The sequence below is a fragment of the Hemitrygon akajei genome, unplaced genomic scaffold, assembly GCF_048418815.1.
Source record: "Hemitrygon akajei unplaced genomic scaffold, sHemAka1.3 Scf000102, whole genome shotgun sequence".
Lineage (NCBI taxonomy): Eukaryota > Metazoa > Chordata > Chondrichthyes > Myliobatiformes > Dasyatidae > Hemitrygon > Hemitrygon akajei.
This window is the reverse complement of record NW_027331988.1, coordinates 1,225,191-1,297,279: the sequence shown is the minus strand read 5'-3', so window position 1 is coordinate 1,297,279 and position 72,089 is coordinate 1,225,191. Positions and strand designations below refer to the sequence as shown.

At 46.3% G+C, this 72,089-nt stretch overlaps 1 protein-coding gene across 1 annotated transcript; it reads left to right on the top strand.

Annotated features, from left to right (window-relative positions):
• Nucleotides 1-13,687: 13,687 nt before the first annotated feature.
• Nucleotides 13,688-47,153, top strand: LOC140723162 (NACHT, LRR and PYD domains-containing protein 3-like). The gene is made up of 11 exons (XM_073037785.1): nt 13,688-13,793; nt 17,992-18,166; nt 27,075-27,153; nt 29,454-29,546; nt 33,128-33,294; nt 36,446-36,617; nt 36,717-36,782; nt 42,554-44,291; nt 46,418-46,504; nt 46,660-46,827; nt 46,992-47,153. Exons 4-11 carry the CDS (start codon nt 29,486-29,488, stop codon nt 47,077-47,079), a joined length of 2,547 nt encoding a protein of 848 aa, XP_072893886.1. The 5' UTR covers nt 13,688-13,793; nt 17,992-18,166; nt 27,075-27,153; nt 29,454-29,485; the 3' UTR covers nt 47,080-47,153.
• Nucleotides 47,154-72,089: the final 24,936 nt, after the last annotated feature.

The following is a 72,089-nucleotide window of genomic DNA, read 5'->3' as shown; positions in this document are numbered from 1 at the left end:
TTACTGTATTTACTGAAACAGAGAATGGATGGAAAATTTGCGGTAGAATAGTGGCAGGTTTGAGAATATCTTTAAAGTGAAACAGACTGCATCGCAGGTCACGGGTATGGGGCGGTCAAGTCATTCACTGGCTGAGATCAGGTTCCTGCCAAACGACCCATGTGTGCGCTGGAAAACATTGTTCTTCAAACTGTCCACAGCCCTCGCTAATTTCCCGAGGACACACTCCCCTTTTGATCACAGGTCTCTGGAATATCGCTGTGGATCTTTACAGTGTTTGCAGGAATACGTGCAGTGTATTTTATTTTATATCAGCTGTAACTGTGATTTCCAACACACAAACAGACCGAAATGACTGGAACGAACGAAAGAAAAGAACAAACGAATGTTCCCCTTTAATAAGGAAGTGTTGTTCATTTCACCCGCCAGAACAAACTTTCACTCAATTTCAGACGCGAATGTGCACGGTCAAATATTACAAAATAAATCAACTTCAAGATGAATGCCTGTTTTAAAGCAATAATGATATAAAAAATGCCATTTAAATAGCTGAAGCCAGGTATCATGCAAAATAACATGGTAAAAGGCACATTCTATTTTGTTTTACAGTAATGGACTCTATTGAGGAGTCAAATTCATGACACGGGGACAGAGTGAGTATAAATAGTTTAAGATAAGTGTTTGTGCAGTTGGTTTTCACTAATGTCCCTGACGTGATAGCTACGCTAATTGCCTCAGTGGAATTGCTCTCATCTCAATAAAAGTCTCTTAACCGATCACCAGTCCATCTGAGCAGCTGAAACGCTCCGTACAACTCAACGCTGCTTCTGACGGAATATGGGATATTCGACGATTTACCACATCGCGTGCATTTTCTATCCCACACTTGTAGCGGTTGGTGTCCCCGGTAAGATGCCGGAGCTGGTTACTTTATGTATGGTGCCGTCGTTACTCTGCTGCGGTATCCGTACTGTTACTGAGCACAGATGCTACCCTCGGCTGAAAATGGAGGACTCAGGCATCTGATGGTTTTATTTCTATTTTCCATACTTTGATCGCAGCGTTTTCTTCTTTTCTCAATTAAGTTGGTCCCGATATTGTCATTATTTCATAATTTCACCACGTTAGGCTTTCGGAAGTGATGCTGGTCACTGCGTTTCTAGGTCCGTGTCTCTATCAGTGCAGACACTTCGACTTATAACAACGTGGCAGCTTATTTAAATGACGGTCCAGTCTATTTTCGACACGTGGGTCTGTTCTTGCAATGATAACTTGTGCTTTGTATCTTTTGATTCCACTTTGTCACGGCAGCAAACAATCTCTTCAGTTCTTTCACCACTAGTAATGGAAATGGTTTTGCTAACAGGAGTGATCGAGTGCCCACCGGTACGTGAGTCCAGAAACTCGGATGCCTTGTTCAAAACTGTCGGAAGGTCGCCAATCCACTGACACTCACATCCGTCATTGTCCTCCAGCCGGAGTGCAGCGACGGAGACCGCGCACATTGGATTTCCTCTTTCCACTTCCAAATAGACCATACCCTGCATAGCATCGGTAGAATGGGGGCATTCAGGGAGCTGACCATCTTTCTATTTTGTTTCCAAATTTCTTGCAGTTAACTTAATGGCGATTGTGATCCTTTCTCGGGGAAAATGCGGACTCTCCAAATGCATCACCCGTTACCTGGTTGGAATGGCAACAGCGGATCTGCTGGTTGTCATTGTTGCTGCTTTAGTGGAACAGACCAACAATATCTACATTTATTCCAGATCCCTGCTCATCACTCCTGTATGCGCTATGACACTTGTATTTCGGGTCGTGACGCAGGACTGTTCTGTTTGGTTCACGGTCAGTTTTACCTTCGATCGCTTCATCGCAATATGTTGCCGAAAGCTGCGGGAGCGATACTGCACCGAGAGAACAGCAACTGTGGTTATGGTGACCGTGGTTATTGTGAGCTGCGGGAGAGGTGTCCCGTTTTACTTTGCCCTTGAACCTTACGTCATCATTGACAACACGCCGTGGCGGTGCGCTGCCACATATGAATACATCACTTCACCCGTGTGGAGAGGGTACCAATTACTGAACAGTATTTTAACACCATTGCTACCAATCGGCTTAATCCTGGTGTTTAACGGGTTAACCGTAAGGCATATCGTTGTGGCAAATAGAGTCCGCAGAAAGCTTCGGTACAGCAGCGACAATCAGAAAGATGCCGAGGTGGAAAAACGCAGAAAATCGATGATTTTGCTGTTTTCTATATCAGCTAATTTCATATTATTTTGGATGCCCTATGTAGCCCATTCCCTGAAATGGCAAATGCAAAACTATTATTACCAGGACAGATATTTGAGTTCCCCGGTATACATCCTACAACAATTTGGGTTCATGTTACAAATTCTCAGTATGTGCACCAATACTTGTATCTATACACTGACACAGAGGAAATTCAGAGAAGAGCTGAGGAATGGAATGAAGTATGTGTTTACATTAAATGGCCATCTGTGTAGATAACACCCGTGTCCAATTGCAATTCTGCGGAGTTTTCAAATAAAGCCGATTTGCAATGAACAGGTTTGGCAAATATGTCATAAATTCGAACAATCATATGCCTGGCCATCCTGAAATTGTAACATTGGTGGAAGATTGCTGACTTCATACAGTTTAGGTCGGTAGCAATACAAACGCTCAATGCTGCTGGCGTGATTATTACATTGGTTGAAGTATGTTCCAAACTATCACAGACACTCGACTGTCAAAAGGGCAGGGATGCCTTCAGAACTTTCCGGAATTTAGCTGTTTCAAAATGGAGAGGGTCGGGTAACAGAGTTTAAAGGGGGCGCAATAGGAAACCAGGGATAGTATCGCAGCTGCAGAAAGGGAGGACAACGTGGAGCGTTTGCTTATTAATAGATAGCGCGACTAACACACAAACATGAAGCTGAACACTCCGTTTGGAGTATTCTATACAGCCGTCCACCAGATCAACCAAATAAGTGCTCCGGGAACGGTGAAGATCCGATCGGGAAGCCGATATTTGACATCGGCCAGTTATTGGCACGGATAACTGAAATTACCAGAATATTCTCTGGCACCTCCTCAGGGTAAAAGGTCTTGGCATGGCATAATTTCTCAGTCGCGTCGAGGAAGGATTCATCTGAATATATGAAGACAGGCGGACTGGCGAACAGTCCGTACCGGATCTAATATTAGAAAAGGAAACGGGTCAGGTGACGGATCTCTCGGTGGGTCAGCATTTCAGAACGACAGGGCAGATCTGCCCTCGATTTACCTTGCACATGGATAGGGCCAGGGAGCATTGAATGTGATTAATTGGGGGTTTGCGGTGTATGGTGCTACCTGTCAGGAACATGGCAACGTACATTAGGAAATGATGTACTCTGGGAAATGTGCAACAGATATGTGGAGATTGTTTAGGGAGCACTGACATGGGGTTCAGTAAGGGGTTGTCTCATTGACACAGGGCAAGGATGATAGGATAAAGTAATCCTAGGTGGCAATAAAGTTGGAACAACTCGTCAAGAGGAAGAAAGAAAGGTACTTAAGGTTTCGGGAAAAAGGATCTGGCAGGGTTATGGAAGGTCACAATGCACACAGAAGAGAATTTAGTAATGGATTTAGAACATTTAGAAGGGGATTTGAGAAATCCTTGGCGAGTTGCACTGTAAAGAACAGGAGGAGACTGGGGAGAGTGTGGGCAGATCAAAGGCAAAAGAGGAAAACTTGTGTCTGGAGTCCAAGTTCCTCACTGAATACATTAATGAATGTGAACACAGCGTCAAAAGGCAGATATGCCAGAACATGCCGACGCTGAGAAAGAGGATGCGCTTGAAACTTGGAAAACATTATGATAGATGATTCCCCGGTGCCGGAATGGATATAGTTCAGCTGATTTGGGAAGGGAAACAAAGATATTGCTGAGATTCCGGACAGGATATTCCTTTTTCCCTTGACCACGGAAGAAGAACTAGAAGATTAGAAGGTGGCAAATGTTATGCAAATCGTTACAATGCATTCATATTTTCAAAATATTTCAGAAAGTGACATGCTCTTATTTGTTCAATGGTTAACAAACATCTGTAATTGTAATCATAAACATTTAATGAAGCCTTTCGACTCCAAGACAAAGAGGCGCAGAAGGTAACGTATCGTCCACGAGTTAATATTCAACACAATTAAAACATGACGTCTCCAAACCTCCAACGACTTGCAGGATTACTGACCTCCACTTTCTGACCAAGGATAGGATTCCGATTAAATGACCCTTTGTTGTATAGTATCGAGGCTAATCATCCCTTTTACCTATTAGCACCTCTGTAACAACAGATCTGTTCACCGTACTGAGACCACTGTCACACCCACCTCCAACTCGGAACTACTGTCTTCATTTTTTTTCTGTATTCTTTTAAACTTATTTACATCTTTCCTGCAGGTAGATGAGCCCAACAGCACACAGTATTCCAAATTAGACAGCAATGATGTCTTAAACAACATCAACATAACATCCTCACTCCTGTACTCAGTACATTGGCCTATGAAGTCAAAAGCTTCTTTATTTTTACGACCCGGACCGTGGCCATCCTCAACTTCCAAAGCAAAAGGCCTCAACACGCATTCTAAAGAACTTAGGAGAGTGAGTTGTAGAGAGCTGAAGCTAGCTTACATCAGCACTTCATAGAATTTCGGAAAGATATGCAGCCTTCGAATTCGCATCAGTTCCGGGACATCACTCTCATCCGTGTATTTCTCCAATCATCTCTTAAACGTTGACATCGGAATCTCAATTACCACTTGTCTTGGCAGCACTGTCTACACTCTGACCACCCTCTGGGTGAAGAAGTTTCCCCTCATGTTTCCCTTAAACATTTCACATTTCACCCTTCACCCATGATCTCCAGTTGTATTCCCGCCCAACATCAGTGGAGAAAGCCTGCTTGCATTTACACTCTCCATCCGCCTCATATTGTTGTATACCTCTATCAAGTCTCCCCTCAGTCTTCTACACCCTCGGGAATAGTGTTAACATAGGTAATCTTTCTTTTTAATTCAAAACAATGTTTTTTTTCTGCATTCTTGCAAATTTCTTTACATCTGCCTTTTAGGTCGTTGAGCAAAACCGCACACAATATTGCAAATTAGGCCCCAATAATGTCTTAAGCAAAATCAACATAACATCGCAACTCCTGTGCTCTGTACTTTGGTCTATGCAGGCAAATGTGCGAAAGGTATTTTTTATTACGACCCTGTCTAACTGAGCGGCAACTTTCATTGAATTACGGACCTGCATTCTCAGATTCGTTTGTTCTATCGTACTAGTTGTATTCTCGCCCAACATCAGTGGAGAAAGCCCGCTTGCATTTACGCTCTTCTATTCGCCTCATAATGTTGTACAACTCTATCAAATCTCCCCTTAGTCTTCTACCCGCTCGGGAATAAAGGTCTGACATATGTAACCTTTCCTTTTAATTCAAAACATTCAGTCCCGGCAATGGCCGTGTAACTTTTTTTCCTGTATTCTTTCAATCTTATTTGCATCTTTCCTGCAGGTAGTTGAGCCCAACCGCACAGAATATTCCAAATTAAGCCCCAATAAAGGCTTAAACAACAGCAACGTAACATCCCAACTCCTGCACTCCGTACTTTGTCATCGGCAAACTTGCTGATCCAGTTGATGACATTATTATCCTGATCGTTGATATAGATTACAAATAACAACGGACACAGCAAGGATACCAATTTACTTCCTCATTGTGAAAGCCAAGGGACTGACCCATCCCGAGCATCCTCCCATGTGAAACCTTTCAAATTCCTTGCAGAAGTCCCTGCAGACGGCATCCACTGCCTTGCCGTCAACACCATTCCTGGTAACTACCTCGTAAAGCTTTGTACGTTTCGTTAGACATGACCTACTACGCACTGGCCCATCCTGACTATCGCTAATGATCCTGGTTGTATAGATACTTCCCTTCATACGCCATGACCAGCGTAGATTTAACACCGAGGACAATTTCTCATTACGTAGAACTTGACGAGTCCCTTCCAGGCAAAACTATCATTATCATCCTCTGGCTGTCACTGATATTTATGGCCTATTGTTAAATGATCCTGCAATATTATCAGGATATATTGAGAGTAGTCTGGAAACGAAGGTGTCGTAGCTTTAAATAAATAATCGACTGGACTTAAACAGTGAGATGCGGTACAGTAGATAGAGCATAGAACATAGAATATTACAGCCCAGTACAGCCCTTCGTCTCACGAGGTTCTGACCGACTTTCAACTAATTCAAACTGACGCATCCCGGCTGCAATTGAATCAGAATTAGAAACAAATTTAATATCACAGGCATACGTCGTGAAATTTGTTAACTTTACGGTAGCGGTACAATTAATCTCCCTCCCGGTGGTAACACTGTGTAGAGGGCGTGGCCTGTTGGTGGGCAGCTTTAGTGATGGACGCCACTGTTACAAAAATCATCCCTGTAATAATGATAAGTGATGTACAGAGAATCTGCACTTATCAGCAAGCAAATTTTATTATTTCAACTATAAAACACGAAGGTTCAGACGCCATCTTCACTCCACTACACTCCATGAGCAGTCAATGAACAGAAAAGTCATTACCCGGGAACGGATTCGAGGCTGGCCAGAGAGAGGGACTCGGGAGAAAGAGACCGGGACAGAGACTGGTGAGGTAGCGAGAGAAAGAGGAGGGCAGAGAAAGACCCTGGGGAGGGAGGGCCGGGAGGTCGAGGTATCTGGTGTAGAGAGAGATCAGGGTTTCGAGAGTGACATTAGATGGGGAGAGAGATCGGAGTCGGGAGTTTGGTGTCGGTAGAAAGCGGGAGGGAGATAGCCGGAATGGAGAAACGCGACGGAGAGGGGGACGCAGCAGAGACCGGAGGCCGATAGAGTGACTGGATGAGAAACAGACTGGTGGAGTGAAAGTCCAGAGCAAGGCGAAGGGTTGGGGTAGGTAGAGAGAAAGAGAGAGGCAAGGAAATAGAGGCCGCGGTTACGGAAGAGATCGGATAGAGAGAATGTGAGAGACGAGTGGGGGGAGAAAGGGACTGGGGAATGTAGAGAGACGGCGGCGAGTGTCTGAGAATAGAAGGACGGAGGGGGGGGGGGAAGAGAGATGCAGCCGAGATTCTAGGAGAGGGAATCTGAGCGAGACAGAGTGGGGCGGGGTAAAGGTAGAATTGTATGACAGAGCTAGTGTAGAGAGATGAGGCAGAGACTTGGGATGAAATGACTGAGGAGAGAGTCTGGGAGACAGACCGGTGAAGTAGAGCGAGATCGAGGGGGAGGGGGCCGGGGAAGTAGAGAGTTCTGGGGTGAGGAGAGATATTTGGGAATTTGAGTGAGGAGGGAGATTGGAAGAGAACTCGGAAGGGGAGACTCCGAGACGCGGCTGTGTGAAGGGTAGAGAAGGAGTGACGGCATGTAGAGAGAGAAATTCGTGGGAGGGAGAAACCAGGATTGGGGAGTCAATGGAGAGAGAGAGAGGCGGGTTTAGGTACTGGTGGCCGGTGGGGTTGGGGAGATGGGTGAATACAGGGAGACGGGAGATTATAAGAGCTGGGGAGGGAAATAGACACTGGGGTTGAGAGAGAGAGAGAGAGAGAGAGAGAGAGAGAGAGAGAGAGAGAGAGAGAGAGAGAGAGAGAGAGAGAGAGAGAGAGAGAGAGAGAGAGAGAGAGAGAGAGAGAGAGAGAGACTGGGATGAGGTAGGGAAGTGTGAGTCACAGAATACTGTCCATAAATACACTGAGCGATTTTGACTTTCCTACCTGCGGGGCATTCTGGGATTACAGCGTTTACATTCTATAGACCCTCTGAAACAAGCAACCCGTGCCATCTCTCTGACCGCTGCCACCCCGCCTGTTTGACCCGAGTCCTTCCCACACCGTATCCGCGATCTCACTTTCTTCGCGATATTCATCCTCCCTCCCCGTCTCTGTGACCACAAAACACTGCTGCTGTAACGAAAGCGCAGAGTGGTATGATGAAACTCTTATACAGAGTCATGTTAGTAACGGAACACTCTGGGCAATTTCCAGCGTTGGAGTCAGGAACCGAAGCCACCCGAGAAGAAAAATACGGAGACTCGACAGCCGGAGCGGAGACAGCGCCTAGTACGCGCAAGAGGTCCAATCGACAATGGTGGTTCAACTCTGTTTTGCTTCAGGATTTAAATTTTGTTAATTTCATTGAAAAACAGATTGTATTTTTTCTTTTCAACAAACTCAACGGAAGAAATTTCCGGTGGAACATTATGGGATACCTTTTAACTATATAGCCGTGGGCAAATTCTTTTCATACTCTGCAGGAAGAAAGCAGAGGATAGTAGTGGAAGGAAAGTATTCTGCCTGGAGGTCGGTGACTAGTGGAGTGCCGCAAGGATCTGTCCTGGGATGCCTGCTGTTTGTGATTATTATAAATGGCCTGGATGAAGAGGTGGAAGGAAGTTTGCAGATAACACGAAGATTGCAGGAGTTGTGGGTGGAGCTGTAGGTTATCGAAGGTTACAGGATGCAGAATTGGTTGAAAAGCGGCAGATGGAGATCAATCCGGGGAAGAGTGAGGTGATGTATTTTGGAAGGACAAACCAGAAGGCTGAGTGCAGGGTTATTGGTCGGTTACTTAAGAATGTGGATGAACAGAGGGACTTTGGGGTTGGAATCCATATATTCCTCAATGTCGCTGCACAGGTTGATAGGATAGATAAGAAGGCCTATGGGATAATAGGGGGATTGAGTTCATGAGTAGTGAAGACATGTTACAAATCTACAAACCTCTGGCGAGAGCACACTTACAGTATTCAGTTCAGTTCTGGTCACCTCATCATAGGAAGGATGTGGAAGCTATGGAGACAGTACAGAGAAGATTTACCAGGATGTTGTCTGGATTTGAAATCAAGTCTATGAGACAAGGTTAGCAGAGCTGGGACTTTTCACTTTGGTGCGTAGAAGAATGAGAGGGGACTTGCTAGAGGTCTACAAGACTATGAGAGGTACAGATGAGATGGATAGTCAGTACCTGTTCCCCGGGGCACGAATAGCAAACACCAGAGGTCATAGGTACAAGGTTGAGGGAGGTAAGCTTAGGGGAGACATCAGGGGTAAGTTTATTACACAGAGGTTTGTGAGTGCCTGGAATGACTTGCCAGGGATGTTGGTGGAGGCTAAAACATTAGGGGTATTTAAGAGCCCCTTGGACGGATGAAAGAAATATAGAAGGTTACGGGGTAGTGTGTGTTTAGTACATTTTTAAAGGAATATATGGGTCGGCACAACATCGAGGGCTGAAGGGCTTGTACTGTGCTGTAGTATTCGAGCGTCTAGTGTCTAGAAGTCCCACTCATAGCAGATAATTCAAAGGTTAATTTATTATCAAAGCATGTATCCATATACAACTCTGATTTTTTTTCTCCTCCAGACAGCCATGAAAAAAAGAAAGAACATGAACGCCGTTCAGAGAGAAACATAAAATCCGCCCCCCCCCCCCCACACACACACACACATAAATAGAATGGCAATCCGATTGTCAACCTCAAAAAACTCCTCTCCCCTCACAAAACGCAACAAGAACATCAACATCCCCTCTCCCCCAAACGAAAACCTAACGCCGCACAAATGTGGAGGAGTTGGTGTCACTAGTGTAGAGGAGGCTGCATCGAATTAGGCGACCACACGGGGATTCGCAACTGAATTGTTGCCTCATCTGGAAGGATGTTTGGACAATGGAGAGATTTCAGCCGTCCGGCTCTTTCACTGTGACATCCCGAACACCAAACTAAATCCATCCAACCAAGTCTGGGCGAGGTTTTATGACCAATAAACTTAATTCCTTTCTGCGCTCAGCTGTCCAAAAGATTCCCTGATTTTTAGAGGACGGGGTATCTATGGTCCACACTGTCAGGGTGCTGAGTTTACCAGGAGACAAAGACTGCAGGGACGAGAGGTTTTCTGTTGACTAATACTCTGTGTGTGGACCCCGCTGCCAATTCTGGTGTTGTGACCCGAATCGAGACAAACACCACGCTGCCCACTCCACCAACAACACGGCACAACCGGACACATAACAGGGGACTTTACATCCCACAACACTGGATTCAGTGATGAAATCTGTGATTAATGTCGTTGTCCCACGAAAATCATAAGAATCGTCCATTCAGGTGTTTTTAAATACGAGCTCTCTCCCACAAGTGGCGTCACCCACACACTGCCGTCAACAGAGGATTCTGGAGCTGAGCAATCCCATTGGTGCGAAGTGATGTCAATCACTGCTTACAGCCAATAGCGGATGGAAAGCATCCAAGAGGGCGATAACCCCGCTCCCTCGGCGAGCACCTCGTCAAAGCGGAGCCAACCCCAAAGGAAATGTCCCTCTTTTTGATTTATTTCCATTTCCCTCCGAGGGAATTTTCGGCGCTTGTGAAGTGTCTCCTGCGGCCGGATTTTGATGTATCGCTGAGAGTTTGGAGGAAACCGCTCGGCCCATCGGCTTGAATAAGCTCCCGGGGGATTTAGGGATCCCGGCAGAAGACGGAGGGGAGGGGGATTTTATTGAAAGGATACCGATAGTGTGAGAAGGAGCAAACACGATATTTGTCCCGGTGGGGATAGGAGGGGTTCAGTTGGGGAAATGTCTGAGACCATGGTGGTGGTGAGCTGGAGGATAGACACCAAAGACTGTTGACCTCCAAGTCGGGCCAATGGTCTGGGAAAAGTCGGGATAGGAGTGGTGTTAGGGGGCAATGATGGACTGGCCCGGGATCTTATTGAATGACAGTACAGGCTGTAAGTGCCGACTGGCTTGCTCCTGTTCCTGTTGTCTCTGTGTTTAAGGAGATGGAATAACCAAATCTTTCCTGGGTCTGCAAGATGTTTCAGTGTGTGTTGTAAGGACCGGTGGTTGGAGCCCAGTTTTTCACAAACTCTATCAGCAATCTGACCGAGAGACCAAATCGAAGATTTCTAAGTCTGCTGTAGACACGAAAGTATAGTTATATACTGATAATGACACAAACGTATATTAAGATATTGTTAAGGACATAAAACTTATATCTCTACATTGTTGATGGGATTTCTGTCAGTTATTGATACATTATATATATTATATGTTATTGATACATAATATATAGATTATATCATTTCATACAACCTGTATTTAATGACATAAAACACATTTCGATATTGCTAATGTACATTTTAATATTGATCATGACACAATGTATTTTAAATATCGTTAATGGCATAAAACATATTTATAGGCTGTTACTGACAGAGAATCGTATAATTTGTGTTCCGTGTGTTATCTGAATGTACTTGCCTGCGATGCTGTTGCAGGTCAGTGTTTCTCTGAACCTGGGCCTTCCCGTACTTGTGCACTTGGTAATGAATTCAACAGGACCCCACAAAACTCAGTGAGATTTGATTATCATCTTGTCATCTCAGTGGGTCAGATGTAGAGACAGTACACTGTTAAGTACAAGAACCTGAACATTGTTGATCAGCAGAAGTATCTTGGAGTCCAAGGTCACCGCTCCCTGAAAGAGACTACTCAGATCGACAGAGTGGTTAAGAATGCAAATGGTATGCTTACCTTTACAATCAAGGCGTTGATTTCAAATGTCAGGAAGTTATGTTAAAGCTCGAATTAAGCCACATCTGGAGTATTTCACACAGTTCTTGTAGCCTCAATCTGGGAAGAATGTCGAGGCTTTGGAGCGAGTGCAGGCGAGCTTTACCAGGAAATTTCCTGGATTACAAGGCATGCATAATTTCAAAGGGCATGTGCAAAAGTTTACATCGGTTCGTTCTAGCTTTTTCACTTTAGGATCATTTATGTCATAGTATGCGCTGTAAATTCAGTCTATTTCTGTAGGACCATCAGTGATTGTCCTTGATGTGTTCTTCCACCAAGTTCTATCTGCTCATTCTGTGCTCATATTATACCTGTAAGTTATCAATAATTATATATCAGCAATCTTTCTCCTACTCTCACCTCATTGTGAAGTATTCTGCCTTACTGAGTTATTTCAGCGCTCAGTGTTTGTTACCGAGAACTAGAAGAGGATTTATTGAATACAGCATGAGGTAGGGTAAGGGCAGCCATTTCAAATTTTAGTTTAAACGGTATGAAATGGCAGCTGTGCTAATTTTATATAAAGAGACTTTACAGGGCAATATCAGGGTAGCTGTCTGTCACCTGAAGTTTAATTGAAGTTGGATAACGCAACAAGACAATGGTCCGTAAGACAAGAGTAAATAGATAAGACAATAATTTCAAAAGAAAATTTCGAGTTTTGGAATGGCCAAGCCAAAGCCCTAACGTTAATCCCATAGGAATGTTGTGGAATGGCCTGAAGCAGCAGTTCAGGCAAGGAATTCCACCAACATCCCAGAGTTGAAGAGCGTTGACTGTGTGTACTGAATGAAGAGAAAACTAATGATGATCCCTTTTCCATTCTGGTTCCATCTGCTCATTCCCCACACATCTTCGTTAAACTCTGTCCAGCCTGTAACCCACCATCCCAATGATATACATCAACCATCTTGTTTAACCTCTGTCCAGTCTGTGTCCCACCATCTCAATGATATATATCAACCATCTTGTTCAACCTCTGTCCAGTCTGTATCCCACCACCTCAATGACATATATCAACGATCTTGTTCAACCCATGTCCAACCTGTATCCAACCACCTCAATATGTATCAACCATCTTGTTCAACCTCTGTCCAGTCTGTATGCCCTCATTTCAGTGATATATATATCAAACTTCTTGTCAATTTCTGATCAGCTTTTATCGCATCAATAATTACAATTTTAGGTTCAACGTTACAAAATGGCGAAGTGTTAATCTTGACAGCATTTAAAGTGAGTATGTTATTGCATTTAATTTTTGTCATTTTTGGAGAGCCACTTTCTCTGTTGCCAGGGTAACAGCCCATGTGACTTGCAGGGAGTGGTGCACGTTTGTATCGCTCTCTGGTCACGGTCCCTCAGTGAGAGACAGCGGCCTCGGGAGCAGATGTAACAGACTGATAGTGGGGTGGGGAGGATTTTGTGAGCAGTGAATGTAACGACTATTAACTCTGTGTTGGAATGAAGACGAAACTAATGAATGTGGGCATTACATTTCTGCAACTTTGTTCAGGCCGTCACAAACATCCTGTAATCAGTCAATAATTGTGCATAATTTAAAGTAAAAGGAGAAAAAGCTGGAAACGTTCAGCAGATCGGGCAGCAACTTGGACAGTCCCAGTTCAGATACTGGGTCTTCCACAGTTACTCTTTCCACAAATCTAATGTGATGAAACGAGTTTCCAGCACTATTATTTCAATTTTATAGTAAAAGCATTTTATTCCTGTTAGCCTACAGGAAATGTGATGACCAGTTGTGCTGGGCAAGACCTGATTTAACAAAAAGATCATGATAAATTGAATCCGGTTCAGTTGCAGGGGACAATGTAAAACGTATCCCCCGTATCTGGTGACTCACGCCCAGGATTTCCAGCCTGATCATTGGTCCAGTCAGATGACCATCAGGTTCCCATTCTACCATAAGTTGACGCAGTATTAGTTTTTGAACTCTGATTGGCCGAAACACTGCATCATATTAACGGTTGCAAGGAGTCCTGGGAGAGTTGCTGTTTGGACTGTAATCATTGAAACTATTACTGTCGCCTCATTGTGAATTATTTTGCCTCACTATCGGTGTTTATTAACGAGAAATAGCAGAGGATTTATTAAATGCAGCCTGAGGTAAGGTAAAGGCAAACATTACAATTTTAGTTTCAACGTTATAAAATAGCTGTGTGTTAATTTTATATCAAGTCACTTTACGGGAGACTGTCAGGGTAGCAATCTGTCAACTGAAGTTTAATTGAAGTTGGATAACGCAACAAGACAATGATCGAGAAGACAAGAGTAAATCAATAACAGAATAATTACAAAAGAAAATTAGAATGGCCTAGTCAAAGTCCTAACGTTAATCCCATAGGAAAGTTGCGGAATGGGCTGAAGCAGCAGTTCCGTCGAGGAATCCTACCTCGAAGCAGCAGTTCCGTCGAAGCAGTTTTGTAAGGCGGAATGACATAAAAGTCCTCCAAGCCGATGTGCAGGAAGATCTATAGTTAACGGAAGCATTTGGTTGAAGTTATTGCTGTACGCGGGATTGGGGGCGCGGTGTCACACCAATTATTAAAAGCCAAGGCTCACAGACTTATTTTGAACAAGTACATGCAATATTGAATGATGTTAATATTGTCATAACGAGACTCACAGCGTTTTAAATTGACTCTGTTGTTTACATTTTCGGTCACTTTTGGAGAGCCGCTTTCTGCATTGCCAGGATAACAGCCCATGTGACCGGTACGGAGTGGTAAACATTTTTATCGCGTTCTCGTCACCGTTGCTCAGTGAGAGTTAGTAGCGTCAGGAGCAGATGTAACAGACTGATAAAGGGGTGGGGATGATGCTGTGAGCATTGACTGTGTGTACTGAATAATTCCTGTGTTGAAATGAATAGAAAACTAATGATGATCCCTTTTTCCATCTGGTTCCATCTGCTCATTCCCCGCGCATCTTGTTCAAACTCTCTCTGGCCTGTAATCCACCACCTCAGTGATATATATCAACCATCTTGTTCACCCACTGTCCGTTCTGTATCCCACCACCTCAATGACAGTCTGTATCGCATCAATAATTACAATTTTATTTTCAATATTACAAAATGGCAAAGTGTTAATCTTGACAACATTTAAAGTGAGTCTGTTATTTCATTTAATTTTTGTCATTTTTGGAGAGCCACTTTCTCTGTTGCCAGGGTAACAGCCCATGTGACTTGCAGGGAGTGGTGCACATTTTTATCGCTCTCTGGTCACGGTCCCTCTTTGAGAGACAGTGGCCTCGGGAGCAGATGTAACAGACTGATAGTGGGGTGGGGAGGATGTTATGAGCATTGACTCTATCGACGGATTTATCCCTGTGTTGGAATGAAGACAAAACTAATGAATGTGGGCATTACATTTGTGCAACTTTGTTCAGGCCGTCACAAACATCTTGTAATCAGTCAATAGTTGTGCATCATTTAAAGCAAAAAGAGAAAATGCTGAGACCGTTCAGCTGATCGGGCAGTAACTCGGACAATCCCAATTCAGATACTGGCTCTTCCACAGTTTCTCTTTCCACACATCGTATCTGATGAAACAAGTTTCCAGCAATACTATTTCAATTTTTTATCAAAAGCATTTTATTCCTGTTAGCCTACAGGAAATATGATGGCCAATTGTGCTGGGCAAGACCTCACTTAACAATAAGATAACGATAAATTGTGCTCAGTTTAGCTGCAGGGGACAATGTGAAACGTATCGCTGGTATCTGGTGACTCACGCCCAGGTTTTCCAGCTCGATCATTGGTCCAGTCAGATGATCACCAGCTTCCCGTTCTGCCATAGGTTGATTGAGTGTTAGTTACTGAACTCTGTTTGTCAGAAACACTGCATCATTTTATCGGTAGCAAGGAGTCCTAGAGTTGCGGTTTGGGCTGTACCCTTTAGTACTTATGCAGATAGGACACGATGTTCCTCCTTCCAAATGAATCAGAAGTCTCGGGCATCTGGACATTGGTTGTGGGTATATCCCTGAATACACCACTTGCTGTGAGATGTGTGGACGATGTGCGAGGCTTCTGGCGTCGGTAAGGGACAGGTTCAGCTGTGTGACCCTCTGAGGCTGGGTCATGGGATATCATAGTTTTAGATAAAGTAAAATGGACCCGGGGGTCAACTTGCCCAGGTTTATGAGGTGTTAGCGAGTATTTCTGGTCTGTGGGTTCATTGTTCAAACCGTGTAAACAAACCACAACTTTTCGCACTAAATTGTTCTGGTATCAATTTGCCTGTTGTTCCTGGGAATCTGTTCAGTGCAGTTGTTGCTAACAAGGTCCACATGAATAATCTCAAGAATGATCGGCTTTATGTTTGAGGAGCATTTGATGGTTCTGGACCTGTGCTCAATGGAGTTCAGTGGGACGGTGGGGGTGGTGGAGGGATGTATGTTTAAGTAAACCTACCGAATGCTGAAAAGCCTGGATACAGTGGACATGGAGAGGATGTTTCAGTTAGATCTTTAAATTAGTTTAAATTAGTTAAAATGTTTAAATTAGTCTGTGATCTGAGCGCACAGTCTCAGAATAAAGACGCCTACTTTTAAAATTGTGATGACAGACAGACATGCTTTATTGATCCCGAGGGAAACTGGGTTTCGTTGCAGCCGCACCAACCAAGAATAGAGTAGAAATATAGCAAAATAAAACCAGAAATAATTAAATAATAATAAGTAAATTATGCTAGGGTAAATTATGCAACTTGGACAGCATCCTCTTTTCAGACACCACTGTCAGAGAGTCTAGTTCCATCCCCACAATATCACTGGTCTTACCAATGAGTTTGTTGATTTTGTTGGTGTCTTGCTACTGTCAGCCTGCTGCCCCAGCACACAACAGCAAACATGATTGCACCGACCACCACAGACTCGTAGAGCATCCTCAGCATCGTCTGGCAGATGTTAAAGGACTTCAGACTCCTCAGGAAGTAGAGACGGCTCTGATCCTTCTTGTAGACAGCCTCAGTGCTCTTTGACCAGTCCAGTTTATTATCAATTCGTATCCCCAGGTACTTGTAATCCTCCACCATGTTTACACTGACCCTTTGGATGGAAACAGGAGTCACCGGTGGCTTGGTCCTACTCAGGTCCACCACGAGCTCCTTAGTCTTTTTCACATTAAGCTGCAGATGATTCTGCTCACACCATGTGACAAAGCTCCCACCCTAGCCCTGTACTCAGCCTCATCTCCCTTGCTGATGCATCCAACTATGGCAGAGTCATCAGAAAACCTCTGAAGATGGCAAGAATCTGTGCAGTAGTTGAAGTCCGAGGTGTAGATGGTGAAAATAAGGGAGGCAGGACAGTCACCTGTGGAACCCCAGTGCTGCTGACCACTCTGTCTGACATACAGTGTTGCAAGCGCACGTACTGTGGTCTGCCAGTCAGGTAATCAATAATCCATGACACCAGGGAAGCATCCTCCTGCATCACTGTCAGCTTCTCACCCAGCAGAGCAGGGCGGATTGTGTTGAACGCACTGGAGAAGTAAAAGTCTATAACCCTCACAGTGCTGGCCTGCTTGACCAGGTGGGCGTAGGCACGGTTCAGCATGTAGACAATTGCATCCTCAACTCCTAGACGGGGCTGGTAGGCGAACTGGATGGGGTCTAGGTATGGCCTAAACGTAGGCCGGAGCTGCTCCAGAACAAGTCTCTCCAGGGTCTTCATGATGTGGGAGGTCAATGCCACAGGTCTGTAGTCATTGGAGCCACTGGGGCGCGGCGTCTTCGGCACAGGGACGAGGCAGGACGTCTTCTACAGCACAGGAACCCTATGGAGACTCAGGCTCAGATTGAATACATGGTGAAGTACTCCACATAGCTGGGGGGCACAGGCTTTGAGCACCCTGGGGCTGACACCATCCGGGCCTGCAGCCTTGCTTGAGAAAAATCTCTTCAGTTAAAGGACGGCTGCTGTGTGGAAACTATTGCCGCAGATAGGGGTGGAGGCTGCCCTTTGCGTATATTTATGGCAGATTTTAATATGTTCGTGATTGCTCAATAGCTTCAGGGTTGCAAAATGAAAGCAGGAATATGGTGTTAGAATAAAAATCATGTTTGAATGGTGGAGCAGACTCGATGGACTGAATCATCTAATTCTCCTCCTACATCTTGTGTCTGATCATAACTGAACGATGACTCCTTCGTATCCCATATCAGGCATTGGAAAGTGCAAGGGAAAATTTCAGATGTGTTCTTTGAGATCGTTATATTTGTCTTAAACATTTAAACTTCGATAAACAGAAATATTTTTTTCCCATTTGTATTGTTAATGTGCTTTATTATCTCTCTAGTTAAAGTTAGACCTGTGGTGAGAGACTTATTGGCAGAAAAGCCCACAACTGGAAGCAAAACACGACTGAAGATGAGGGAACAGCAACAAGTGAACCAGCCCGAGGACTGGGAGCATCAACTGGCGAGAACCCATCTGACTCAGGGTTTCCATTGATTCGGTCAGCAGAAAGTTTGGTGAGTCTCATTTAGTCAAATACTGGTCCTTTAGACATTACATATCTATACAAAGGAAGGTAGGAAACAGTTGGAATGAGACTAAATGTGCCAGGTATGCCTCTGTCAGACCCAGCTGCAATCACCCCAGGTCTGGTAATGTGTTTTCAGCAGCCCAGCTCTTTAAAGCCCTCACATTCCCTCGGTGTTTGCTCATTTCAAGCCTTTGTGTGTTCTGAAGTAGTTTTCGGTCAGTTCTGAGTGGGGAGCGGGAATGAGAGAGGTTTGTTTATACTTAATGTCTTTCAGAAATGTAATTGCTTGAATTTATTTGTGCCGACTTACTAACCATATCCTGTACCTTCTCAACCAAATTATTGATATACACGACAAGTAGGAATGGGTGTAACCCTGGGAACATCACTAAGCACGGAACTCAAGTCCAAGCAACAACTTCTCACCGTCAACAATAAAAATAACAATAATCTAACAATAATCCTAACAATTCCTAATTCCTAATAATAATTACTAACAATCATCTGTTTGCAGACTCTGGGGCCCTGTAACAAACTCAATGTTAACAGCAAGATTAGACAGTAACTAATATAAAGAGGAACTTGCTGCTTCCTGAAAGGACGCGTATCATGTCTGATCCAAAGAGAAAGATCTTCCGTTGTTTACAACTTCATTTGCCTCGGGACCCATCCTTCCCGGTACGCTGCATCCGATAATCTGTAAGCCCCTAGCCTCCCCCCACCCCGCCAATAGCCCCACAACCTTCCCATCGTTCACCCCACAATCGAACCCGTGGACAGAATCCCTTCACCCACATCCACACTCTCAACTTGGGTATCATAACTAACTGATCATACATTCCCGGCTCGGGCGGAAAACTGAAACCAGGCCTGCAGCACTGGCGACCCCGGACACCCCAGATGACTGATTCAGTCCCGGCCCTTACCCACGGCAACAGACCTTCGATTTACACAAACCCGAGATCAGCCCCTTCCTCACCGCCGCCCGATCAGGAGAACCGCCGGCATCCGCTGTGTTCGGCACTGTGCTCAGATCTGTAGGAGGTCCCCGCAGCGCCACCTGTGGCAGGATGTCGGAGGGACAACACAGACCGTTCGGGTGTGGGTTCATTCACTGTGACACCCTCCAAACTTCACATCAACCCCGTCCAACCGACTCTGGGCGAACTGTAACGACCAAGAGATATAATTCCTGTCATCGATCAGCTGTCTGACTGATTCACTCACTGTCGGGGTGTTTAGATTGCCGGGAGGCAAGGACAGCAGGGACGAGAGGTTTTCTGTTAACTGAAATGAATCTGTGCTTCCTCTGCTGGCAATTCCTGTTTACAGCAGTAAAACTGTTGTTTATGAAAATACTAAACAACGAGACACTGCACGGACTGAGGCCTCTCAAATCAGATCATCCTGGAAACTCTTCCCCAGAAACATTCTGGGCTTTGTGACCCAACTCGGGACAAGTACCACACCGCCCACTCTACGGACAACATGGCACAGCAGGGCACCTGGCAAGGGACTTTACATCACATAGCATCGGATTCAGTGATGAAACCTCGTTCTTCCCCTGAAATCATTAAAACCTCCACTAACCAGCTTTTGAATACAAGCTCTCACCACACGTGACGTCACTCTGGCGCCCCCAGATAAAGGCATACAATACTGGAGCAGAATTAGGCCATTTGGCCCATCTGACCTCTCGTGCCTGAAGGATGCGGTGATAGGTGAGGTGCTTAATGATTGCTTTGTTTCAGAGTTACCAATGAAATGGACAGTGATTGTGACGTAGCATAGCAGTATGGCAGTGTTCAGAAAGAGGTGTTGTTGAAGCATCCAATATATACCACTTTACGACAGGAAGTGAGGGAGGAGTTTACAAGGACATTGGCAATGATATTTGTGTCCTCTCTGGCCACAGGCGTAGAAATCATTAGAGGATGGCATATCTTGTTCTGTAATTCTATAAACGTAATATATATAATCCTGGGGATTATAGACCAGTGAGCGTCACATCGGTGCTGGGCAAACTCTTGGAATGGATACTTGGGAAGAGGAATTTTGAGCATTTGGAGAAATATTATCATACTACGGGTTGCCACTTCGGCGTTTTGATGGTGAGTGGCGAAAAGTGTAGGGGAGGTGCCAGAAATAACTTTCCACAATAGATGACAGTCATGCACCGACATTTGGATCGACAGAGTCTGATCAAGAGACACCATGGCATTGTGTATGTAAAATTGTGTTTAACAAGACTTCTTAAGTTTTTTGAAGATAAGTGTCAATGAGGGTGCGGGAATGGATGTTGTACAGTAAAGCCTTTGACAAGGTGCCAAATGAAAGCTCGGTCTGGAAGATAAGTTCACATCCTATCCATGGAGAGAAAGTTAGATGGATTCAAGATTGCCTTGAAGGTAGTAAGCAAAGAGGGATGATTGAAGATTTTTCCTTGAAGAGGGACCGCAAGGCTACAAGTTGGGACATTTGATATTCGTTATTTGATAGTAATGATTTGAGTACAAATGCACAAGGCTTGACCAGTAAGTTCACTGAGGACACAAAATTAATAGATGGTGTTCTTGATGAAGATTATCGTAGCTTATAGGGGATCTAATTGGATAAAGCAATTAAAAAGTAAAGTAGTGGGGCACCTATTACCCAACTACAGGAAATGTACTACCTGCTCTAATTATTTCCAGGACGTCTATTGTAGGAATTGCAGCTGTCCAGATAAGAGAGTATTTCCGGGATATTAATTAAGGGAAATATATTCGCCAGGATGGAGAGAGCATCTCTGGAAAGTGTCTCGTATTGACAGTCCCAATATTTATTCCCATCCTAAATTGGACTACTTGAGTCGGTGGGATGGAAGGGGTTGCTTTCTGGCAAAGTAATTTCCAGAGCATTGTTGGGTAGGTTTTGAGGCCACTCCTGGGGAAAGGGACATATGTGTATAATGGCCGATGGCAGTGTGGTTCCCGGTGGAACATCACTGGTCAAAGATCGTCAGCCAGGTTAAACCTCATTACAACCTGTATGCCACGGGGAAGATAACTATGAATCCAAAAGGCAATTCACTACAGTTCCCAAACATGTTAAGTTTCTGTATGACCCTCCCATGTGGGACCTTGTCAAACACACGGCTAACATCCAAGTAGAAAATACCCATGTGTAACTTTATCATTTGTCACCTCCTGGAAGAACTCAATCAAGTTAGCAAGATGCTATTTCCCCCGTCCAAAGCCTTGCTGCTGATCCCTAACCCACCTCAAACATTCTCTCTTTCATACTCCCATGGGGCAGAAGACATAAAAGGCTGAAGGTCCGTACAATCAGCCTGAAGGACAGCTTTAATTCTGCATTTATAAGACTACTGAATGGTCAGCTACTATGTCATTATCGCATCTTAATAATAATGAGACAATTTTATATTTAAACTTGCAACATTGTACATGTCGTACGAATAACCACTCACTTAGACAACCACAATATACTTACAGAAGAGCAGAAAGAATACTGTTAAGGTATGGACGGATATAAAGAACAACTGATAATAGATTATGCAATTCTATATCAAGCCCCGGGGAAAGCAGAACTCTTTCAATGTTATATTGTCTATCAAAAGCCGTTGGATTCCATCCCTCACTCGTGGTTAATAAAACTTCCTGGTACATAAACCTGACACTTACAATATCTGAAGCATTGACGGACAGTAATCGCCCTATTAACAACCGCAAAGGAACAGCTTCTGTTATCAAAATAAATGAAGGCATTTTCCAGAACGAAATGCTAAGCCCACTATGGTTTTGTCTAGCTTTAAAGACGCTCTCTAATTTACTGAATTGGACAGAAATCGGGTATCAAAGCAGGAAAAAACACTAATGAATTATACCTTGACACACCTGCTGTACAGAATGATTTAGAATTATTCGCTCTTGTATTAGTATAGCTAAAAAAATTAATTCAAATAATCTAACTAATTTTAAAAGGTACAAACATGAGCTTTGTACTAGAAAAGTACAAATCATTAAACATTACTAAATGTGCAGTAGAACTTGTAATGTATGACAGAGAATCAGGATTCAATACAACAGATTGATGGATATGAAACAAAAGCATATTAAGTATATCAGCCAACAAAGAAAATAGATCATTTTCTGATAAAGATAAATGCTTCATCAGAATTTACTTCAGGGCTTAAGAAAATCTGCCAAACTGAGCTGAATTTTAACAATATAACAAAGGCAATAAACGCGTTCACTCTGCCTGATAACGTCTTCCTTTGGCATGATATCTCAGTCTGCAACCGATCTGGAAAACTTTTTTTAAAAAAGGAACTGAAATAACAATCGAGTGCACTTAGATTAACAGTATGATGAAGAGCATTAACGGACATAAAATAGAACTACAGAACAGTTAGATAAAACTTCTCAGAATCAGAACCAGGTTGAATATCAAAGATGTATGTTGCGAGACTTATTGACAATTATTTATATATAATTTTATGCTATATATAAGTAATATACACACCCCCTTCTAGTCCATATTTAGTACATTACACTTCGGCAGTAATTGCAGGCTTGAGTTATGTGGGTAGGTCTCTCTCAGCTTTGCACATCTGGACACGGCATCTTTTCCCCATTCTTTACAAAACTGCTCAGGCTCTGTCAAATTGCATGGGAATCGTTAGTGAATTACACTTTTCAAGTCCAGATAAAAATTATCAATTGGATTGATGTCTGGACTCTGACTTAGCCATTCCAGGGCATTAACTTTGTTGTTTTTAAGCTCCTCCTGAATAACTTTGATTTTATGTTTGGGGTTATTGTCTTGCTGGAAAAATCTATTCCCAAGATGCAGTTTTCCTGCAGATTACATCAGATTCCCTGCTTTTGCTACATTCATTTTACCCTGTACCTTCACAAGCCTTCCAGGGCCTGCTGCAGTGAAACATCCCCACAGCATGAATCTTCATCGTAGGAATCGTGCGATTTTGATGATGTGCAGTGTTAGGCTTACACCAAATATATAATTCAGTGTGATGGCCACAAAGCACAATTTTGATTTAATCATACCTTCGAACTTCAGGGTCTCCCAAATGCCTTCTGGCAAACTTTGGCCGAGATTCCATGTGAGTATACTTTTCAACAGTGGATTTCTCTTTGCCACTCTCCCATAAATCAGTGACTGGCGAAGCACTCGGGCAACAGTTGTTGTCCGCACAGACTCTACAATTTCAGCCACTGAAGCTTGTAAATCCTCAAGAGCTGTCATAGGTCTCTTGGTGGCCTCCCTCGCCAGTCGTCGTCTTGAACGGTCTCTCAGTTTTTGAGGACAGCTCCTCAAGGCAGATTTACAGCTGTGCTATATTATTTCCATTTATAGATCATTGACCTAACTGTACTCCAAGGATATTCAGTGACATGGGAATTATCCTGTAACAATATCCTGACTTGTGCTTTTCAATAACCATTTCACAGAGTTGCTTGCAGTGTTCTTTTGTTTTCAGGGTGTAGGTTTTGCCAGGATACTGACTCTTCAACAGCTGGACCTTACAGATACAGGTGTATTTTACTGCAAACAATTGAAACACCTTGACTGCACACAGGTGTCCAAAAGCAGATCTCCATTTAACTAAACATGTGACTTCTAAAACCAATTGTCTGCAGCAGTGGTGATTTGGTGTCATATTTAAAGTGGCCTAATACTTATACAATCAATTATTTTGAATTTTATAATTGGAATTGTTTTAGATCACTTTAAATAGATGTTTACACTTTGAGTTAAGTATTTTTATGTTGATTGGTGTCAAAAAAGACACATTACATCAAATGTGATTGAACGGTATGAAACAATATAACATGGAAAGAGAGGACATAGAAATCTACGGATCATTACAGGTCCTTGCACCCACAATGTTTTGCTGACCATGTAACCCAGTCTAGAAAATACAAAGTATTGCTCAACAGCATAACCCTCCATTTTTCTGAGCTCCATATACAGTGGCATGCAAATGCCTGGGCACCCCTGGTCAAGGTTTCTGTTACCGTGAATAGTTAAGTGAGTAGAAGATGAACTGATCTCCAAAATTCATAAATTTAAAGACGAAACATTCTTTTCAACATTTTAAGCAAGATTAGTGTATTACTTTAGTTTTGTACAATTTTAGAGTGAAAAAAGGACTACCATGCAAAGGTTTGGGCGCCCCAAGAGTTCTGAGCTCTCAATAACTTCTACCAAGGCGTCAGACCTTAATTAGCATGTTAGGGCCATGGCTTGTTCACAGTCATCGTTAGGAAAGGCTCGGTGATGCAAATTTCAAAGTTGTATAAATACCCTGACTTCACAAACCATGTCCCAACAATCAGCAGACATGGGCTCCTCTAAGCAACTGCCCGGCACTCTGAGAAATAATATAAATGATCCCCACAAAACAGGAGAGGGCTATAGGAAGATAGCAAAGCGTTTTTAGGTAGCCGTTTCCTCAGTTCGTAATGTAATTGAGAAATGGCAGTTAACAGGAACGGTGGAGGTCAAGTTAAGATTTGGAAGACCAAGAAAACTTTCCGACAGAACTGCTCGTTGTATTGCTAGAAAGGCAAACCAAACCCCCGTTTGACTGCAAAAGAACTTCAGGAAGATTTAGCAGATTCTGAATGGTGGCAACACAAGTCAAGTCAAGTCACTTTTATTGTCATTTCGACCATAACTGCTGGTACAGTACATAGTAAAAATGAGACAACGTTTTTTTCAGGACCATGGTGTTACATGACACAGTACAAAAACTAGACTGAACTACGTACAAAAAAAAACAAAAAACAACAGGCCTACACAGGACAAAAACAAAAACAGTGCTGACATTAGAATGAATAATAAACGGGACAATAGGGCAAGGTGTCAGTCCAGGGTTTGGATATTGAGGAGTCTGATAGCTTGGGGGAAGAAACAGTTACATAGTCTGGTCGTGAGATCCTGAATGCTTCGGAGCCTTTTCCCAGACGGCAGGAGGCGAAGAGATTGTATGATGGGTGCGTGGGGTGCTTCATAATGCTGTTTCCTTTGCGGATGCAGCGTGTATTGTAAATGTCCTTAATGGCAGGAAGAGAGACCCCGATGATCTTCTCAGCGGACCTCACTATCCACTGCAGGGTCTTGCTATCGGAGATGGTGCAATTTCCAAACCAGGCAGTGATGCAGCTTCTCAGGATGCTCTCAATACAACGCCTGTAGAATGTGATGAGAATGGCGGGTGGGAGATGGACATTCCTCAACGTTCGCAGAAAGTAGAGACACTGCTGGGCTTTCTTTGCTATGAAACTGGTGTTGAGGGTCCAGGTGAGATTCTCCGCCAGGTGAACCCCAAGAAATTTGGTGCTCTTAACGATCTCTACCGAGGAGCCGTCGATGTTCAGCGGGGAATGGTCGCTCCGTGCCCTCCTGGAAGTCAACAACCATCTCTTTTGTTTTATTCACTTTAAGAGACAGGTTGTTGGCTCTGCACCAGTCCGTTAGCCGCTGCACCCCCTCTCTGTAAGCTGACTCGCTATTTTTGCTGATGAGACCCACCACGGTCGTGTCATCGGTGAACTTGATGATGTGGTTCGAGCTGTGTGTTGCAGCACAGTCGTGGGTCAACAGAGTGAACAGCAGTGGATTGAGAACGCAGCCCTGGGGAGCCCCGGTGCTCAGTGTAATTGTGTTGGAGATGCTGCTCCCGATCCGGACTGACTAAGATCTCCCAGTCAGGAAGTCTAGGATCCAGTTGCAGAGGGTGTTGTTCAGACCCAGTAGGCTCAGCTTTCCAGTCAGTTTCTGAGGGATGATTGTGTTGAATGCTGAACAGAAGTCTATGAACAGAATCCGAACGTTTGTGTCTTTTTTGTCCAGGTGGGTTAGGACCAGGTGGAGGGTGGTGGCAATGGCGTCATCTGTTCAGCGGTTGGGACGGTACGCAAACTGCAGGAGTTCCAGTGAGGGGGCAGCAAGGTCTTCATTTGCCTCATGACGAGCATCTCGAAACACTGCATGATGATGGAAGTGCGTGCAACGGGACGGTACACATGCACAAGTATGACCTTCATGTAACAGCCATCTGAGGAAATCTTTTCCTACGTCCTCACCACAAAATTCAGCGTCAGAGGTTTGCAAAGGCGCATTCAAACAAGCCTGATGCATTTTGGAAACAAGTCCTGTGGACTGATGAAGTTAAAATACAACCTCTTGGCCGCAATGAGCAAAGATATGTTTGGAGAAAAAAGGGTGCAGAATTTCATGAAAAGAACACCTCTCCAACTGTTAAGCACGGGGGTGGATCGATCATATGTTGTAGCCAGTGGCACAGGGAACATTTCACTGGTAGAGGGAAGAATGAATTCAATTAAATATCAGCAAATTCTGGAAGCAAACATCACACCGTCTGTAAAAAAGCTGAAGATGAAAAGAGGATGGCTTCTACAACAGGACAATGATCCTAAAAACACCTCAAAGTCCACAATGGACTACCTCAGGAAGCGCAAGCTGAACATTTTACCATGGCCCTCACTGTCCACCGACCTAAACATCATCGAAAATCTGTGGATAGACCTCAAATGAACAGTGCATGCAAGACGGCCCAAGAATCTCACAGAACTAGAAGTCTTTTGCAAGGAAGAATGGGCGAAAATCCCCGAAACAAGAATTGAAAGACTCTTAGTTGACTACAGAACGGTTTTACAAGTTGTGATACTTGCCAGAGGGAGTGTTGCTAAGTACTGACCATGCGAGGCGCCCGAACCTTTGCTTCCGGCCCTTTTCCTTTTGATTGTTATTCTGAAACAGTAAAAGGTGGAAATAAAAAAGTAATCTTCTTTAAAATATTAAAGAAATGTGACATCTTTAACTTTATGCCTTTTTGATTTCAGGTCATCCTCTACACTTTTAAGGTGTTTGGATGTCGTTACAGAAAAGATGTCAGAGATACATTTTTATTTACGCAGATTGGTGAGTGCAAGGAATGGGCTGCCAGCGACGTTGGTGGAGGCGGATACGATAGGTTCTTTTATGAGACTCCTTGTTAGGAACATGGAGCTTAGAAAAATAGAGGGCTATGGGTAAACCTCGGTAAATTCTAAAGTAAATACATGTTCGGCTCAACATTCTGTTCCGAAGGACATGTATTGTGCTGTAGGCTTTCTGTGTTTCTGTGTTGCTGTGTTTCTATGTTTCTATGTCTCACAGGACCTGAACTCAATCCTACAGTTGATGGAGGCTATCACGTCATACGCTTCCTTAACAACACTGTCAACTTGCGCAGCAGCTTTGAGTGTCTTTTGGACACAGAACTCCAAGATCTCACTGATCCTCCACACTGCCAAGAGTCTGACCATTAAGATAATATTTTGTCTTCAAATTTGATACAACTGGTCACCGTCCTGAATGCGGAATTCAAACATCTATAACTATCTTTTGCTTTCTGTGAGCAAGCCAATTCTGTATCCACAAAACAACTTTCTGAATGAACCTTGCCTTTTGTACCTTATCAAATGCCTCCTGAAATCAATATACACCACATCCGCTGTTCTACCTTCAATGTCTTTTGTTGCATCCTCTGAGAATTTAATCAGGTCCGTAAGGCATGACCTGCCCTTGACAAAGCGATGTTGACTATCCCTAATAAGATTTTGTGTCTCCAAATGCTCATGAATCCAGGCTCTTAGAATCTTCTCTAACAACTTGTCCATCACTGAAGTAAGATTCACTGCTATATCATTTACTGGGTTATCTCTAATCCCTTTCTTGAGTAAGGGAATACAATCTGAAACCCTGGAATTCTCTAGTACTTCGCCCCACCCTATTGATTATGCAAAGATCATCGTCAGATGTTCAGCAATCTCCTCCCTCGCTTCCCAATGTAGCCTGGGAAATATCTCCTACAGTCCTGGCGACTTATACAACTTAATACCTTTCAAAAGCTCCAGCACATCCTCTTTCTTAATGAAGATACATTCAATTATCTCAGAATATTTAAAATGATCGACAGATTGAGAAATATTTTTTCGAGAATGTAGCGTGAATTTTAGCAAAACCAAGTTGCCATTTTTGGCGACCCCCAACGATTTGTTATGCTTGCATGGCGTTCCCTCATCTCCGATGCTGATTGTTACAAAAGTCAGTGATGTGCATTCCATTCTTTATTAGCAATTAACAAGCATACAATCGTGAAGCAATGAAACTGAAGTGTAGCCAAGTGTTAGTTCAATGTATTTGAATGGATAATAATAAAAGATCTGACATCCGCCTGTCCACAGCTGTATACCGCATGGAACAAAGCACAAATGTCTAACTGGTTCCCTTTGCGTTTACCGCGCCCTCACTGATGCGACTAGGTACCATAAAAACATCATAAATACGCATCGCAAAATACAATGCAGATGGAGAACAGATACATGGCTCAAACACAAAGGCTTATCTCTGATGCAGGGTCTTCCACATGAAATATTAACATATTGACTGTCTTGTTGAATAATTCCAGTAGTTTGTTTTATTTATATCAAAGATTTTTGTCAATTTGCTGTTTTGGATGTATGGGGGGTCTACATTGTGTTTAACAGGGGGCAATGTAAGTGTCTGATAACAGCCAAATGATAAGCTCAAAGAAATCTTGACCGGAGTTTAGGTGATAATGACTGTCTTAAAGTACTGCCGGAGAAACCATAGTGGTTCAGGACACGATGTCACGATCTTTTGGGTGACATTACATTTTTCGGGATGTCAGAGTGTTTCTATAGACTCAAACAATATATTGCTAAATGTGTAAATGCCAAGGGATGTTAAACTGAAAGGAGACGGTGAGAATCAGGAATGACTGAGAAATATGCGTAACTCGGTGACGAGAGGAGGAGATGTCCCATTGGTCAGCAGAAATCTTTCAACCCACACTGCTGTAATAGTTGTCCATTACTCGCCATAGCGTCACCAATGTTAGGAGGGCCAAAGCAAATGGCACTGTCCGCTCAACCTGCCTAACCATTCCATTGATAGGTTCCTCAAACGGAATTGCCCGCAATATAGCGAGCAGATGCCCTGAAGAATCCTGGCTCAGTGTACAATCCAGGGAGAGCGCGGAAAGGGTATTGCGTGACTTTGGGTGGATGGGTGCAGCTGAATCCGGCCTTGTCAAGACTTCAGTGGACAGGCTCAAGGTGGTCAGAAGTGTTTGCCTCAGTTTAAATAAACAAAACAGTGCTCTTCTTTACACATCAATTAATGTCTAACCCTGCTGTCAATTTTGCTTGTTTCAGAGCAGCAAAATCTGAACATAACAGCACTCAAGATGGCTCAGCGGGTGGGCAGCGGAGGAGTTACAGTGACGACAACATCAGGAAAAGTCACGGGTATGTTGGTGAATTATTTTAATTAATAAATATTGTGCTGACTGCGTGTCTGGATTTTACTCAGTACTGGCAATTCACAAAAATATTGTGAATATCTCTCGGGGAAACAGTCACATGTGTAAGGAGTAAAATTTTTGTCTCCTCTAACAGATTGTGATGTACATTAAAATAGCGAGTTGCTCCAGAACACAAGACTTTCTGCAAATGACACACAGAATAGTGGCAGAACTCAGCAGGTCAGCTAGCATTCATGGAGAGGAATAAACAATTAACCTTTCGGATCAGGACCACAAGGAATAGAAAATAATGTGACAATATATAGAATTTCTGTCCACTCCCTTTCCAGTCCGATGATGGGCCTTGGCCTGAAACGTCGATCGTTTATTCTCCTCCATAGATGCCACCTGACCTGCTGAGCACGTCCAGAATTTTGTGCGATATCCCAGAGATTTGCTGAGGAAGGGGTTGACCAGGCAGGCAGACAGTAACCCAGAACAAAACGGTGGTGATGGGCAGTACCAGGAGAGTGATGGTGATGGGTTACGATACTGTATTTTCAGGAATAAGCAGAGTACTTTCCAGACAGAGAGAACCATAGAACCATAGTACACTGCAGCACAGTCCAGGCCCTTCGGCCCTCGATGTTGTGTCGACCCATATAATCCTTAAAAAATTACTAAACCCACACTACCCCGTAACCCTTTATTTTTGTTTCATCCATGTGCCTGTCCAAGAGGTTCTTAAATACCCCTAATGTTTTAGCCTCCACCACCATCCCTGGTAAGTCATTCCAGGCACTCACAACCCTCTGTGTAAAAAACTTACCTCTGATGTCTTCTCTAAACTTCCCTCCCTTAACTTTGTACATATGCCCTCTGGTGTTTGCTATTCGTGCCCTGGGAAACAGGGATTGGCTATCACCCCAATATGTTCACCGTTACTCTTCACAGAAAATCTCTGATCTCGCTGATAAGGGAGAGCGGGCGAACAGTTCTGACCTCCTCCTGAGCCTGTTGATGAAGAAAGGATCCCGCGCCCGGGGTATAACACAGGAATAAGCAATTAAGCATATAATATTGTGCCGAAACAGCTAAGAAATAAATCAAACAAAACCAAACACTAATCACTCCTTCCTACAACAAGTCCACATGCCTCCATCTTCCTTACATCCATGTGCCTGTCAAAACGTCTCTTAGAAGTCGCTAACAATTTGCCTCTACCACCTTAACAGGCATCTACAACTCTCTGATTTGAAAAAAAAAATACCCCTCCCATCCTCTTAATCCAACACCCTCTCTCCTTCAGTTCACGCCCTCTAGGAATAGATATTTCAATCATAGAAGACTGATTCTCTCTGCCCACTAAACCAGGCAGCATCCTGGTAAACCTCTTCTGCTCCCTCTCTAAAGCCTCAACATCTCTCCGGTAGTGGGGCGATCGGAACGGTACGCAATGGCCCAGATGAGGCTGAAGCAGAGTTCATCAAGTTGAAACTTGACCTCTGTTTCCACCAACGGTTGTAATTTGCGTCGGGCGGTTCAGTTGTTGAGCCACCAGGATCTGACCAGGTAAATACTGGCACTATGACAGAGATCACAGTGAGACACAGGGAAACGTGTTTACTAGAGGGAGAGCTTTCAAAGGACATTTTGAGAAAGTGGAAGAGAGCTGCTGAGTTTGCGGATCCCCACCGGAGTCTGAGTGGAGAAGGGGGCGATCTGGAGAATAGAAAAAAAAACATATTTCTTCACACAAAAAAAGTCAAAACCTTCTCTTGCCAGCCACTGCCCCCTCCTGAACACCCTCATCCTTCTAAAGTCCCGCAGTTCCTGCAGATTATCTTTTCTTAGAGTTGGGCATCCACTGAAGTTCCAGTCACAGAATAGTAATAATAGCATCACTTTAATTAGAAAAGCAGGTAAAATCCCAACTGGTCTGTTCAACCACAGAGCAGCAGATGAACCCCACTGTGTTCACATCTACACTCCCTAGTGCAAGCACAGCAACAGTGTTAGAGAGGGTGAGACTGGGGGACATATTCCTCAGCTCAGTCCACAGAAGCTGAAATTCCTGTCTGCCGGTGTTGTGTGATGACACTATGGAAGAGTGAGAGATGGGATTTAGGACAGGGAAACCGAGGGCTGTGGGATCGCGGCAAGGAAGGTGGAAAGGACTGAAAATATCTATAAGTAATATTGCAATTAGTTAAACTGTGACCGTCTGGATGGGAAGCTCACTACATCCATAAGCCCATCATGTCTGTGAAAATGGAGCCCGGGGCAGTACATGGGCTCAAGAGATTGTAAGGCTTCATCATCGCAGTCTGAGTTGGATCACTCAACTGCACATTTAACACAGGAGCGAGCGTAGGAAAGACAAATATCACACAACCTAATAATATTCCATCAACCCATGTTTTATCTGATTATTCAAAGCTCTTAACAGAAGTATAAGGAATCTCGGCCAAAACCTTGGTTCAGAGTCTCTCATTTACAAGAGCAAATCCCAAAGATAATGATTTAAATTTGGTACCAGAGATAGACCAATCAGGAAGTTTACAAACTACACACGTCTCTGTCACCTCTGTTAATGTTGTTCCTCTCCACATCCTGTCAATGAAACCCTTTAGTTTCCCTGCACCAAGGGTTTGGTAAATCCGCTGCAGGCTTGTTCGTCACTATTCCTCATGTTGTTTGCCGAGGGAACAGCCACAACAGTGAAATTCTCACACCCATTTCTGAATATGAAACAGAAATACTCCCTGATTATTGAAGAGCATAATTTCTACCACCATTACATTCTCTAAAGTTAATATGTCCACAATCAGTGTTTTCCTACGCTCCCTATCACAACCGAATACATTGAATGGAGATCCCACACGTGTACTTGACAGGGTCCTGATAACCTGTGAGATTCCATACACCCCTGACAGGGTCCTGACACACTGTGAAACCCCACACACCCCTGACAGGGTCGTGATACACTGTGAGGCCCCACACACCCCTGACAGGGTCCTGACACACTGTGAGACCACACACACCCCTGAGAGGGTCGTGATACACTGTGAGCCGAAAAAATCTGTAGAATCGGGAATTCTAAGCATCAAACACAAAATGCTTGAGCAACTCAGCGGGCCAGATATCAGCTTTGGGAGTAAAGGATCAACATTTTTTGAAGGATCTCGGCCCGTAACCTAGACTGTATTACACATTTCCATAGTTGCTGCCTGAACTGTTGAAATCTTACAGCAGCTTATGTATGTCTCTACTCATGGTTGGATTTATAAAATTCAACGTATCAAATATTTCTTTACACCCTTAACTCTACGTGACACGACTTTGAATCAATTAAAATCCTTGGGGTCGTATCCAGGTTCCTCAGAGCACTACTCACTGCTCTGTCCTTCGCAGTGAAATTCCTTCTCTGATCTGCCCTTCCAAATTGTAACACATTAGTGTGTCTATTTCGGATTTTGTTCGGTCACCTGCTGCACAGAATCCCCGTCTTTAGGCTCCAGAGAGATATTTTCAGTCCAATAGGTGTTCGATAATGTCTTAAATTTTCCCCATGTTCCTTCACAGGTCCGAGCTCAGTGATCACAGAGCTCCTGGCAAGCTGGAATGATTTCCAGCTGCTGCAATTGACGGACTTCTACCGGGACAGGCTGGAGCAGGCGATGGAAGGAGGGGTGCACAGAGTGAGCCTGACGTTAACGGCCGAGAATCAGTTCAGCGGAGAGGAACATCGGGTGAGTGTGAGGGAGAATGGGTTTGAATTTTCACACATCACAGGACTGATGGGTGTCGAAACTCTGATTCATTGGGATATCAAAGCATAAAAGCAAATCACAAAAAAAGTATATATAATTCATAAAAATGTGAATCTCAAGCAATGATTGAAAGAGTTTAATGTTCAGAGCGAGGGGAGTAGGCAACAGTTCTATGATGCTGCAATCAAAGAGGTTAAATGGAAATACAGCCCGAATTTTTATTTCATGAAGCCTGTACAGTGTGACGGCAGGAGGTCAGTGAGAACTGGGGCATTATTAATGGACGCCACAGGAGCTTTAGTGTGTTCTGTTCTGGGTGAAGATGATATTGTTAGAATCTGTATTTGCAAGGCCTATTGAGAAAGAAAGGAGGAATGGGATACAAGGGGACGTTGATTTGTGGATCCAGAACTAGCTTGCCCATAGAAGGCAAAGAGTGGTTTAGACGGGTCATCATATTCTGCATGGAGGTCTGACACCAGTGGAGTGCCTCAGGGATATGTTCTGGGACCCTTACTGTTCGTGATTTTTATAAATGACCTTGCTGAGGAGGTGGAGGGATGGGTTAGAACGTTTGCTGATGACACAAAGGTTGGGGGTGTTGTGGATAATGTGGAGGGCTGTCAGAGGTTATAGCGGGACATTGAAAGAATGCAAAACTGGGCTGAGAAGTTGCAGATTGAGTTCAACCCAGATAATTGTGAAGAGGTTCTGTCTGGTAGGTCAAATATGATGCCAGAATATAGTATTAATGGTAAGACACATGACAGTGTAGAGGATAGGCGGGATCTTTGGGTCCGAGACCACTGGACGCTCAAAGCAGCTGCGCAGGCTGATCCTGTGGTTAAGAAGGCGTATGGTGCATTGTCCTTCAATAATTGAATAATTGAATTTAGGAGCTGACAGGTAATGTCGCAACTATATAGGACCATTGTCAGACCCCACTTTGAGAACTGTGCTCATTTCTGGTCGACTCACTACAGGAAAGATGTGGAAACCATAGAAAGGGTGCAGAGGAGATTTACAAGGATGTTGCCTGGATTGTGGAGCATGCCTTATGAGAATAGGTTGAGAGAACTCGGTTTTTTCTCCTTAGAGAGACAGAGGATGAGAAATGGCCTGATAGAGTTGTATAAGATGATGAGAGGCATTGATCGTGTGGATAGTCAGAGGCTTTTTTCCCAGGGCTGAAATGGTTGCCACAAAAGGACACAGGTTTAATGAGCTGAGGGGTAAGTATAGAAGAGATGTCAGGAGTGTTTCTTACTCGGAGAGTGGTGAGTGCGTGGAATGGGCTGCCAGCAACGGTAGTGGAGGCGGATACGATAGGGTCTTTTAAGAGACTTTTAGATAGGTACATGCAGCTCAGTAATATAGAGGGCTATAGTTAGGGACATGTTTGGCACAACTTTGTGGGACGAAGGGCGTGTATTGTGCTGTAGGTTTTCCATGTTTCAATGCAAGAAGTGTGAATAGGGAAATACTGCCATGTTGTAATGTGTAATCATTGAATAAATCTCCTCTGGAAAAGGCAAAGGAAAGGCATCAGATGTCCACTGTCATGTTGGACACTGGCGGACTGAGAAGATGAATCACATCATCTTTTCCATATAACCTATAACAATTACAGCACGGAAACAGACCATCTCGGTCCTTCTAGTCCGTGCCGAACGCTTACTCTCACCTAGTCTCAGTGGCCCGCACTCATCCCATAACCCTCCATTCCTTTCCTGTCCATATATCTATCCAATTTTACTTTAAATGACAATATCGAACCTGCCTCCACCACTTCTACTGGAAGATCATTCCACACAGCTACCACTCTCAGAGTAAAGACATTCCCCCTCGTGTAACCCTTAAACTTTTTCCCCTTAACTCTCAAATCATGTCCTCTTGTTTGAATCTCCCCTACTCTCAATGGAAAAAGTCCATCCACATCAACTCGATCTATCCCCCTCATAATTTTAAATACCTCTATCAAGTCCCCCCTCAACCTTCTACGCTCCAAAGAATAAAGACCTAACTTGTTCAACCTTTCCCTGTAACTTAGGTGCTGAAACCCACGTAATATTCCAGTAAATCATCTCTGTACTCTCTCTATTTTTTAAACATCTTTCCTATAATTCAGTGACCAGAACTGTACACAATACTCCAAATTCGGCCTCACCAATGCCTTGTACAATTTTAACATTACATCCCAACTCCTATACTCAATGCTCTAATTTATAAAGGCCAGCATACCAAAAGCTTTCTTCACCACCCTATCCCCATAAGATTCCATCTTCAAGGAACTATGCACCATTATTCCTAGATCACTCTGTTCCACTGCATTCTTCAATACCCTACCATTTAACATGTATGTCCAATTTGGATAATTCCTACCAAAATGTACCGCCTCACACTTATAAGCATTAAACTCCATCTGCCATCGTTCAGCCCACTCTTCTAACTGGCCTAAATTTCTCTGCAAGCTTTGCAAACCTACTTCATTATCCACAACGCCAACTACCTTAGTATCATCTGCATACTTACTAATCCAATTTACCACCCCATCATCCAGATCAGTAATGTATATGACAAACAACATTGGACCCAGTATAGATCCCTGAGGCACACCACTAGTCACTGGACTCCAATCTGGCAAACAGTTATCCACCACTACTCTCTGGCATCACCCATCCAGCCACTGTTGAATCCATTTTACCACTTCAATATTAATACCTACGGATTGATCCTTCCTAACTAACCTTCCGTTCAGTAGTTTCTGCAACTTCTCTGAGACTGTTCACGCTGTAATAGAAACCTTTCTGACTTCTTTCTTCATCTGTGATCAATATTTTCTGACCTGACGGTTTTACATCGTCAAATCCGGTGAGGGATTATTTATGGATTTGGAGCCACGTCAATGAAGCGGTCACAGACCAGCCAGGATCTCATTGACTGGTGGACCAGGTTCACGGTGAATGTCCCGCCGTGTGCTCTGCACTCAGAATGTACAGTCCATGTCCAGACAGGATCAGCACCCGTCCGGGTGACTGCTCAGTGTGATCCCGTTACAGAGCACATCATTTACTTCTCATTCTCTGTGGAATCTGTCAGTCCTCAATATGTTCACTGTTACTCTTCACAGAAAATCTCTGATCTCGCTGATAAGGGAGAGTGGGCGGACAGTTCTAAACTCCTCCTGAGCCTGGTGATGGAGAAAGGCTCCCGCGCCCGGAGGGTGATGTGGGAAACCTTTTTGAAAATGCGGAATGATGCTCCAATGTTGGACAAAATACTGAAGGAATTACAGATATATGGTGAGATAATATCAGAGATTAATTTAAATTTTTATCGCAACACTGCACACTTTAAAATTTTACAAAAATGATTTCCTCAATTTGTTTAAATTCAAACAGGTTGTGATTCTTCCCATCGTCCAATTCCCGATCAACTTTTACTAAAGATTCTCAGTGAGCTGAAAGGTAAGTGAACATTCATTGAACATTGCAGAGTATAACAGAGGAATAAGCCATTAGGGAAATAATATTGTGCCGAAACAGCAATGAAATAAATCAAACAAACCTTAATTGCAGTCTCTCCTTCCTTCACCATGTCCACATGCCTCCATCTTCCTTACATCCATGTGCCTGTCCAAAAGTCCCTTAAAAGCTTCTAATAATTTGCTTCGACCACCTTACCAGGCAGTGCGTTCCAGGCAGCCACGACTCTCCGATGTAAAGAAAAACTACCACTCACATCCCCCTTAATCTAAACCCCGCTCACCTTCACTGCACGCCCTCTAGTAACAGATATTTCAAACCCAGGAGATTGATTCTCTCTGCCCACTCTATCGAAGTCTCATAATTTTGGATAGTTGTCAGAGCTCCCTCAATCTCTGATGATCGAGAGAAAACATTCCAAATTTATCCAGCCTTTCATGATAGGACATGCCCTCTGAACCAGGCAGCATCCTGGTAAACCTCTTCTGCTCCCTCTCTAAAGCCTCAACATCCCTCCGGTAGTGGGGCGATCGGAACGGTACGCAATGGCACAGATGAGGCTGAAGCAGAGTTCATCAAGTTGAAACTTGACCTCTGTTTCTACGAACGGTTGTAATTTGCGTCGGGCGGTTCAGTTGTTGAGCCACCAGGATCTGACCAGGTAAATATTGGAACTGAGACCGAGAACACAGTGAGACACAGGGAAACGTGTTTGCTAGAGGGAGAGTTTACAAAGGACATTTTGAGGAAAGAGTCAGAGAGCTGGCGAGTTTGAGGAAAGTGGTCACACCGCTCTGGGGCCTGCAACTACAGATCCCCACCGGAGTCAGTAGAGAAGGGGCGATCTGCAGAATGGAAAAGAACTTATTATTTCTTCACACCAAAGAGTCAAAACCTTCTCTTGCTCGCCACTGCCCCCTCCTGAACAGCCTCAACTATTTTCTCAACTACCCCAATTCCTGCAGATGATCTTTTCTTAGCTTGGGCATCCAGTGAAGTGTGAGACACCACACACCCCTGACCGGCTCCAAACACACTGTGAGATCTCCAACTCACTGAGAAGATCCTGACAGACAGTGAGACACCGCACGCCCCTGACAGGTGCCGGACACACTGTGAGACCACACACACCCCTGACAGGGTCCTGACACACTGTGAGACCCCACACACTCCTGGCAGGGTCCTGACACACTGTGAGACCAGACAAACCTCCGGTAGTTTTCTGACACACTGTGACACCCCAGACACCCCTGACAGTGTCCTGACACACTGTGAGACCCCACACATTATTGAGATAGTATGACACACTGTGACACTCACACACACCTGACAGTGTCCTGGCACACTGGGAAACACCACACATTATTGAGATAGTATGACACACTGTGACACTCACACACACCTGACAGTGTCCTCACACACTGTGAGACCTCACACATTATTGAGATATTATGACACACTGTGACACTCACACACACCTGACAGGGTCCTGACACACTGTGAGATCCCACACACCCCTGAAAGGTTCCAGACATACCATAAAACCCCATACGCCCCGACAGAGCTCTGACACACTGTGAAACCCCACATACTCTTGGAAGGGTCCTGACGCACTGTGAGACTCCACACACCCCTGGCAGGTTCCTGACACACTGGGAGACACCACTATGAGACCCCACACATCAAAGGCAGGGTCCTGGAACACTGTCAGGCACCCCACATCCCTGACAGCATCCTGACAAACTCTGAGACCCCAGAATCCCTTAGTACGCTCCCGACATGCTGTGAGGTCGCACATACCCCTGGCAGGTTCCCAACACACTGTGAGACACCATAGCCCCCTGAAAGAGACCTAACACAAAGTGAGAGTGAGACCCCAAACACCTCTTCAAGGGTCCGGACAGGTTGTGATATTGCACACACCACTGACAGGAACCTGACCCAGTGTCCGACCCCAGAAATCCCTGACAGGGTCCTGACACGTTGTGAGCCCCACACATCCCTGACAGTATCCTGTCACACTGTGACACCTTGCACACCCAATAGAGTTCTGACACCCTGGGACACTCAAAATACAGCACCGACAGAGTCCTGACACACTGTGGGACCCCGGACACCCCTGACAGGGTCCTGACAGCCTGTGAGACACCACACACCCCTGACAGGGTCCTGACACACAGTGAGACCACACAGAGCTCTGGCGGGTTCCCGACAGGTTGTGAGACGCCACACATCCTTGACAGGCTCCAAACACAGTACTGACACGGTCCTGACACACTGTGAGATCTCCATCACACTGAGAGGATCCTGACAGACCGTGAGAATCCACACGCCCCTGATAGGTTCCTGACACATTGTGAGACGCCACACAACACTGGCAAGGTCTTGACACACTGGGAGAAACCACACCGCCCTGTCAGGGTGTTGACGCAATATGAGAATCCACACTCCCCAGCATGGTCCTGACACACTGTGAGATCCCACAAACCCCTGAAAGGTTCCGGACATACTGTGAAACCCCACACAACTCTGGCAGGGTCCAGACACACAGTGACAGGCAACAGCCTCCTAACAGGGTGTCGACACATTGTGAGACGCCACACACCCCTGACAGGGTCCTGACACACTGTGAGATCCCACACACCCCTGACAGCGTCCTGACACACTGGCAGACCCCACACACACCTAGCAGGGTCCTGGCTCACTGTGAGACCTCAGACACCCATGAGAGGTTCCTGGCACGCTTTGAAACCCAACACACCGCTGACAGCGTGTAACACACTATGAGACCTCACACACCTGACAGGGTCCTGACACAAACTGAGACCCCATAAAACCCTGACAGGGTTGTGATACACTGTGAGACAACACACACCCTGACAGGAGCCTGACACACTGTGAGAGTTCACACCCTTCAGAAGTTCCTGACACATTCTGAGACCCCACGCACCACTGACAGGTACCTGACAATTTGTGAGACCCCACACACCCCGGACATGGTCCCGACACACTGTGAGACCCGACACACCCTTGACAGGGTCCTGATAGACTGTGAGACCTAACACACCCCTGGCAGATTCCTGACACACTGTGAGACCCCACACACCCCTGACAGGGTCCTGACACTCTGTGAAACCCCACACGCCCCTGACAGGGTCCTGACATACTGTGAGACCACATACACACCTGACAGATTACTGACACACTGTGAGACCACGTACACACCTGGCAGGCTCCCGACAGACTTTGAGATGCCGTACACACATGACAGGGTCCTGACACACAGTGAGACGTCACACACCCCTGGCAGTGTCCCGGCACACTTTCAGATCCCACGCACCCCTGCAGGGTCCTGATAGACTGTGAGACTACACACCCCTGACAGCGTTCTGATACACTGTGAGACCCCATGCCACCCTGACAGCGTCCTGACATACTGTGAGACCCCATGCCACCCTGACAGCGTCCTAATACACAGTGAGACCCCACACACCCCTGACAGGGTCCTGACAATTTGTGAGACCCCACACACCCCGGACATGGTCCCGACACACTATCACATCCCACACTCCCCAGCATGGTCATGACACACTGTGAGACCCGACACACCCTTGACAGGGTCCTGATAGACTGTGAGACCTAACACACCCCTGGCAGATTCCTGACACACTGTGAGACCCCACACACCCCTGACAGGGTCCTGACACTCTGTGAGACCCCACACGCCCCTGACAGGGTCCTGACACACTGTGAGACCACACACACCCCTGACAGATTACTGACACACTGTGAGACCACGTACACACCTGGCAGTGTCCGGACACACTCTGAGACCCCGCAGACCCCTGGCAGGCTCCCGACTGACTTTGAGATGCCATACACACATGACAGGGTCCTGACACACAGTGAGACGTCACACACCCCTGGCAGTGTCCCGGCACACTTTCAGATCCCACGCACCCCTGCAGGGTCCTGATAGACTGTGAGACCCCATGCCACCCTGACAGCGTCCTGACACACTGTGAGACCCAATGGCACCCTGATAGCGTCCTAATACACAGTGAGACCCCACACACCCCTGACAGGGTCCTGACAATTTGTGAGACCCCACACACCCCGGACATGGTCCCGACACACTATCACATCCCACACTCCCCAGCATGGTCCTGACACACTGTGAGACCCGACACACCCTTGACAGGGTCCTGATGGACTATGAGACCTAACACACCCCTGGCAGATTCCTGACACACTGTGAGACCCCACACACCCCTGACAGGGTCCTGACACTCTGTGAGACCCCACACGCCCCTGACAGGTTCCTGACACACTGTGAGACCACACACACCCCTGACAGATTACTGACACACTGTGGGACCGCAGAAATACTTACCAGGGTCCTCACAGGATGAGGGACCCCACACACTCCTGGCAGTGTCCTGACACACTGTGAGTGCACACACACCCCTGACAGGTTCCTGACACACTGTGTGACACCACACACCACTAACACCACGAGCCCCACCCAACCCTGAATGGGTCCTCACAGGATGAGAGTCCCCACAGAACCATGGCAGTGTCCTGACACACTGAAACCCTAAACATACCTGACATGTTCCAGACACTCAGAGACCCCACACACCCCTGACAGGGTGTTGACACATTGTGAGACTCCACTCACACATGACAGGGATCTGGCACACTGAGAGACCACACACACTTCTAAAAGGGTCCTGTCAAAAATTAAGACCCCACACATCCTCTGACAGTGTCCTGACACACAGTGAGTCCCGACATACCCCTGTTAGGCTGCTGACACACTGTAAGACCACACTCACTCTTGAAAGGGCCCTGATAGACTATGGAACCTAACACTCCCTTGGCAAGGCCTTGACACACAGTGACACCCCACCCACCTCTCGTAGTGTCCGGACCCACTCTGAGACCCCGCAGACCCCTGGCAGGTTCGTAACCGACTATGAGATCCCACACGCTCCTGACAGTGTCCTGACACATTGTGAGAGGCCAGACAACCCTGCACGGTCCTCTCACACAGTGAGCCCCAAACACACCCGGCAGGGTCCCGACACACTGTCAAACCCCAAAAAACCCAGCATGGTCCTGACACACTGTGAGACCCCTCACACCTCTGACAGGATGCAGTCACACTGTGAGACCCCACAGACACCTATTAGGGTCCTGACACACTGTGAGGCCCCACACACCCCAGACAGGATTCAAAGACACTTTGAGATGCCTCACACACCAACCAGCCACCCACAGTGCACGTGCTGATGCACAGTTACTTGTTTGTATTTTGATTCAGTGACGGTGGGAGGTGAGGGGGAGCTGTGATTCCCCGACCTGTTCCTTTGACAGAATGCCCACCACCCTCTTCTCCATCTCCATATGCCACATCAACACTGGGGATTAAAAGTTTCTTCCACAGAAAAAAATGACAGCTGTGACAGTAGTGGGAGATTGTCCGGTACGGGACAGTTGGGGGTCAGTAAACTACCAGGGAAATACTCACCTTTGCAGCACAGTTAATGTGGAAATGTGATGACCTGGTGTTTATCTGGACCAGGCCTCTCTGTCCAGTCAGCGGTCTGTTAATTGAATTTACTTTACTGTATGAACATCCATTGGTGAATCCATTAATGCAATCGCTTTGAGCTAACTCTTGTGTGCTAAAATACAGAGTTCTGAGATGAGGCATCTAACAGTTTGTCTGCTGTCTGTTCCCATGGAAGATGTTCAACAGAAACACAAGGAGACTCTGCGGGCACAAACTGAAACACTGAGAGTGAACACCATCCTGATGAGGGAGAAGGTGAAGGTTTTCCAGCTGGTTGATCGATACGCTGAGCTCACGGTCATTTCTACTGTTCGAGATCGGAGACTGGTGGAACATGAGCTGCTGGCAAGAGGCAGAGACCACGTGGAGTGGAGAGAAAAACATCTCCGTGGACACCTGGAAAAACTCCGGACGGATCAGCTGTTCCAGAGCAGCTTTTCCCGAAGTAAATCCAAATCTGGAAGTTCGGCAGCAGTGGCCGGAGTCCCGGGAATCGGAAAAACAACAATGGTACAAAAGATTGTTTATGACTGGGCCACGGGGAAAATATACCAACAATTCCAGTTTGTCTTCAGTTTTAAATTCCGGGATTTAAACTCCATTAACAACAGAATAAACCTGAGGGAACTGATTCTGGATCAGTATCCTTACTTTGGGAATTTACTGAGAGAGGTCTGGAAGAACCCAGAGGGTTTGCTGTTTATATTCGATGGTTTGGATGAATTCAAGCACAGAATCGATTTCGCTGACAGTCGGAGAGATACAGAACCCAAGCACCAGTGCCCAGATCCCGAGTGGTGGTGTGAAGTGTCTGACATTGTGTACAATTTAATCCAGGGCAAGCTGCTCCCGGGGTGTTCAGTGCTGGTGACCACCCGCCCCACTGCGTTACATTTATTGGAAAAGGCAGAGATCAGTGTCTGGGCTGAAATCCTGGGATTTGTTGGTGATGAACGGAAGGAATATTTCAATAGGCATTTTGAAGATCAGACGGTGGCAGCAGCTGTTTTCAAACACGTGAAGGAGAACGAGATTCTGTACACCATGAGCTACAACCCCTCCTACTGCTGGATCCTCGCTCTGGCACTGGGATCCTTCTTCACAAAAAGAGTCAGGGACCCGCAGCGAGTTCCCAAGACCATTACCCAACTGTACTCCTACTATATTTACAACATCCTGAAAAACCACGGCCGTGAGATTCAGAACCCCCGTGATGTGTTACTCAGGGTTGGTCAGATGGCCTTCAGAGGAGTGTCCGAGAGAAAGATTGTGTTTACAGATGGAGATTTGATCAACTACAATCTGCATCCTTCCCAGTTCCTGTCCGGGTTCCTGATGGAGCTTTTGGAGAGAGAGGATTCAGCCCGGTGTGTGATGTACACATTCCCACACCTCACCATCCAAGAGTTTGTAGCTGCAGTTGCACAATTCCTGAATCCACATCCCGGGGATATCCTGAAATTCCTCACAAAAGCCCACAGCACGACAGATGGGCGATTTGAGGTATTTCTCCGTTTTGTTGCTGGTCTCTCCTCCCCAATGACAGCTCAGGGCCTGGATAAGTTTCTGGGTACATTTCCTCATGAAACAACCTGCCGAGTGATTGACTGGGTGAAGGAGGAGGTTAAACGTCGGAGTGGAAACACAGAGAGTGAAGCTGGTAAAAGGAGTCTCCTGAACACATTGCACTACCTGTTTGAGTCTCAGAATCGTGGGCTGGCTCAGGCCGCACTGGGATCTGTGGAAAGACTTTCATTGAATGGAATGATACTGACCCCGATTGACTTTGCGGTCCTGTCTCATGTCGTCGGACTCTGTGATACAATAAAACACCTCGAACTGCAGGGCTGCCACATTCAGTATGAAGGAATCCAGCGGCTGGGACCCGGGCTGCACAAGTGCCAGGAGCTGAGGTAACTTGATTTATCTCTCACTCTGAACTGTGAAACTGTCCCATTGTGTTGTTTCAATGTAAAAGAATTCCGATAAATTTGTAGTGAATCTGATTGTGAAGAATTGTGACAAATACCCACAGGGTCAGTCAGTAATTCCCCAAGGATGGGACGGTTCTGTGGTTCCTTGTGAAGGGATGTTGGAGACTTCATCAGATCAGTGAACAACGGCCATTGGTTTAATGGTAGTAAATCACAGGAATGGCCGTGTTTCTCACTGCCTGTGACACGTCCATTGACAATGTTCCTTCTCACTGTTACTGACACCCAGACCGACACTGACTGCAGCAGGTGGGTCAGAGATTCACACCTCCTTCCCGGTGAGGGACAAGAGACCGTCAGCAGACTGTCCCAGTGAGAAGAAAAGAAATACCATTGTGAGATTGTCCTCCCCGTGTGTGACTTTGCTCACTTCCAGATACGCAAAGAGCGAGGGCGCATCTCCTCTGGGCCTCTGTTCAGACCCAACACACACGTACAAAAAATTTCTGCATCCTCTCGTCTTGTAGGATTATCGTTTACCCTTGGAAACCTCCTGTGGGACCTTTCATCCCAATCCCCCTTCCATTCTTTGGAATCTCGCCGACATCTCCCTTCCTCCTGTGGGATCTCTTCCCCACCCCACTTCCTGTGGGATCGCTCTTCCCCATCCCCTTTCCTCCTGTGAGATCTCTCTCCCCCATCGACTTCTTCCTGTCGGATCTCTCTTTGGCATGCCCCATTGTCCTGTGGAATTTCTCTTCCCCAACCGACTTTCTCCTGTGAGATTTTTCTTCCCGTTTCCACATCCTCCTGTGGGATCTCTCTTCCCCATCCATCCTCCTCCTGGCCGATCTCTCAACACCTTCCCCCTTCCTGCTGTGGGTTCTCGCTTCCCCATCCCCTTCTTCCTGTGGGATCCCTTCGTCCTGTGGGTTCTCTCTTCCCCACCCCCCATTGTCCTGTGGACTTTCTCTTCCCCAACCCGCTTCCACCTGTGAGATTTCTCTTCCCCATCCCCCTTCCTTCTGTGGAATTTCTATTCCCCATCCCCTTCCTGCTGTGGGCTCTCTTCTCCCCATCAACTTCCTGCTGTTGGATCACTCTTCCTCATCCCCCTTCCTCATGTGGGATCACTCTTATCTATCCCCCTTCCTCCGCGGGATATCTCTTTCCCATCCAACTTCTTCCTCTGGGATCGCTCGTGTATCCGACGTCCTCATGTGGGCGCTGTCTTCCCCATCCCCCTTCCTCCTGTGGATCTTCTTTTCCCATGCCCCTCTTCCTGTCGGATCTCTCTCCCCCATGCTCTTTCCTCCTGTGGGGTCTCTCTCCCCCATCCCCCTTCCTCCTGTGGGCTCTCTCTCCCCCATCCCCCTTCCTCCTATGGGATCTCTCTCCCCGATCCCCCTTCCTCCTGTGGGATCTCTCTTCCCCAACCCCCTTCCTCCCTTGTATCACTCGTCCATCCGACTTCCACCTGTGGGATCTGTCTTCCCCATCCCCCTTCCTCCTGTGGGCCCTCTGTTCCCATGCCCACTCTTCCTGTGGGATCGCTCTTTCCCATCTCCAGTCCTCCTGAGGTATTTCTCCTATTCATCCCCCATCCTCCTGTATGATCTCACTTCCCCATCCCTCCACTTCCTGTCGGATCTCTCTTCCCCATGCTCCTTCCACCTGTGGGATTTATCTTCCAGACCCCCTTTCTTCCTGGTGGATTTCCCTTCCCCTTCCCCCTTCCTCCTGTGGGATCTCTCTTCCCTATCCCCCTTCCTCCTGTGGTATCTCTCTTCCCCATCCCTTTAGCTCGGGTGGGACTATTTTACTGTGTTCCATTGACATTTCTGCATTTCAGTCAGGAACACTTTTCTCTCCATCGGGGATTGGGACAAAACATGTGGTGTTTACAGGGTCACACTGACAGACGAAATTACTGACATTCGGCGAATATTCTGGAGCTGGGCAGTTCGGGACATTGACAGTGATGGGAACTCCGATCAGTGATTTACTGAAGAGTTTAATATTTCCTGAAATATCCGAGTGAGAGAAATTCCCCCAAACCCACGGTTTGAATCACTTTGTTCATCAATCTGTCTGTTTGTGTTTAGACTTGGATGGAATGACCTGGGAGATTCAGGAGTGAAACTGGTGTCTGCGGCTCTGAGGAACCCGGAGTGTAAAATACAGAAACTGGGGTAAGTACCAGATTGTAGGAGATTGTGTTTACAGTCACTGGGTGTCTGACACTGAACATTAATGTGATGAGTAATTGTGTTACCGATAAACACCAGGGATTTGTTCCGTCTCCTGTCTCTCTGTGTCCTTCACCCTCACTCGCTCTCATCTCCAGGCTGTGGAAAGTCGGTCTCACAGATTCTGGTGCGAAGGATCTCGTCTCCGCTCTCAGTACAAACACATCACTGACGGGGCTGGACCTGAGATCAAACTCGCTGACAGACCGATCTGGCCCCGCTCTCCGCCGCCTCATACTGACCCTCCCGAGTCTGGAGTGGATCGGGTGAGCGTTTGTGTTAATGTTCAATGTGATAAAATATCAGCGGATCTGCGGGTTTTCCGGTGATATTTGTCTGTGAGTGTTGTTGAAACATTAACCCCGGTCCCCTGTTACTGACACTGTTGTTTAATCTGTTTATTTCATCTTTATTCTCCCATCTGTTTCAGGCTGGTGGGGAATCTGTTCAGTCGGACCGGGGAGAAGGAACTGAGATCTCTGCAGGAACCCAGACCCGGACTGACAGTGACCGTGTGAACATCTGAATGTGTGAACATCCCCGCCTACGGGATTGGGGCATCTTGGCCGATTCCCCGCCCTCCCCTTTAACTCCCGCCCTTATCTTTAACGGGCTGCGCGCCGGGGGTGATTCCCAACGGTTTAAACGGTACCAGCTCAGGTCTCGCGCTGTCTGTCGCTCGGAGCTTGGAACGGTCCCGCAGTGACGTGTTTCCGCTTGTTGTCCGGCGGGGCAGGTTCCGGCGGATGTGCGTTTTCGAGACACCCACGTGACACCCCGGAGAATTACCCAGACAAGAAGAGCTCGGGGGCCGGGGCTCAGTCTGGGACACCGGTATCCCGGGGTGGGATTATCCCGGGAGATAATCCTTTTGCTCCCTTTGCTGAGGACGGTGCATTTGGCAGCCTGGCCGATATAATGATGTTAAATTGACAAATCCCTCGGCAGTGACCCTGGATCTGCAGTGATCCCGGACACGGTCCTGAAGTGTGATTTTATAATCATCGGTTCCCCGATGCAGAGTGACGGTGAGAAAAGGGACTGATGATTCAACCGGTCACTCGTTGTCGCCGGTCAGTTAATTGTGTGTGACTGTGAGTGAGTCGGGAGCAGCTTATTTATTCCCGCACGTCAGTAGCTCACACGTTGTTTAATTTACATCTGTCATGATGAAATCAATAAACCGCTGTAACTTCCTGTCCTGGTGCCGGACTCGAGTTTTATTTGAGGTTTCTGCTGCCCCCCGCACCCTGTGCCCTGCAACAGTGGGTCGGAGCTCCTCACACTGACACAGTAGCGTCTCAGCTCCAGGCTGAGGGAGGTCGGATGGCCAGGATCTCATCTCCACCAAACCCTTTTCTGGTTAACTGATCCCCGCTGACAGATAAAATTGACGATAATATCACACGTGAGACCACTGTGGTCCCGAGTAAGAGACGGATGGGGGATGGAATACCGACGTTACACACGGAGTGAAGCTCCCTCCACCGTATACTCCACATTATACACTCCCAGGGTCAGACACAGAGTGAATCTCCCTCCGCACTGTCACATCGCACACTCCCGGAGTCAGACACAGAGTGAATCTCCCTCCACACCGTCCCATCACACACTGCCGGGACCAGACACAGAGTGAATTTCCCTCTACACTGCCCCATCACACACTCCCGGCGTCAGACACAGAGTGAATCTCCCTCCACATCGTCCCATCACACACTCCCGGGGTCAGACACAGAGTGAATCTCCTTCCACACTACCACATCACACACTCCCGGGGTCAGACACAGAGTGAGTCTCCCTCCACACGTTCCCATCACACACTCCCTGGGTCAGACACAGAGTGAATTTCCCTCTACACACCGTCCCATCACACATTCCCGGGGTCAGACACAGAGTGAATCTCCCGCCACACTGTCACATCATACACTACCGGGTTCAGAAACAGAGTGTATCTCCCTCCAACACCGTCCCATCACACACTGCCGGGACCAAACACAGAGTGAATTTCCCTCCTCACCGTCCCGTCACACACTCCCGGGTTCAGACACAGTGAATTTCCCTCCACACGGTCCCATCACACACTCCCGGGGTCAGACACAATGAATTTCCCTCCACGCTGTCCCATCACACACTCCCGGCTCAGACACAGAGTGAATCTCCCTCCACACCGACCCATCACACACTTGCAATGCCAAACACACGAGACGGATGGGGGATGGAATACCAACGTTACGCACCGCGTGAAGCTCCCTCCACCGTATGCCATTATACACTCCCGGGGTCAGACACAGAGAGAACCTTCCTCCACACCGTCCCATCACCCACTCCCGGCGTCAGACACAGAGTGAATCTCCCTCCACACCGACCCATCACACACTTGCAATGCCAAAAACACGAGACGGATGGGGGATGGAATACCGACGTTACGCACCGAGTGAAGCTCCCTCCACCATATGCCATTATACACTCCCGGGGTCAGACACAGAGAGAAGCTTCCTCCACACCGTCCCATCACCCACTCCCGGGTCAGACACAGAGTGAATCTCCCTCCACACGGTCCCATCACACACTCCCTGGGGCAGACACAGAGAGAAGCTTGCTCCACACCGTCCCATCACCCACTCCCGGGGTCAGACACAGAGTGAATCTCCCTCCACACTGTCCCATCACACACTCCCGGGGACAGACACAGAGTGAATCTCCCTCCACACCGTCCCATCACACACTCCCGGGGTCAGACACAGAGTGAATTTCCCTCCACACCGTCCCATCACACATTTGCAATGCCAAACACACAGTGAAGCTCCGTCTGCACCATTCCATCACTCAATTAATTCCACCCTGCAAAATCTCATTTCAGGGAAGCAGGCACCATCAATTTGCGGGAGACTCCCGGAACTCCCGGGAGAGGTGGGATGTCTGCAATAGAGCAGCTCCTTAGCAGCTGGCCAGCTAGTTTAAGTAGCGTTAGCTATGCTAATGAATGAATAACACCCGTTAAACTCACCTCAACAGTGATTTAACTCCCCATGGGCAATAGAAAAGTCACTGTTGCAGACAGTGCAGCGAGCAACACTGTCATTATTCCTGACCCTTATTAGGCAGGGGGGTAGACTTTAGTGTAGTCTGGGGTGATGTACGTTTTATATTTATTTTTTGGAATACTCTGCCATGGGCTCTCTCTCTCTCTCTCTCTCTCTCTCCTCTCTCTCTCCTTCTCTCTCTCTCTCTCTCTCATCTCTCTCTCTCTCTTCTCTCTCTCTCTCTCTCTCTCTCTCTCTCTCTCTCTCTCTCTCCCCCCCCTCGGGATATTGTATATAATTTGCGGGCTTCAGGGAGCCGCTATCAATATGCGGAAGACTCCCGGAACTTCCGGGTGAGGTGAGATGTCCAACGCTTCACTTGAAATGTCCGCTGGGGAGGGAGTTGACTGCTTTGGTAGAAGTGAGCACAAGAGAGGGAGGGACGCGCTGATTTAAAATGGGCGAATCCCTGGTTAATGTGGCCGCCAGGGATGGAGTGAGACACTGATTTACAATGGCCACTGTCACACACAGAATCTATGGCGAAGGAACATGCGGTGTCCATGGATAGAATCCCAGGATTGAGTGTGTTATTGATTGTAATAACAGTATTTTAATTTATGTATTATATAGTATTGGCTATTGTATATATGTTTTAATTCTAATGAGGTTTTTCATTGAATAAACTAATGTATATACTCAGATATTCACACATATACATGTGGGTTTTGGGGAGGAGGGGTGAGGGGTTTGGGAGGAAGAGGAGTGATGGGACGAGGAGTGGACTGATGAGACGTTGAGCGTGGTGAAGTCACTGACTCCATAGGGGACGGAAAGGGGAGGGGCGGAAGTTCCTGTCACAAACTGGTGGCCGACGTGGAGAAGACAAAGACGGGGTGAGGAGGAGTGAAACGACAGGAAGGGAGCGGGAGTGATGGGACGGGGAGGGAGAGGGAGTGATGGGACGGGGAGGGAGTAGAAGTGATGCGACGTGGAGGGAGGGGATGTAATGGGATGGGAAGGAGAGGATGTAATGGGACGGGAGGGAGTGGTCTGATTGGACAGGTTGTGGAGGAACTGGAAGGGGAGTGTGGGGGGAGTGACTTTTTCAATAGTGGAGGATGAATGGGTGATATTTCCTTCGCAAATAAGACGAGCTGCAAGAAAGGGGGTATGCTCGGGACGGGAGGCCTAGGGAGAAAGAAAGAAAGAAAGAAAGGAGGAGGGAGCACCTGAGGGAGTTGGAGAACAGGCAGAGTGATAGGCAGAGAGAGAAAAAAAAACACAAACAACTAAATATGTCAGGGATGTGGTAAGAAGTGGAGGAGGGGCATTTACGGAAGTTAGGACTAGATGGGCCGAAGGGCCTATTTCAGTGCCTGTGTGCCTAATAATATTCTGATTTCCTGCCAGCAATCCCACACCCCTCCTGCTGCGCTCCACCCTCCCGATTCCCATCCTCCTTTGACCCCGACAGATGTACAAAGACTCAAGAGGTATTGCAGATGCTGGAAATCTAGAGCGATGCACACAATGGTTGTGCATTTCTACACACAGCAGACGTTTCGGGCCGAGATCCTTCATCGGGACTGGACACGCAGCGGGAAAAACTGGAGAAGACGCGTTACAAACTCGCTTTCCTCTCAAAATTGACAACTCCCTACGGTGTGAAGGTCTCTGACACTCTAGATACATATATGTGGCTATGACGTTTGCATAGCACTGTATACTTGGGGTAAATAGAGAACTGATTTGTCTTCATGCTTGGCTGTAGGCTGTAGGTGCGGAATAGACAGCGTTAGCCTTAAGGAAGATCAATGCATAGAATCACAAAAAATGATCAAAGTGTTAAATTAATACATCTCTTCTACAGTTACTCCTGAGACGGACATAGTTTGTGAGTTCCCCGGAGGAAACCGCGCTGTCTGAGGCATATCAACGTTAGAATGGATGAAGTGCTGGAGTTCTTCATGAATGCCCCGAGATCCTCACCATCCTTATCCCAGGATATTATGAGAAAGAAGAGCGCAGGATGTTGCCACCTTGGCAGAGATCTTTGCGCCTGCCTTATCAAGAAGCAATGACTTGAAATGCCAGGAGACAGCTAATGTTGTACTTTTGGTATGGGAAACTGAGAACAGACAGGGACTGAGTGGTAGATGCGATTTACAACGGTGGAGAGTTAGTTAATGGATGGGATTCAGATGGGCAGAATTTACCTGCAGAGGCAAGTAGTGTCTCCGGTAGGGCGTCAATTTGACCGAGTGGGTAAAGAAGAGACAGGAGGAATGGAACGTATGGAGGTGTGGGGTATGCACTTTGGAACGATCGACTAAAGTTCAGAGAAGTTTCCAACTGAGAAGAAAATTCGGAAATAAGAGATGTATGTGGACTTAAGAGTCTTTGACTGGATTCCTTGAAGGCTAACTTGTGAGTTAATTCGACAGTAACGAAGGCAAATTCAATGCTGGCATTCATTTCAAGGAGAGTCGAATTTGATGCCACAGAAATTGTGCCGCGTAAGCCATTGGATGTAGTGACGCAAAAGCTTGAAATGTTCTTGATTGGTGTGGGGGGTTAACGGCTTTCGGGATAAAGAAGGATATTGTGGTCGTGGAGCAGAACAAAGGACAAAGAAAGGCTGAGGAACTCGATGGAATGAAGAGCCCAGTTCTGTTCGTGTATGTTGTTGGTTTGATAGTCACCTCAACCCAAATGACCACTTGAATTTACCGCCAGGCCTCCGCCTGAAGTTTACTGATGTGCCTATGAACGCTTCTACAGCTGGTGTTCGTCAAAATTCTATGTTAACCTCCGATAAAATACCCAGGGAAATGAGGAATACAGGCAGCTACTTCACAATGTCGGGAAGCTACCTTGAGAAATAGACTGTCCGTTGCGGGTGCTGAAGGATCTGTTCCTGAGCTGTTTCTCTTTCGGGCTCTAACCAAGTTTATCCTCGTCTCTGCCACGTTCTCTGACGACGGCCAGTTCGGTGGTAATATGATAGATATTCTGTTTATTAATTATTTGAATAATTGACGCGAGCGGATATTTCGCTGCGCTGATGAACTGCTCTCTGAACTGACTGAGTCACCCCATAAATAAACGTGTTTGTGCAACAACTTAATACCATCAACATGTCTCCGGTGTGTTGAAATATGTATTCCGAATCGTTGTAACTATTTGGATCCAGTCCGGCGATAATGTAATAAAGGAATTCGGCAACATACACCGACCACAGGATGATGAAGCTTCCGGAGATGGAGAGAAGTAAGATCACAGACCTCCTCCTGCTTTCCATCTCCGGGTCGCTGCGGTTCTCCGTCTTGTTCTGACCCCTCAGCCCCTTACGGACGCGACTAGTCACTAAAATGTGTCTGACTGTCAGCGCGTTGAACAGTAGTATTAACACGAACGGGAGTAATGGCGTTAGAACGGTAGAAAACCAGTCATCTCCCACCCACCCTGGATCTGTATAGTAGTCCGGCTTTATAATACAGTCCCAGGGTACATTGTCAATCACTTTCAGAGGACGATATCTAAAGAATTCGGGCACATTTTTAACACAGAGCAGAACGCCATTTGTTGTCAGAACCACAGCCGCAGTTTTCCCGGTGCAATACTTTGCTTTCCGCTTCTGACAACAGATGGCGACAAAACGATCAAAGGTGAAAGTGACGGTGAACCAGACAGAACAGTCTGTTGATGCCTCTCCCAGGGCGGAGATCGCACTGCACACCGGGGTGATGTCCAGGAAAGTTCCGGGGAAGTAATAATAACTGACCCGCCACAATATGAGTTCAAAGATGATGGTTAGAAGGTCCGCCGTTGCCATGGCCACCAGGTAGCGAGTGGTACACGTGGAGACGCCGCATTTGCCCCGGGACAAGATCACTATCGCCACCAAATTCACTGGGGGAGCAGCAAAAAAAAAGTTAATAGCTGTTTCGTCGCTCTCTATGTCGCAGGGCAGAAATAAACGGGTAACTGAGAACAATGAAACTTTGCAGGTAACTCATTTCTGGAGGATTCAGAGTCGTAGAGCGGGAGACCCGAATGCCTCAGACGAGTGCAATCTGTGCGATAGGGTCCGATATTCGGTTCAGGGAGGGGAGTAGTGTTTGACAGTGTTTAATAGTTGATCACCGAGGGCGGTTTGGAGAAATCAATATGAATCTCCCACCATCGCGGTTTCGAATGAGGTGCAAAGCCTGGACGCCTCAGCAACTTTGTCACGATGGAGATCGCTGTGTTCTCGTCACCTATGTTATGTCAGTCTCCCCATACCGCGAGACCAGGCTCCCCCCCTCCTCTGCCAATTCACAAATATCAAAGCCAATGTATTTCTCCCGTTCGCATGACTTAGTCTTATTTCCCTCGGGATCAATAAAGTTTGTCTGTCTGTCCCCTCCTCGACTCTGGATGGTCAAGCGTCCACAGGGGCCCAGCATGGCTTTTCTCTTCTAAAGTCTCCAACTACCTCTCGGCCACTGTTTCCTGTACGCAATGCAAGGCACACAACCAGAAAACTTCAATTTTCACTTTGAAAGATATTGCCGACCCTCTGAGTGTTCAGCTATTTCGCACGTTCGTGCTTAAACCATCCAACTTCCAAAGGAAAAACAATATAGACACTTCAAAATATTTGCCACTTTTAGGGGTTACTCCGAATTACTGCAGCACTATTCTAAATGCTTCGACGCGTATGGTTCCAGAGCGGAGTATCGCATATCCTTAACCCGACAGACCTCTAAAGGAAACCCCTCTTCACTTCATGAATAATAAGGCGCGGAGAAAAACAAATCAGGTTGACTAAAATGCAGACAGACACTTATTCTAATGTTAGAACCTCCTCACGATGATACGGAGTCAAACTCACAAGTGATTTCTACCGTTCTCCCCTGAATCACACCGGTGATCCGCTTCCCGCATCCCCTTCAACTCTCAGCAAATCCTCAGAATACAGCGCAATACGTTCCAATTTGAACTTAAAGCGAGTTTCACTTTAATACGGAGAAAAGCAAGTCGGCCGTAAAGGTGCCGATTGCGCAGGATTGTCGGAGTTAACTTCGACAGCGACATTACGCTGATAAATGAAAGTTCCCTTCCATGATTCCATCTCCCAGATCTTCCACTCCGCGTCCATTGCAACGGCCAGTTGGATTTTATCCGCGGGCACAGATTAAGTTGCAAGGGAATTTCTGAGCGAACACAGAGTTTTTTTCACAATGTCTGCACCGCACTCACTGATACACCGGCCTCACAACTCGGTCACTAACTGAAGGAGTTCAAAGAGCGCGCACACAGAACTGCAAACATTTGTTCACCTACGTTCTTACCAGGAACACCGATAACGGCGATGATCATGTAATATATCTTTCTCACACGGTAAAACGTTTCTAGCATGCTCCGTGAGATTCAGCCTGTCTTCCAGCTGCCCGCGATCTGGCCCGAGAAACTCTGAGCTGATGAATCTCCTCGGTCATTCATTTATAATCGCTCCGGCACACTGACTCTTCAGTTCGACACAAGGATGACGTGTCTTCCAACAGCTGGGGTAAAAATAAAGATGATGCCATTCAATAAAAATCCCAGTTGTGATAAGGTATGGAGAGGTTGACACGAAATTGCAAAATCTGAAAGATGAGGAAATGACGATTGGAGAAGTCAGTGAATGTTGTTGTGAAACTCTCTCAGGCTCACCTCTCGGTTCTATGATTGTTATTGTTGATCTTGTCCACGCCTCGGCCCCAATAATGCGATACGTCATTGGGCTGCTCTGCTTCTTTCTGGGAATTTTCTCGTTTGTTGATCACAACAGTGGAAATTTAACAACGAAAAAGTTCGTCGTACCTTTTTATAATACAGTGCAGAATATTAAACTAACAATGTATCCAGGATTACGAAGATACTGAAAGGATGCAGATTAATCAAATTAATAAACGCTTTGTAGTGCGCCTCAGCTCCATCGACAAAAAGCAGGTATTCCCAGTGGCCAAGCAATTCCGTTCCACTTCCCAGTCCTTCTGTGACATGTCGGTCCATGGCCTCATCTTCCGCCCTAATGAGTCCACTTTCAGTTCGGGTGTGCTGCACCTCGTATTCCATCTAGCAAGTCACCAATCGGTTTCTCTAGCCAGATATTTTTTCTGTTCCTCCTCCCTCCCTGTTTATATCTCCACTCAGGCCTCTAACCTCGGTTCTTGGCCTGCCTACCTCCGCCCCCGACAACTCTGCCACTTTACTGCCTCCTATGATCAATTTTCTCAGTGTGAGTGATTACCGCGTTACCCGTCGCCTACAGTCTGGCACTCTGGGCAAACAGCGAAGTTCTCCCCTCTCCACCTCTGTCCATCGACGAAGTTCAAAGCAAATTTATTTCCAGTGTTTTCATGTCTGCGTCTCCTCCTCGAGTCCCCGTTTCTCACCCACACAAAAGGTCACGTTTGGCTCGCTCCTTTTCTGTTCTGCAACTACCCTTCTGACCGGGGCTCCTTCACCCCCTGTCAAGCGATCCGATCCGATCTTCTCCAGCCATTTCCACTAATCAACTCCCAGCCTCTTATTTCATTCCCTTATCTCACCAAAGTGGATTCATCTCTCACATTCTAGCATGTCCTACTTCTCCTCTTACCACATCTTCCTTTTTCTTGTACCTTTCCCTTTCTTTTCCAGCTCTTAGGAAGGGCCCCGGCCCGTAACGTCGACTGTTTATTCATTGTCATAGATGTAACTTCACCTGCTAAGTAACAGAAGTGAGTCGACCCCCATCACACACCAGATAATTCCGCGTTTTATCCCTTCCCTCCCTCCATTCAAACGTTAATATCCCAGCCTAATACCGACCTACCCTCCATCTACTCAGTGAGTTCTGCACCATTATTACAAACCAATTCTGTCCACCCTCCACAGTCCGATTAATATCTGCACCTACTCCTAACAGTCCCTCCCTCTACACAACCATTATTGCACCATTATTTCAAACCCATTCTGTCCTTCCTCCTCTCTCCGATTAATATTCCCCCCTAACATTTCCTCCCTCTACACAACAGATAAAACACCATTATTACAAACTCATTCTGTCCTCCCTCCTTCTGTCCTCCGATTAATATCTCCCGTACCCCTAACATCCCTCACCTCCATACACCCATTAATCCGCCAATAAGTATCAGTGCACTCAGCGCTCTTTTCGAAAAATAGTTAATTTCACCGTCAATTCGCTCCCTCTTCTCTCCCCGTGCAACCAATGTGGAAGAAAATTAAAGTTTGAATTAAATTTTATCGTCAAGCTTCGCTTGCATGTTATTGACCAAGGTTAGGGTCATGAGGGTGACAGGATAAGACAGATTCTGAATTCCCTGTGCGAACTAATAATGGTTCATGCGAATATTAAGGTATTGCTGGACTTTGTCCGAGAAACAAAGCGACGTACAGACTGTCTGTCTCAGGCCAGCAATAGGGTGTTGTTAACCGTTGTCCGAGTCTGTCTGGCTAATAGTGGAACTGAGTGTGGAAATGCAGTTCTAATCTTGTGTACCGCGCGGAAATTTTCTTGACTGCCTAATACCTAACACGCGCTTCTTGAAATCGCTGACGAACGGATAGTAAATATAACGTGTAAGAATTGTAAATATTGCCTATAAGGAATATTGAAATTTATGTAGTTGAAGGAGGAAGAAACTGGGTAATAATATCGAGTCAACTCTGCAATCGAGACCCACAGATTCTCGGACAAAGGCGCCGATGAATGAGAATACACGGAAGACGGTCGGTTTCCCTGCGGTTCCACTCGGAGACGGTTTGTTTGCAAACGGGAGACAGCAGGTACCCTGTAACCGTGTCGTGAGATCTCTGTGGGTGGAGCTGTGGAGGTTGTCTCTATAGCGGATACATTGATGGCAAAAGATTCATCACTGGCGAAGTGAAACATAAGCTGGGGGTGGAGATCCTAACTGGGATTTAGAGTATATGATGAGCTGTTTTACAAATGGGAAGAAGTGGATAAACGAAACCAGTCTCCGAAGATTAAAGCTAAAAAAAAGAACAATTTACGCAGAAGGCAGAGGAGCCCCCATTATTATATATCCTCCAATAGCAAACCAGAATCTCCTCCCACACTTAATATGGAACTTCCGGAAAGGACAGAAATGCCAGTTTGGGTGTCCCGGCATTGTGCCCGCCTGCAGTATCGGCAACAACAGCTACAGCTGAGGAGGGACCGACGCATAGCTCACTGTTCCAAGGTCCTTGTGTTATGGTATGGGATGACCTGATACTTAAAGCCTGGAAGCCGGCTGAGGTACACAACGCGAATAGCGAAGCAAACCGGTAGCCTTCCATAACTGGTTGGTCCAGCCTTGCCAAAGGTTTAATCCATTGCCTAGAGATTTCCAGACATTTCTCATGGTAGTCAATGGAACCTCCTGATCAGGAGTTAGAACAGGATGTCCCAATGCGCCCCAAGGACCACAAGGGGACGGGGCCCTTCCACCGGGAAGGATGGGATGGGAGTCCTACTGACGGAATGAATGATTGGCTGAACAGAGCAAAAGATGCCACTCTCGGAGTAGCCGGGCAACTCAGTGACGTTGGAGAAGTAACTAAATGTCGGTAAAAGAAGGCGGAGACTATTACTTTACAAACCCTTCGGCCGACATGGCTGTGCAAACATGTCCTTACTTTAGAAATTAGCTAGAGTTACCCATAGCCCTCAATTTTTGTAACAGCCATGTACCTATCCGGGAGCGTTTTAAAAGACCCGATCGTATTCGCCTCATCCACCGTTGCCGGCAGCCCATTCCACGCACTCACCACTCTCTACATAAAAAAAGTTAGCCCAACCATCTCCTCTGTACCTACTCCCAGTCACCTTAAAACTGTGCCCTCTTGTGTTAGCATTTTCAGCCCCGGGTAAAACCTCTGACTATCCACATGATCAATGCCTCTCATCATGTTTTACACCTCTATCAGGTCACCTCTCATCCTCCGTCGCTCCAAGGAGAAAAGGTCGGATTCATTGAGCCTATTTTTCAGAAGGCATGCTCCTCAATCCAGACAACATCCTTGTAAGTCTCCTCTGCACTCTGTCTATGCTTTCCACATCATTCCTGTAGTGACCGGAACGGAGCACGGTACTCCAAGTGGGGTCTGCCAGGGTCCTATTTAACTGCAACATGACCTCTCGGCTCCAAAACTCAATCCCATGGTTGGTGGAGGACAATGCACCGTGTACCTTCTCAACCCCAGAGGCAAACTGCGAAGCAGCTCTGAGTGTCCCATGGACTCGGTCCCAAAGATTCCTCTGATCCTCCCCACTGACAATACTAAATTCCGCCATCATATCTGACCCATCAAAATGATCCCCTTCGCACTCATCTGGGTTGAACTCCACCTGCCACTTCTCAGCCCAGTTTTGCATCCCATCAATGTCCCGCTGTAGCTTCTGACAGCCCTCCACACTGTCCACAACCACTCCAACCTTTGTGACATCAGCAAATTTACTCACCCATCCCTTCACTTCCTCATCCAGGTCATTTATAAAAATCATGAAGAGCAAGTGTCCCAGAACAGATCCCTGAGGCACACCACTGGTCACCGACTGGATGCAGAATATGATCCATCTATAAACACTCTGTGCCTTCTGTGGGCAAGCCAGTTCTTGATCCAGAAAGCAAAGTCCTCTTAGATCCCATTCCTCCTTAATTTCTCAATAAGCCTTGCATGGGGTACCTTATCGAATGCCTTGCTAAAATCAAAGTACAACCACATCTACTGCTCCACCTTCATCAATGTGTTTAGTCTCACGTGTTTTAGCGGGGGTGGGGTAGAGGGAGAACTGTGTGACAGAGCTACTGTAGAGAGATGGAGCAGAGACTTGGGACGGAGGGACTGGAGGCAGAGTTTGGGGAGAGAGACCGGTTACGTAGAGGGAGATCGAGGGGTTAGAGAAAGACGAGGGGGAGGGAGGCCGGGGAAGTCGAGAGATCTGGGGAGAGGAGAGATCTTTGCGAATCGGTGTCAGACGGAGTCCTCGAGACGGAGTGTGTGATGGGTAGGGGAGGAGTGACGGCGTGTAGGGAGAGAAACCCGTGGGCGGGAGAAGTGGGAGGGAGAGACCTGCAATGGGGAGTGAATGGAGGGAGGGAGGGAGAGAGAGAGAGAGAGAGAGGAGAGAGAGAGAGAGAGAGAGAGAGAGAAGAGAGAGAGAGAGAGAGAGAGAGAGAGAGAGAGAGAGAGGAGAGAGAGAGAGAGAGAGAGAGAGAGAGAGGCAGGTTTATGTACTGATAGCCGGAAGCGTTCGGGAAACTGATGGATACAGAGAGGACGGAAATATATGACATTAGGAGCGAAATAGACACTGGGGTTGAGAGAGAGAGACTGCGATAAGGTAGAGAAGTGTGAGTCAGAGAATACTGTCCATTAATGCACTGAGCGATTAGAGGACTTTCCTCCTTGAGGGGAATTCTGGGATTACAGCGCTTCCATTCAATAGTCCCTCTGAAACAAGCAACCCGTGCCATCTCGCTGACCTCTCCCACCCCCGCCCTGCTTGACCCCCAACACCTTCCCACACCGTATCCGTGATCACCCTTTCCTCATCGTGTCTTCGCGATCTTCACCCTCCCTCCCCGTGTCCGTGACCACACTCGCTGGCTGCTGTTGCAAACACACAAAGTAGTATGATGAAACGCTTATTACTGAGTCATGTTACAAATGGGACACTGGGCAATTTACCGTGTGGCACCGAACCGAACCCCACCCGAGACGAAACACACGGACACTGGAAAGCCCGCGCGGGGACAGCGGCTCAGACGCGCAAGACGTCCAATTCCGTACACCACGAGCTATCAAAAAGCGCATGCGCACCAGCCGCATTGTCCCAATCAATCTGATAGAGACGTTTCACATCTTTCCCCTGCACTTCTTCCCATCTCCACTATACCTTCACTTCCCTCCGACCTGACCCTCGCTCCCTCTCCTCCACAGGGATCACCGTCCCTGTATCCGATCCCTGCGCTTCTCGGACAGCCTATCGGCGGGAGGTGCAGGTTCCTCAGGGAGGATCAAGCCGGGGAACATAACAGCCTCCTGTCCAGTCTGGAGTCGCAGATGGTGCTCACTGCATCCTGCAGTCGGCACGGAATGGAGCTGGGGGAGAGTCCTGGAGGCAGCTTCTCCCTTGGCGAGGATCTGGCCTGAATCGTTGTCGCTTATACCCTGGAGCACCCTAACTCCCGTTTCCATCTACCTCTTTTCGATAGGGAGGCCCGCCGGTGCTTAGCCTCATTTCCAGGCCCAAAACACTCCGACCTCTTGTGTGACCTTTCCGAGCTACCGCTGGCTGTCTCAGGCGCTAGGGGAGCTGAGGAAGCGGGAGGAGAGGGCATGTTACTGGACTGTGTACAGAGAGGCTTCGCACCACTTACGGGCCCGAGGGGTAGGCTGCGAGTTTCGGGTATTCATTTCGGCTTCAGCTTCCCGAGAGGTGACGGAGGCTTTTACCGGAGGGAGTGCGAGCATCCAGGGCGGCCGGAGGGGTCACTGAAGGCTCTTGCTCCCGCTGCCCCGGCGAGAGGGGAGGATCTGATACCCCCATCCGAGGCGTTCTAGGTGTTTATGGTTGTGAGACCGAAGGTCTCGAACAGAGGAGATGAAAGGTTGGAGATTTATCTGACCTCCGTGGGGCTGATAGATGGAGCCAGCGGCAGCAGGGAAAGTGGGGGTTGGGTGGAAACTCCGGATTCCCGCACTTGTGGGGTTGGCGGTGCTCCTGGGATCAGGATTCCGTGGTCCTGAAGTCAACAAGTGTGGAGTGAGAGCGCGGTAATGCGGCGTTGGACCGTGACAGGGAGCTCCTCGGTAGAGAGAGAGAGAGTTGTATGGCTTTCAGTTAGCTCGATAATAACAATTTATGGAACAACACAAACAGAAGATTCGTGCAAAATATAATAATTGTGATTCATTCTGTTCCAGCAGTCTCCATTCATAAACAGGGAACAGACACTAATCCCGCAGCCCTGTGTCAATCCCCACGTGTCTGTCGCAAAGAATCCCACTGCAACGCGATTGTCCCACGGCCACGTGTCAGACACCAAACTAACACCACAGCCCTGCTCATTGCCCACAGACCCGTATCAGTCCTCAAACTAACTTGCTATCCCACTCTCTTCCCACATCCCGTATCAATGCCCGGACTAATCGCATTGTCAAACTCTCTCCCTACAGCCCTTGTGTGTCCCCGGACTAATCACACTGTCCCAATCTCTCCCCACAGCCCCTGTCAGTGCCCGAAGTAATCACACTGTCCCACTCTCTCCCCACAGCCCCTGTCAGTCCCCGGACTAATCACATTGTCCCACTCTCTTCCCCACAGCCCGTGCCTGTCCCCGAAGTAATCGCACTGTCCCACTCTCTTCCCACAGTCCCTGTCAGTCCCCGGACTAATCACACTGTCCCACTCTTTTCCCACAGTCCCTGTCAGTCCTCGGACTAATCACACTGTCCCACTTTCTTCCCACAGTCCCTGTCAGTCCCCGGACTAATCACACTGTACCACTCTCTTCCCACAGTCCCTGTCAGTCCCCGGACTAATCACTGTCCCACTCTCTCCCCACAGTCCCAGTCAGTCCCCGGACTAATCACACTGTCCCACTCTCTTCCCAGAACCCTTGTCAGTACTAGAACTAATCACACTGTTCCACTCTCTCCCCACAACCCTAGTCTGTTCCTAAATACAATTACATTCTCCCGCTCTCCTCAAAGCCGCATTGGTCCCCAATTATCGTGCCGTCCTGCCCTCTCTTCACAGCCCGTGTCAACCCCCAGACTAATCCACTGCGCTGTTCTCTTCCCACAGGCCCACATCCGTCCCCAAACTAATTCCACTGCTCCTCTCCCGCTCCCACAGCCCGTGTCAGTCTCCAAACCAATCACACTGTCCCAATCTCTCCCGACAGACCCAGTCCCCAAACTAATCAAACTGTCCCAATCTCTCCCGACAGACACAATCCCCAAACTAATCACACTGGCCCAATCTCTCCCGACAGACACAGTCCCCAAACTAATCACACTGTCCCAATCTCTCCCGACAGACACATTCCCCAAACTAATCGCACTGTCCCAATCTCTCCTGACAGACACAGTCCCCAAACTAATCACACTGTCCCAATCTCTCCTGACAGACACAGTCCCCAAACTAATCACACTGTCCCAATCTCTCCCGACAGACACAGTCCGCAAATTAATCACACTGTCCCAATCTCTCCCGACAGACACAGTCCCCAAACTAATCACCCTGTCCCAATCTCTCCCGACAGCCCTTGTCAGTTAGCAAACTAATCACACTGTCACACGACTTCCCCACAGCCCGTGTCAGTCCTCGAATCTTATGATCTTTCTATCAGTCTCCTGATTAAAGGTTTCAGAAGCAAGGATCAGACAGGGCTGTAGAGTTTCAAATTAGACAGAGTCGAACTGAAGAATGGAAATAAGAGAGTTAGGAAGTTCTTTAGAAGGATTCAGCAATAAGGATTAAGGAAGGCCCCAATGTGTTTTAGATTTATGTGAGGAAGAGGCTGACTAGGGTGAGGGTGGGACCGGTCAGGGATAGAAGATGAAACATGCGCCTGGAATCGGCGAGGTAGGGCAAGTCCTGATGAAGACTTTACTTCACTATTCACCGGTAAGAGGGGCATTGATGTTTGTGAGGGTGTTAAATGGGTTGATGTGCTGCAACATGTCGAGGTGAAGTGAGAGAATGTGCCAGAATTGCTGAAACACATTAGGATAGATAAGTCCTCTTGTGTGCTTGGGATATCCCCCAGGTTACTGCGCGAAGCGAGGGAAGAGACTGCAGCTCTCTTGTCGATGATCATTGCGTTATCACTGGACACAAAGGGAGTGCCAGTGTACAGGAGGGTGGAAAAATATTATTCCTTTGCTCAGAATTGGATTGGGGATAAAGCTGGAAATGATAGTCCAGTGAGTCTTACTTCAACGGTGGGAAACCATTGGAGAAGATTCTTAGAGACAAGATTCACAAGAATTTGGAGAAGTATATCCTGGTTAGAGAGAGTCTTTGTGAGGGTGAAGTAATGTCTCACGAGCCTGCTTGAATTCCGTGATGCGACAAAGCAGATGATACAAACAGAGGGGGGTGATATGGTGTTTATGGCGATATTTAGTAAGATATTTAACCGTTTAACCATATAACAATTACAGCACGAAAACAGGTCATCTCGGCCCTTCCAGTCCGTGCCGAACACTTGCTCTGACCTAGTCCCACTGGCCCGCACTCAGCCCATAACCCTCCATTCCTTTCCTGTCCATATTACCTACCCAATTTTACTTTAAATGACAATACCGATCCTGCCTCTACCACTTCTACTGGAAGCTCGTTCCACACAGCTACCACTCTCTGAGAAATTCCCTCTCGTTTTACCCTTAAACTTTTGCCCCCTAACTCTCAAATCATGTCCTCTTGTTTGAATCTCCCCTACACCCAATGGCAAAAAGCCTATCCAAGTCAATTCGATCTACCCCCCTCATAATTTTAAATACCTCTATCAAGTCCCCCTCAACCTTCTATGCTCCAAAGAATTAAGACCTAACTTGTTCAACCTTTCCCTGTAACTTAGGTGCTGAAACCCAGGTAACATTCTAGTAAATCTTCTCTGTACTCTCTCTATTTTGCTGACATCTTTCCTATGATTCGGTGAACAGAATTGTACAAAACACTCCAAATTCGGCCTTAAAAATGCCTTGTACAATTTAAACTTTACATCCCAACTCCTATACTCAATGCTCTGATTTATAAAGCCGAGCATGACAAAAGCAATTTGATAATGTTTGTCATGGTTGTGTCCTTCATAAAGTCAGTAGTCATGCGCTTCTAGGAATGGTGGCTCTGGATTCACAATTAGATTTTGTCCATATAAAGCAGAGGATAACTATGCACGGGGTGTTCCTCCCTGGAGGTGGGTGGGCAGTGGTATTCTGCAGAGATCTGTTATGAGACCTCTATTTTTTGTGATTGTTATAAATGATTTGAATGAGAATGTGGAAGGGTGGAATGTGAACGGCTGAGAAATGGCAGATGGAGTTCAGTCTGGAAAGCTGTGGACTGGTTTACCTTGGAAGGATAAATTTGAAGGCAGAATACAGAATTAACGACGGGACCGTTGAGTATTATAATGAAGCCAGAAAATAACTTAGAAAGGGAATTAGGAAAGCTACGAAAAGTCCATGGTCAGGAACATTAAATAGAAACTCAAGGCATTGTGCACATACATCAGGAGCAAGACGATAACAAGCAGCGGATGTGACCACACAAGGATAAAGTGGGAGGGTGAGGGGTTGAGTTAAGCAACTGCTTGGGTGCAAAGGATGTGGGGGAGATCCATAACGCTTACTTTACATCAGTATTTACCGAAGAGGAGGATTTGGAGGATGCGGATGTCGGTGCCAACTGTATTAAAATGCTCAGGCATTTTGAAGTGTAGGAGGAAGTAGTGCCGGGTATCTTAAATAGCAAAGTTTGGATTACTCGCTGTTGCCTGAGCGGGAAGTGAAGAGATTGCTGGGGCCTTGGCCAATATCTTTGTGTCCCCCATAGGTGAGGTCCTGGAGGACTGGTGAGAAGCTCATCCTGCCCCATTGTTCAAGAAGGAAACCCGGGATAATCCCGGAAAACATAGACCGGTAAGTCTCTCGTCAGCGGCACGGAAGGGTACTGAGGAGAATTCTGAGAGATAGGATTTATGAGTATTTGAAAAACCATAGCCTAATTAGGGAGAGCCAGCATGGCCTTATGGGTAAATAGTGCCTTAATACATTGATTGATTTCGCGACGAGGATGATTGATGGAGACAGAGCTATGGTTGTCATTGCAACACGTTTCAGAAAGGCATTGCACAAGGTCACCCATGTGAGTCTCATCCAGAAGATTAGGATCAATGGTGAATTGGCCGTTTTGCATTCAAAACTGTCCCGCCCATTGCAGACAAAGGGTAGTGGTTGAAGGGACCAGTTGTACCTGGAAATTAGTGATGCTCCACCGGGATCCCTGCAGTTTGTGATGTACATAACCGATCTGGCTGAAAATGAACATGGGTAATAGCACCGGTGACTGGTAGAGAATACACAGGTCTCTGGGATATCGCTGTGCATCTTTCAAATTGTTTGGAGGAATATAAGTGCAGTGTATTTTATTGTAACACGTGTCATCTGTCACTGTGATTTCCATCACTCAAACCGCCGTCGCTAATTTCCCGAAGACACGCTCCCTTTTTGATCACAGGTCTCTGCAATATCGCTGTGGATCTTTTAAACTATTTGGTGGAATATAAGTGCAGATTTTTTTTGTTGTAACACATGTCATCTGTCACTGTGATTTCCATCACCCACACTGCCCGGAATGACTGGAACGAACGGAAGAAAAGAATGAACAAATATCCCCCTTTAACAAAGAAGTGTTCTCCATTCCCCCTGCCAGAACAAACTCCTTCCCTTAATTTCAGAAGCGAATGTGCTCGTCAAATGTTACAAAATAAATCGACTTCATTATGAACGCCTCCATAAACACTGATACAAACATGTCCAGTTTAAATAGCTGAGGTCAGTTGTCATGGAACATAAATTGGCAAATTCACATCATATTTTGTTTTAAAGTAAGTAGATTGAAATGTTCCTTGAGGAGTCAAATTCAAGGCACGGTGACTGAGTGAGTAAAAATAGTTTAAAGTAAGAGTTTGAGCAGTTGGTTGTCACTAATGTCCCTGACGTGATCGCCACGCTAATTGCCTCAGTGGAATTGCTCTCACCTCAATAAAAGACTGCATGGCCTTCTGTGAAGCAACTTTTATCTTACTACCTTGATTGAATTTATTGATAACGTGACGAGGATGATTAATGAAGGTAGAGCTATGGTTCTCATTTCAACATGTTTTGGAAAGGCTTTTCACAAGGTCCCACACGGGATAGCACAGATAACTGGCAATGAATACAAAGAGACGTACTGTAAATCAATTGGGGCAGACTTGGGTTGTTTACTCTGGAGACTGTGGGAAAAAAATCCCACAGTTTATAAGATCCCATAGTTTATAAGATTAGGAGAGATATAGATAGAGTAGGCAGACAGTATCTCTTTTGAGGGGTTGAAAAGTCTAATACCAGATGGCAGGCATTCAGTGTGAGAGGGGGTAAGTTCAAAGAAGAAAGGCAACCTCTATATGAAAGGCAAGTTCTTTTACACAGATTTGCTGGTGCCTGGAATGAGCACCTGGGTTTTGGTAGAGACAGATACATTACAGACTATTAAGAAACTTTCAAATAGGTACAGGAATGTGAGGAAAATTGAAGGATATGGATATGGAAGGCACAGAGTCGACTGTACTTCCTTAGAAGGTTGGCGTCATTCAATGTCTGTAGTGAGATGCTGAAGATGTTCTATAGGTCAGTGGTGGAGAGCGCCCTCTTCTTTGTGGTGGCGTGTTGGGGAGGAAGCATTAAGAAGAGGGACGCCTCACGTCTTAATAAGCTGGTAAGGAAGGGCGGGCTCTGTCGTGGGCAAAGTACTGAAGAGTTTAACATCGGTAGCTGAGCGAAGTGCGCTGAGTAGGCTACGGTCAATTATGGATAACTCTGAACATCCTCTACATAGCACCATCCAGAGACAGAGAAGCAGTTTCAGCGACAGATTACTATCGATGCAATGCTCCTCAGAAAGGATGAAAAGGTCAATACTCCCCAATGCCATTAGCTTTACACTTCTACCGCCAGGACTTAAGAACTTTTAAAAGCTATTATTAATGCTTTTTGAGATAGTGATTTAGATGCATATCATATTTTTACTGAGTTAAGTATTGTATGTAATTAGTTTTGCTACAACAAGTGTATGGGACATTGGAAAAAAAGGTTGAATTACCCCATGGGGATGAATAAAGTATCTATCTATCTATCTATCTATCTATCTTTTCGCTGCATAATGCATTGATATAGATGACTATTGGATTACTAATTTCCTTGGCCATCTCCTTGGGGCTATGAAAATTGTGGACCGAGGGGGCTATTCCTGTGTTGTACTAATCTCACTTCTATGTCAGTGTTACATAGAAACCTAGTGGATAAATCTCCGGGTCCTGACAAGTTAGGGGGCAAAAGTTTAGGGGTAACACGAGGGGAAATTCTTTACTCAGAGAGTGGTAGCTGTGTGGAACGAGCTTCCAGTAGAAATGGTAGAGGCAGGTTCAATTTTGTAATTTAAAGAAAAATTGGATAGGTTTATGGACAGGAAAGGAATGGAGGGTTATGGGCTGAGTGCAGGTAGGTGGCAGTAGGTGAGAGTAACCGTTTTGCACGGACTAGAAGGGCCAAGATGGCCTGTTTCCGTGCTGTAATTGTTATATGTTATATAGTGTTATGTACCCCTAGGGTTCATATTTTCAGTGGACTGTCACTTTAAAACGCCGAGATAATTGAGACTGACTTTTGCACTATTGGATTTCTGCTGACTGCAGAATTGCTGGTTTGTTATGATGAGCAGCGATTGTTTATACAGGTGGTCGCTTGCTTTGAGTAAGCAAGGTCAGATGATCTTCTTACAGACACACAGTTAGAGTTAAGATGGATTCGGTCATTGAAAGACGCCAGTGAGTCGGTATCTGGTTGAAACGTTCAGTAGCCCAAAAGTCGTCAGTTGAGATCGATCATGAGTATTGATAAAGGACTCGCACAAGTTTTCTGCAACTAGAACAAGTGTGCAGGAAGAGAAGAGAGGAGAGATAAGTTTGAAAAAGAAGAAAACCGAGTGACAAAGAGATCACTGTTTGTACTCTCTCTCTAAGTAACCCTTTAGAGTGAGTTTGTTTCCATTCGGCTACGAAAGTGTGATTGTCGCTTCGTTAATCTACAGGAGTGGGTTCTCTGGTGAGGGGGGAAAACCATTATGAATGCCACGTGTACTTCACTGAAGAAAGGTACCCCTGTGGCAAATCGCTATTGGAGTTATTTCGTATGTCGTGGAACGGGATAAGTGTCTATCACGTTGTGTGATTGGGGTAACCTTGTGGAATCTACCGAGGTGTCGACCCTTGCCTGGGTGGTGGTTTGCTTGAAGATGGTCCCCTTTGTGATAAGCTGCTGTTGGTGATAATTCCTACACGGATTCTGTTTGAGTATCCTGTGGCCACTACTTTGTGATGTCCCGTAGCTGAATTCGGGTGTGGTACCACTTGTGTTGAAAGGATATTCGTTGAACATCACTGTCGGTGATATTTCGTGTGTGGAGTGGAACAACTTCGGAGATAAAACCTACTGCTAATGTTATTTTGTATTGTTGTCGTGGAAATTGTGGGAAATCAGCGTAATTGCCTTATCACAGCGTACGCCTTTTGGGTTACAAATCTCTCTCTCTTACCAACAGCAGCAACCTCGTGCATTGAACTGAACTTTCTCACATGCCATCATAAGACTGTATCATTTCACCTCCTAAGCTTGAAGAAGTTTGGGAAATTTACTTACTCACCTATATATGCGGATGTACTCCGCTAACCTGTTTGATTTATCTGGTTTTATGTTACTTTATTTCGTAGATACTAATATAATAGAGTGTGTAACAGAAGACTCAGACTCCAGGCGTGTTCCGTTTCTGCTGGTGCTTTTAATCCGTTACGGGGTACGTAACACCTGGAAAAATAGAAAGCCTACAGCACAATACAGGCCCTTAAGCCCACAAAGCTGTACTGCACGTGTCCTTACTTTAGAATTTACCAAGGGTTACCCATAGCCTTGTATTGTTCAAAGTTTCATTTACATCCAGAAGTCCGTTAAACGATCCTATCATATCCGCCTCCACCACCGCATTCAATGTATTCACCACTCTCTGCGTAAAAAATACCTCTGCATCTCTCCGTACCTACTTCCAAGCACCTTAAACCCATGTCCTCTCGTGTTAGACATTTCAGCCCTGGGAAAGACCCTCTGACTATCCACAAGATCAATGCCTCTCATCATCAAATACACCTCTGTCAGGTCACCTCTCATCCTCCGTCGCTCCAAGGAGAAAAGACCGAGTCCACTCAATCTATTCTCATAAGGCATGCCCACCCAAACCAGGTAACAACCTTGCAAATATCCTCGGCACCCTTTCTATAGCTTTCACATCCTCCCTGTAGTGAGGCAGCCAGAACTGAGCACAGTACTCCAAGTGGGGTCTGACCAGTGTCCAATATATCTGCAACATTACCTGCCGTCTCCTAAACTCAATACCACGATTCATGAAGGCAATGCACCGTGTGCCTTCTTAACCTGATAGGCAGCCTGTGCAGCAACTTTGAGCGTCCGATAGACTCGGACCCCGAGAACCCTCTGATCCTCCACACTGCCAAGAGTCTTAGCATTAATACTCTATTCTGCCATCATATTTGACTAACCAAAATAAACCACTTCACACTTAGCTGGGTTGAACTCCATCTGCCACTTCTCAACCCAGTTTTGGATCCTATCAATATCCCGCTGTAACCTCGGACGTTATCAATGACACCTGCAACCTTTGTGTCATCAGAAAACTTACTTACCTATCCATCCTCTTCCACTTTCCGGATCATTGGGACCTCTTCTGGCGCATGTGTGACCTGTACAAAACGGACGGTTTGCTCTTGAATCCGAAGGGAACCGATATCATGGCGGGGAATGTTTGCTAAGGCTATTGGGGGGAGTTTAATCCAGAATTTCTGGGGGGTGGGAACCCAACTGAAGTGACGGAGGAAAGGGAGGTTGGCTCGCAAATAGTGTAAGCTTGGAGACACTGCGAAAGAGAGGATAGTCAGGTGATAGAGAAGGAGCGCGCACATACCGATGGTTTGAGATGTGTCTATTTTAATGCGAGGAGTATTATGAATAAAGCGGATGAGCTTAGAGCGTGGATCAGCACTTGGAGCTATGATGTTCTGGCCATGACAGAGACTTGGATGGTACAGGAGTAGGAATGGCTACTTCAAGTGCCAGGCTTTAAATCTTTCTGGAAGGACAGGGAGGGAGACAAAAGAGGTGGGGGCGTGGCTCTGTTGATCAGAGAAAGAGTCACGGCTGCAGAAAAGGAGGAATTCATGGCGGGGTTGTCTACGGAGTCTCTGTGGGTGGAAGTTAGGAATAAGAAGAGGTCAATAACTCTACTGGGTGTATTTATAGAACACCCAAGGGTAAAAGGGACATCGAGAAGCAGATAGGGAGAGAGGGATTCTGGGAAGGAGTAATAATAACAGGGTTGCTGTGGTGGGAGTTTTTAATTTTCCAAATATTTGTTGGCCTCTCCCTAGAGTGAGGGGTATAGATCGGGAACAGTTTGTTAGGTGTGTTTTGGAAGTTTTCATGACACAATATGTCGATAAGCCTACAAGAGGAGAGGATGGACTTGATCTGGTATTGGAAAATGAACCTGGTCAGGTGTCAGGTCTCACAGTGGGAGAGCATTTTGGAGATAGTGATCACAATTCTACCTGCTCTACCATAGCATTGGAGAGGGATGCTAACAAGCAAGTTAGGGAAACCTTTAATTGGACGAAAGGGGAAATATGAGGCTACCAGGCAGGATAAATTGCACACGTATGTTCTCAGGGTAACGTACGGAAGAAATTAAGCAAATGTTCAGGGGATATTTCCTTGAGTTTCTGAGCAGGTACGTTCCAATGAGACATGGAAAGGACGGTAGGGTACAAGATCCGTGATATACAAAGGTTGTTGTAAATCTAGTCAAGAAGAAAAGAAGAGCTTACAAAAGGTTCAAAAACGAGGTAGTGATATGAATCTGGAAGATTATAAGGCGAGCAGGAAGGAGCTTAAAATGAAATTAGGAGAGTCAGAAGGGGCTACGAAAAGGCCTTCGCGTACAGGATTAAGAAACCCCCCAAGTATGTGAAGAGGAAGATGATAAGACGTGAGAGAATAGGACCTATCAAGTGTGCAGTGGGAAAGTGTATATGGAACCGGAGGAAATAGCGGAGGTATTTAATAAATACTTTGCTTCAGTATTCACTACCGAAAAGGATATTGGCGATTGTGGGGATGACTTGCAGTGGACTAAAAAGCTTGAACATATTGATATTAAGGAAGAGGATGTGCTGGGGCTTTTGGAAAGCATCACGTTGTAGAAGTCACTGGGACCGGACGGGATGTACCCCAGGCTATTGTGGGAAGCTAGGCAAGAGATTGCTGAGCGTCTGGCAATGATCTTTGCATCATCAATGAGGATGGGAGAGGTTCCGGAGGACTGGAGGGTTGCGGATACTGTTTCCTTATTCAAGAACGTGAGTAGGGATAGCCCAGGAGACGATCGGCCAGTGAGTCTTACTTCAGTGGTTGGTGAGTTAATGGACGAAGAGAGGCAGGATTTATGAATATTTGGAGAGTCATAATATGATTAGGAATCGTCAGCATGGCTTTGTCAAAGGCAAATCGTGCCTTACGAGCCTGAGTGAACTTATTGAGGATGTGACTAAAAACATTAA

Excerpts from the sequence above, each read along its gene's own strand:
- LOC140723162 (XM_073037785.1), top strand. The coding sequence starts at position 29,486 with ATGGCTCAGCGGGTGGGCAGCGGAGGAGTTACAGTGACGACAACATCA. Across the intron at positions 33,295-36,445 it reads TCAGCGGAGAGGAACATCGG|AAAATCTCTGATCTCGCTGA; the intron begins GTGAGTGTGAGG and ends TACTCTTCACAG. Across the intron at positions 46,828-46,991 it reads CCGAGTCTGGAGTGGATCGG|GCTGGTGGGGAATCTGTTCA; the intron begins GTGAGCGTTTGT and ends CATCTGTTTCAG.